At 43.2% G+C, this 72,089-nt stretch overlaps 1 protein-coding gene across 1 annotated transcript; it reads left to right on the top strand.

Annotated features, from left to right (window-relative positions):
• Positions 1-28,767: 28,767 nt before the first annotated feature.
• Positions 28,768-51,808, top strand: LOC141088612 (uncharacterized). Its single transcript, XM_073574755.1, has 5 exons — positions 28,768-28,830; positions 38,708-39,091; positions 46,911-47,006; positions 48,907-49,016; positions 50,815-51,808. Exons 1-5 carry the CDS (start codon positions 28,785-28,787, stop codon positions 50,944-50,946), a joined length of 768 nt encoding a protein of 255 aa, XP_073430856.1. The 5' UTR covers positions 28,768-28,784; the 3' UTR covers positions 50,947-51,808.
• The last annotated feature ends 20,281 nt before the right edge of the window (positions 51,809-72,089 follow it).

The raw sequence follows: 72,089 nt of genomic DNA on the forward strand, positions 1-72,089 counted from the left end.
AAAAAACGCCACGTGTGAACTCAGCCTTAAAATGACAGAACAACAGGGGTCCCGTAACATCATTCACAGACATAAAACACTTGGTGTTTTTTTTTAAAAAGAAAAAAAAAAAAAAGAGCCACGTGAAAGTATAGCCCACTCTCCATTGATCTTCATAGGTAAAGTAGACACTGCTGGTTCTTTGAATCATTGTAAGGGTTTATTTGATTATTGGGACCCCCCATTCTCATGTCGAGAGTGGCTTTCAGAGGTGAGATTTTACCTGCTAGGCATTTATGATACGTAATTTCATTACGATAGGAATTTATCTGTAGTTGTAATCCTTCTGCTTTCCCCAATGGTCAGCAGGTGGTGCTATAAGTTAAGTCACATAATAAAGAAAAAAAAAAAACATCTGATGTTCTACTATAAAATATCAAACATACCATTCTTATTTTAAATCAAATTTAAATATTTCATTAAATTTTATAGTTACAAAATGTGATTTTTTTAGTAAAACTTAAAATTAACTATATTCAGTCCATTTTCAGTTATAGCTGTTTTAAGAACAATTAAAAAGTGCATGACGATCAATATGTTACAGCTCCGACATCCACGTGGCTTACCCTAATTCCTGAGTGACAACTCTGTCTAGGTATCACCTATTACACAACTAATCATATGTATTATCATAGAATCATAGAATGCTTGAGTTGGAAGGGACCTCCAGGGCCATCTGGTCCAACCCCCTGCTCAATGCCGGATTCCCTAAACCATCCCAGACAGATGTCTGTCCAGCCTCTGTGTGAAGACTTCCATTGAAGGAGAGCTCACCACCTCTCGTGGCAGCCTGTTCCACTCATTGATCACCCTCACTGTCAAGAAGATTTTTCCAGTATCTAATCTGTGTCTTCTCCCTTTCAACTTCATTCCATTGCTTCTGGTGTTTCCATGTGCAAATGAGAATAATGATAATCAATGTACACTGTGACATCCCTTCAGATATTTGTAGACAGCTATTAAGTCACCTCTTAGCCTTCTTTTTTGCAAGCTAAACATTCCCAGATCCTTTAACCGTTCCTCGTAGGACATACATTGCAGTCGGCTCACCATTCTGGTAGCTCTTCTCTGATCTTGCCTCCAGACTTCAGGAAAACTGTGTGATAATTCTTACCAGAACTTACACCAATGATTGTCTGATAGCTTGTTCTATATATTGCAACAGTATATAGCTACTGACTGGTCTACACATGAATACCAATAACACCCCTTGATCGTGGTGCGGTGGAAACATTAGGGTGCCTTAAATGGTGCACCCCCATTGCATCAAGCAGCATACATGCTGCTGTCAATCTGCCACTGTCAGAGATTGATAGGGACACTTAAGGGGTTAATTGACAGCAACAATTGGAGTTCAGCTCCTGAGCTCACTCAGAAAGACACACACAGTTTTAATGGAACTGTATGTTCAACAATCTTTATATAAATCAATATTACATGTGCATATAAGAAACTTTGTAATATATCTTTTCAGAGAATTTTGCTTTTTTTCTCCACTCATGAGCCACTTCTTCTCCCTCCTGCCATCAGAAATTGTCATGCACTTTAGTAAAACATCTCAACTCCATCTAGCTCAATACAAGGTCTCCTCTATAGTAAGAAGAGAGGGAAAGAGGTGTCATGACTGTGATGCACGGACTTGTCATGTGTCTCCTAATCTGAACTTGACAGCCTGATATGCAGGGGTGGACACTGACAGCTTGGGGCCCCTGTGCAGGAAATGTGTCTGGACCCCCCTCCTTTTATGGCGGAAAAGCTGCACACAGTTATATATATATATACTAATATATATAGCCAGCCACTCAAAGCTACACACATATATATATATATACATACACTAATATATATAGCCACACACACATATACATGTATATATATTATATATTACATTATATATATTACATAGTCTCCGTTATTATGTATATTGCCGTCACTTATTACACAGTGCCCTTTCTTGTTATGCACAGCTCTGTCCCTTACATATTGGATTATATAGAGCCATGTTCTTTAATACATACTGTCCTCTCTTGTTAGATGTATAATGCAATGATGGCTGATGGACCATGGGAAAGCTTCTTTTCTAATGGAGGGGCTGATGGGCTGGTTGTCTGGTCACTGGCTTCTCCATCAGCAGTCATTTTATATCTAACACGAGAGGGGACTATGTAATAAAAGAGGGTGCTGTGAATAACAAAAATAACAAGAATACACTATGTAAGAGACAACACTGTACATAGCAGAGAAAGCTATGTAATAAGGGACGGCACCATATATAACTAGAGAGGCTGATATGTAATAAGGGATAGTGTTATGCATAATAAAAGAAGAAACTATGTAACTAAGGATGGCGCTATACACTATATACTGTGGGACTCTGCTATACATAATAAGTGAGTACACTATATACTAAGAGAATGTGCAATACATAATAAGTGTAATGCCGGTGTGTTTGTACTTTGCTTTCCCGGCGTTACTCTGCATGTCTCTGTATTAACCCTTTGCTCCTTTCCCCCTAACTAGCAGGCATACTGGTATCTGTTACCTTTATGGATGCTGCTCAGTTCCCGACTCTGCTGCGTAGCCGTACATGCGTGTGTGGCTACGCTGCTCTGCATGACCACCCACTGCTGCGGTCCCTGGCTGCCACTGTGGAAAGCTATCAGTGGATTAAAAGGTCCTCTGCACTGTGTATGGCTTACCATGTGTGTTCAGGCTTGCAGCTCTCGCCAGGTGTCCTTTGCAATGCTGATTAGCGTTTGGCTTTGCTTAGGGTGCGCGCAAACAAACCTCCCCTGCTTTTATGAGGAATGGGTGTGTGCTACAATTGCTGCTCCAGCCTATTGCTGTGAGGGAGCTGCTATATAAAAGTTCCCTGCCCTGTGGGGCGTTGCCAGAGCTTCACAGTGAGTTCCTGAACCTAGCTATGTGAGTTTGTGTGTTCAGCGTCTGATCAGTTCTGGGGAGCTGATGCTCTTTGTCCCTGTCTGAATTGTGTCTTGTTTCTCCTGCTGCTCTGGGGGCATAATACCCAGACCGCCTTGCCTGGAGGTTGCATATCCAGGGCCATCCATGTTGTGTCTTGCTGCCTTCCAGGAGGCAGAATATCCTGGTCCCTGGCCTTGTCTGCCCTCCCAGGAGGCAGAATATCCTGGCCCTTGTTCCTGTCTGCCCTCCCAGGAGGTAGAATATCCTGGTCCCTGTGTTAATGTTTGGAGTCTTGCCTTGTATCTGTTTCCTGCTGTGTCTTGTTTCCTGGATCCTGGATCTGTTCCTGAACCTGACCCTGTCTGAACTGTGTCCTTTGTGTTACGTTCCTGAGGTCCTTCCGTGTCTTGAACCCTGTGCCCAGTGACTGTGACTCTTTGCTACCTGACTTGCTGTGATTTAACCTGGGTTCATCTTGGAAGCAGGAGTCTGGGGTATCCGCTGAGTTTCTGCTACTCTGTGCTCAGCTGGTTATTCGGTGCAATTCCTTGCCGGTTCCAGTCCAACCCGGCGGGGTTTGCACCAGACCGCTTGGGTTCCTTTCTAGGTCGCTGCCAGATGTCCGGAGCCTGATGACTGTGATGACTGTGGCCTCTCGCCCGGAGCCTGATGACCACAGCCTGATGTCCAGTGTCTGACGACCTCTTCCAGATGTGCTGTGCCTGATGTTCTCCGCGAGATGTCTGCATCCTATGCTTCCCTGCCCGATGTCTGGAGCCTGCCGATCGCTGCCAGTGGTCCGGAGCCTGATGACTGCGGCCTGATGTCTGGAGCTGATGTCTGCAGTCTGATGTCCAGAGCCTGTCGATCGTGGTCAGATATCCAGAGTCCGATGCCAGTGTGCTGATACTCTATCTGAGATCCGAGTCCTGGTGTTCCTGATGTCCAGTCCTGGTGTTCCTGATGTCCAGTCCTGGTGAGCCAGTGCTATGCCTGAGAGAGAGGCCGTCCTGATATGCCTGTGCCAGATGAACCTGGACTGCATCAACTCGTGATGACCCCTGCCATTGTGGCGCCCCTGAGGGTTCAATCGCCGCAGAGGTACTGCACAGCTATCCAGGAAAGGTGGAGACACCTGACCACACTCCAACACTCACATCCCACACGCACACCAGTAGTGTAGCAGAGCAACCTTTGTGGCTCCCTGCTTGGAACACGAAGAGTGCTGGGAGGTGGGTGGAGCTTAGACTGCACATGAGAGCGGGAGAATATTAGGAAAAGGGTCAGTTGGTGAGAGAAGATCCCCAGAGAGGGATGGAGTGAAAGGAAGTGCTGCAGCAGACTTCAGTGACCTGGAGCTGCTGGCACAGGAAGGAGCCATAGAAAGCCTGATTCTTCAGAGGGAAGAAAGATTAGTGCGGAACGTAAGGAGAAGAGAACTAAGGACTAGGGTCAGAGCAGAGCCCTTCCTCAAGTTTGAAGCGCATGGCCGGAGTCCGGTCTCCGAGGTTGTATGGATACTGATGTTCCTGCAGCAGAAACCGGAGGAATAGAAGTCGCCACCACTTTATTCCCATCTAAGACTTGGGGGCACAACAGCAACGTGGGTGAGCCGGGACATGATAGCAAGAAGTCCCTGAAGCAGGCTACAGCTGTCTGCCATACAAGTAGAGTTCTAAGTAACATCAAGAAGGAGGAACTTGAGTTTAATACGCAACTACAAGTACTTCAGATTAGGCGCTAGTGTGGAGACGTTCAGAGAAGGCACATGTTGGAGGAGTGCTGGAAAGGTGTACTCTATCTTGCCTGGGAGTTGGCTGAGCCCCTGACCTGGAGGACATAGCACTGAAACGGGCATCTGTGCGCACCAGACTGTGAGTAAAGCCTTTGGAACTACATGCCCTTGTGTCCTCCACTTATTCCTGCGCCTTGCACCCGGCTCTGCTACATCTACTTCTTTACACTATCTCCCCATTTACTCTGCCCTGGGACTACAGCTCCACCTGTGGGGAACTTCAGCATTATTGCTGCACCACACCATCTGTCCCAGAGAAGCAACCCTGCAGCGCTGGTAAAACTGACCAGAAACCACAGGTGGCGTCACGCATCATCCACTTATAAAGTTTAATCAGCCACGCTTAACCCCTTTTACATGGACACCCATGGCCATGGACCGAGTCACTGCCACTGTGACATCTCCCATTGAGATCAACGGGCCCGGTACCGAGTACCCAACTGCCCTGGCGGGCGATCCACCATCATCTGAAGTCGGTGTCTGATGTTCTCCTGCTGAGCCTGTGCTACGCTGGAGGCCTGAGAGAGGCCGCCCTAGTATGCCCGTGCCAGACAACCCTGGACTGCATCAACCCGTGATGTCCTCCTGCCTTCGTCTGTGATTCTGAGACGTGTACCCTTCCCTGATGTGCAGAATAAGGAGCCTGGCTTTATGTTCTGTTTATGTACTTTGTTTTGTCTTCAAGTAAATTTTATGTCTATACCTGCAGTTGTGCTGTGTCATGTCGTTCTGCCTCCTCGTCCACATGCTCAGCTGCCACAGACCCCGGTCGCTACTTTTCCCTAGTCTGGGTAGGCTCGGGTTCCCCCTGTGGTCCAGTGGGTCCACATTCCGTCCCCACCTGGGACGCTCGCCCCACGTCGGTGTGGTCGGTCGACATGGAGGTGCTGGCTTGACCGTGTCCATGGTCGCTAGTCGTGACAATAAGTGAGTACACTATATTCTAAGGGACTGTGCTATACATAAGTGAGTACAGTATATACTAGGGTACTGTGCTATACATAATAAGTGAGCACTCTATATAAAAAGGAACTGTGCTAAACATAAGGCTACATCCCTGTGTCTGTGTGCAGTGTTGGTGTGCTGCCCGCTTTTACAGATGCATTGACCATGTCCTATTCTGATCCTCAAAATTGGATCAGAACAGGACATTCTCTGACCATCACAGATCTTATTCTCAGAGCTGTGATTTTCATGTATGTGTGAATGGACCTATAAAACTCTATAAGTCCGTGTGCCATCCAATTAAAAAACTTGGAAGCACACGGACATTTCACACAAATGTGAGAATGTAGAATCAGGAATTTTACAAAAAACATTATCACTCCATATCACACAGTGCAGATACAGAAAAATATCTACATCCAGGCACTTCCTGCTGACGTCTCATCTGATTAGAGCCGTTTTCTCCTGTTTCTTCTCCATCTGGTCAGACCTTCATGTCGACATCTCCCAGCCACGACTCATTTTGTCACAATGATCTTCACAGCCCTTGAAATAACAAGGTCACACACATTGTATACAAACATGTGTCTCCCCCCGGAATACAGATATGTACCCCACCAATAATATACTATTAGCCATGCAACATTAAAAATATAAAATGATAAGCAGCACTGTGCCCCCCATTAACTATAATCTCCAGCTGACTACTGTTATATATTTTTTACTACAGAGTATTTTTGCACGTTTGTCATTCTGTGCTTTCTTTTTGTGTTTCAGTCAGTGGGTGGTGTGAACATTGTCCAACCGACCTGTTCACATATGTGCATGTCACATGTGTTTTTAATCCATTATTTCCTTGCTTATGCATGGTTTGGGAGATTCCCCACCCCTCTCTTGTGTGGCATGCACATAAAAAGCTATCTTACACCACGTGCCCACATCAAGAAGCGCCTGTCTGAATCCTGCTCATTCTGTTCACATGTTCAGGTTTTAAACACATTAGATAGGGACTGCTCCGTTAAGGGTTACCGTGACGAGGTGGAGCAGCTTGGTATACATTTTTTGCAAAAAACCCTGTATTTGTTATCATCTTTCTGCTAGCACTAGCTGACTACTGTTATATATTTTTTACTACAGAGTATTTTTGCAAATTTGTCATTCTGTGCTTTCTTTTTGTGTTTCAATATAAATTATTCAGTCTGTGACTCTCCCCAATTGTACACGGAATATATGCAAGGTTTTACAGTACAGGAAAAGTGAATGGGTTCCCTGAAGTCTCATGCACAGGTTGCTTATTTTTTCCTTGCAGACTTGCATCAGAATAAAATCTGTATAATGTCAATTCTTTTAGCATATTTTACCCGTTCTAATGGGGAAAAATACGTAACAAAAGCATAGCAAGAATGTGGAAAAAATGAATTTTATGCAACTTTCTAGCTGCCAACTCATTAGGACATGCAGCAGAATTTTCTCCTGCAAATCCTGAACGTGTGTGTAAGGAGTTGCCAGGGCCTAGCCCTGTAGCTATTGTTACCACTGTTTGCTTTTATGATTGACATGTTTATATGTACTGATCTGTGCATTATAAGTAAGCTGTGTATATGTGTTTACTGCCATAAGGTGTTATATAGGTGTATTAGGTAGAGACAGTGTAGTTAGAGAGAATGGACACAAGATGGGGGAACTGAGCACATTCATATTGGATCCACTAGGGGGACACTAGAGGGTTAACTAGGGGACTTTAGAGGAGTGGTTAACCGGGAACTGAGGAGAGAGAGATTTCCTGGTTTGAGTCAGTTCATTTGGGGGTAGCCCTGGTACTAGTCAGAAGGCATAGTTACTGACAAGCATAGCTGACACACACAAGGTGTGAAGCAGAGTCCCTTAGCCATCCTTAGTAGAGGAGAGTGTGGTGCCTACAGCAGCAGCCAGTGGGAGAGCCACTGGGGAGACATCAGCCTGAGACTGGGAGCTGATGAGATAGAGAAGCCAGTGGATGAGTCACTGTGGAAGTCAGCCTGGAACTGGGAGCTGTTGAGACAGGGAGGTCAGTGGCAGAGTCCCTGTGGAGATGACAGCCAGAGAGTTGGAGCTGATCAAGTAGTCGAGTGGGCCACCAGCGAGTGCACGGACAGGACAACCAAAAGGGGGTGGATGACCTAGTAGACGGGTACCTTTGTGGGCTGAAGTCGGTCGCAGAATAGAGGTCAAAGTGCCGTTTTCTCCGGGCTCCTCATTCCCTTGTCATTTTGTGGTTCACTACGGTGAAGCTGAATAAGCTAAGTGCTGCTGTAGAAGATGTATTGCTGGTACCGTGTCGAGAGTCCTAAAGGCATATCGAATGTGCTGTGTCCTGAGGAAAATAAAGTTGAACTGTCTAAATTTATTCTGGCCTCTGACACCTGTCCTTTGAATACCAGGAGGAGTGAGCAACGTACTAAGAATGAAGCAGCCTCCAGCACAGTGAGTACTTTTTTACATGTGAACATAGCCTTAGTCCCTGTCATGTGTCCCCATCATTCATTATAAGTCCTTGATAGCATTATCCTCCTCCCCCTCGCCTCCCATCAATGTCCTCTTCCCCACCTCCATCATTACCCTCTCCACCACTTCCATCATTGTTCTCCCCTCCACCCCATTATTGCCCTTTCCACCACCTCCATCATTGCCTTCTCCCCCACCACCCCCATCATTACCCTTTCCACCACCTGTATCATTGCTTTCTCCCCCACCACCCCATCATTGCCCTCTCCATCACCTCCATCATTGCCTTCTCCCACACCACCAACATCATTGCCCTTTCCACCACCTCCACAATTTCCTTCTCCACCACCACCCCCATGATTACCCTCTCCACCACCCCCCATGAATGCCCTCTCCACCACCTACACACACACACCACCGCTCACCTCTCCGCATATTCCCCCGCGACCGCAGCATCTTCGTCACTGGCAGCTTTCTTTCTGACACAGCTGCGCATTGAATGCTGACATCATCCATCATGCAGCTGTGTCAGAAAGAAAGCGTGAGCAGGAAGCACAAGACAGATCCCTGAAGTTCCGCTCTACTGCCATTTTCTCCTGTAGGCAGAGGAGCTGCAGGGATCGCTTCCTGCCCTACGCACATGAGGGCAATCTGGCCAGGGGCCCCTCAGAACGTCGGGGCCGGATAAAAAGGCCAGGTTGACCTTACCTAAGCAATTACAGCTTTCACTCCATTCAGAGAGACGTATAGATCATATTTAGTTTAAAACCAAATCATTGTTTTTTGTAAAACCAACACCACCATTGAATAGTGGATGGCTATTCTTGAGCGCTAGGAGCCACACTACTACTATGTATTTTAAATGTGGCCTACAACTCAGTATGGTTGTTGACTTTTCTGAAAATTTGCTGTATATGTTGCTGATTTGATGTATAATCAAAACTTTTTTCAATTTATTTACATTTTATAATTATTATTATTTATTTATATAGCACCATTGATTCCATGGTGCTGTACATGAGGAGTTACATAAAAATATAAATATCACTTACAGTAGACAAACTAACAATGACATACTGGTTCAGAGGGAAGAGGACCCTGCCCTTGCAGGTTTACATTCTCCAGGGTTATGAGGAAGGAGACAGTAGGTCGGGGATTGCAGTAGTTCCGATGGTCTTGAGGTGGCAGCGTGGTCATTGCAGGTTGTAAGCTTTTTTGAAGAGATGGGTTTTCAGGTTCCATCTGAAGGATACAAATGTGATGGATAATTGGACGTGTTGGTGCACAGAATTCCAGGGGATGGGTGATACTTGGGAGAAGTCTTAGAGGTGATTGGGTAAAGAGAGAATAAGTGAGGGAATATATTGGGAGATTAGTTCGGTTTATACGGGAGAGAAATGTTATGGATGGCTTTGTAGGTCAGTGTTAGTAGTTTAAACTGGATACACTGGGAAACTGCAAGCCAGTGAATGGATTTGCAAAGAGGGGAAGCAGGAGTGTGGTGAGGAGATTGATTAGTCGAGCAGCAGAGTTAAGGATGGACTGGAGAGGTGCGAGAGTGTTAGAAGGTAGGCCACTGAGGAGGATGTTGCAGTAGTCAAGGCGGGAGATGATTAGGGCATGCACAAGCATTTTGGAAGAGTGAGGGTTGATGAAAGGATGGATTCGGGAAATATTTTTGAGCTGGAGGCAACAGGAGGTGGTGAGAGCTTGGATGTGTGGTTTTAAGGACAGGGCAGAGTCAAGGGTTACTCCGAGGCAGCGGATTCCCATGACAGGGGAAAGTGTGATGTCATTTATTGTGATAGATAGGTCAGGCAGGGAAGATATGCGAGATGTTGGAAAGATAATTAGTTTAGATTTGTCCACATTGAGCTTGAGGAAGCGAGAAGAAGCAGGATATGACTGATAGACACTCTGGGATACTGGATAGCAGAGAGGTGACGTCTGGGCCATAGAGGTAGATCTGAGTGTCGACAGCATATAGATAGTACTGGAAGTCATAGGACTTTCTGAGTTGTTCCAGGCCGAGTATAGATGGAGAAGAGAAGGGGTCCTAGGATAGAGTCTCGAGGGACACGAACAAAAAGAGGGCGACGTGAGGAGATAGTGTGGGAGTAGGAAATGCTAAATGTGCGTTTGGTAAGGTATGAGGAAATCCAGGATAGGGCAAGGTCTTTGACACCAAAGGAAGAGAGGATCTGTAGTAGGAGGCAGTGGTCAACTGTGTCGAAGGCAGAGAACAAGTCTAGAAGGAGGAGTATAGAGAATTGTCTGTTAGCTTTAGCTTTAAGTACCGTATATACTCGTGGATAAGCCAAGTTTTTCAGCATATGTTTTTGTGCTGAAAACGCCCCCCTCAGCTTATACATGAGTCAATTGTCCCAGAAAGATGGCAGGGGAGGGGGAGCGGCAGAGCAGCGGGTCACAGAGGCAGGAGCCGGTGGGGAAGGGGGAACGGTGGAGCAGCGGGAAACATAGGCAGAAGCCGACGGCTGTGGCTAAAACCTGTGCCACTGCTGTAATGAGCGAGGACACATGATCGCTCTGCAGGAAGAGCTGCTGGTGTTGGCGGCCAGTGCGAGATGCAGTGCCAGCGAGGGCGCGCAGGCAGGTAAATAGGATGGTTTTTTTCAACAGGAATCATGCATACAAGGATAGGAGACAAAGAGCCATACATATAAGGATAGGGGATAAGGAGCCATGCATACCAGGACAGCGACGGGGGAGCCATGCATACAATGGCAGGGACGGGGGAGCCATGCACACAATGACAGGGATGGGGTAGCCATGTATACAATTGTAAGAAGGAAGACTGGGCGGCGGGTACCTGTACCGAGCTGGTTGCGGAACTGTTGAGGCTGCGTCCCTTGTTGCCCAGGGGAAGAAATAGGGGACCGGACAGGCCCCTTGAGCCAAGTAGAGGGGACATGGCTAAGCCGGGCAGTGATGAGAAGCGTACGGAAAGCAGCTTTTGGCGCGAACAAGCGGCGCTCAGAAAGCAGAGCAGTATGCTCCGTCCCTTGAGCACCGTCGCCACACAGGGCTGCGTCCATCCCCTCCCACCACCATCAGCGGGAGCCTGAGAGAGCGAGGTGCCATGTGCCCGGTAACTGCCAGAGAGCAAGGTGCCGTGCGCTTCGTGACTGAGTACAGCACACATGCCACATAGAGAAAGCTGAGTACTGGACAGACAATTGCGGTCTACCTTGCCACTTTGTCCTTGCCAGTTCACGTTGGACCCTGACAGTGATGTGGCCTTGTTTGTTTCGGCTACATCAATTCATGGACTAGGGGCTCAGCAGAAGGTACCAGAGACCGTTTGCTGCTGCCAGAAGACGGACCATCGTTTAAAGGACCCCATCTGAGGACATCATCCGGCCGCTGCAGGTTCTACAACCCCCTGTGGTAGGACTGTTATTGATTTTCATTTATTATCCCTTTTACCCCTTCATTAACCATTAACCTCTCTTGAAGAGTGAATACATTGTTCTATTACATTGTTATATCTTGTTAACCCTTGCTCTGCCTCCTGTCTGTCACTGCATCCCGCAACCTGCTTGCACTTGGTGTAGTCAGCAGGATGCAGTCCACGGGCGCAGAGGTGGCAGACCAAACGGTCATGGGTGCCCCAAGGGCCAGCTTGCCATTGGGGACGATGCTTAGTTACCTTCCAAAGTTCACGAGGAGCAACAGGATGTTGTGGGACTGGACTGAAAGAGTTAGGAGCATGCTGCGGATGTACCCCATGGCCCCTGCGCTGCAGGCAGAGATAGTGTTAATGTCCCTAGATGGTGAGGCCAGGTATTCTGTAATGTTCCACGCCCTTTCATGAGCGGGACACGTTGACCAAGGTATTCCAGATCCTAGAGGAAATGAAGTAATTTTGAGAGACCAGCTTGTGGCAAGCTTTAGAGATGCGCTACTGAAGCAGGCCTTGCGTGAAAGCTTGCGGGCCAATTCGCGCATGTCTTCCCTGGAAATTGGGAGGAAGCATGCGAGCTGGAGCAGGGGACCGCAGCCTTGGCAGGGATGATCTGGAGCATCGAAGTACTTACCCTGAATGCGGCAGAGCCGGAGTGGTCCTGTGAATTACGGCAGGAAATGTGAAAAATGAGGGCAGAAATAGGGAGCCTAAAGGAGGCCCTTGCTGCCACCTTGGAGTCTAATCCCATACCCCGGGGTAATTTACAGCAAGGGATAAGAGAGATTAGAGGAGATATACGGAGTGTAAGAGAAACTCCAGCAGCAGCCCCGGAAACTAATCCTATGTCCCGGGATGAAGAGCGATTACAGAGGGAGTATGCCTCTCCTGGAGGATGGCAATCTAGACCGAAGAGCCCAGCAGATAGGTGCAGAAGTGAGTGTTGGACTTTTGGAGAAATGGGACACATGTCAAGGAGTTGCCCTACATGAGACAGCCGGTGGCGAAGTGTTGATCACCCCTCCAAAGGTCATGCTCACTGGAGAGAACGCTGCACCTGGAGGAGACGGTCCATGGACAGGGAAACCCTGCAACTGTAAATCAAAGTCAAGGTATGCATGTATAAGGAGGGTTCAGGAGCTGAGCTCAAAACAGGGCCTGTAACAACAACAATTGGTGGTTGCCTTAATCACTGCTGCTTAACTATTTTAATTCAGCTGTCAGTCACTGACAGAGGCATTTTAATAGCACAGTCACATATGTGCCTTCTCATTGGCTCCCATCAGTCACTCTCATTGAAATATTGGGGTGTCAATGGGTTATTATGTCAACTGAGGTGCTGCTGAAGGCTCCCATTGCCACCATATTGGTACTCCTCTGAAGCTTCAAAGAAGACTGGTATTTACTCTATATATACAAAAAGGAAAATAGGCCGATGCAAAAGTTTGGGCATCCTTGGAGATTTGTGTGCTCAGATATCTTTGAAAAAGGTGTCAGGCCTTATTTAGCCTGTTCTGGTTATGACTTGATCACGATCATGACCAATGACCTTCTGACAGTAAAACGGAACTGTGACCACTCTCTGCTCATTCTTCCTGACCTATCTGCAGCTTTCAACACTGTTGACCACCATCTTCTACTCTCTAGGCTCCAGTCACTAGGCATTAAGGACACTGCTCTCTCAAGGTTCTCTTCCTATCTTTCTGACCGCTCCTTCAGTGTTTTGTTCTCTGGCTTCATGTCATGTCCTCTTCCTCTCGCTGTCGGGGTACCTCAGGGCTCAGTCCTTGGCCCCCTTCTCCTCTCTCTACACGGCCCCAATTGGACAGACCATAAGCAGATTTGGCTTTCAGTACCATCTTTATGCTGATGACACACAACTATATACGTCATTCCCCGACCTTACCCCCGCTGTACTAAAGAACGTCAGTGACTGTCTGTCCGCAGTCTCCAACATCATGTCTGCTCTCTATCTGAAACTCAACCTCTCCAAAACTGAACTTCTTCTGCTCCCGCCGTCTACTAACCTGCCTAAGGCTGAGTTCACACGTCGCGGTTTTTTTACGTTTTCGCGGCGGTTTTAGACGCGCGATTTTGCTGCGAAAAATAAGCATCCCAGGCAATCCTATGGGATTCTGCAATGCTGTGCTAATGCTGCGTATTTTTCTGCGGCGGAATCGCTTCGCGGTAAAAAACGCAGCATGCTCATTAATTTAGCGGAATCGCGGCGATCCCGCACACATAGGATTGTATTGTTCCTCTTACTTCCCACATGTGGCTGTGCCCACCATGCGAAAAGTAAGCAGAACATTTGCAGATGGTACCCACGGTCCCGAGGAGAGGAGACTGTCCTCCGGGCTGTCGGTACCATATCCCTGTAAAAAATAGAATTAAAATAAAAAATATTGTTATTCTCACCTTCCAGCGTCCCGCGCAGCCTTCCCGCCTCTCTCCACGCTCCCGGTCCCAGTAATTCTTTGCGAGAATGACCGCGATGACGTCGAGATCTCACGGGAGTGCGACGTCTCGCGGTCATTCGTGATGACGTCGCGGGAGCGCGACGTCTCGCGGTCATTAGCGCAAAGGATTACTGGGACCGGGAGCGTGGAGAGAGGCGGGAAGGCTGCGCGGGACGCTGGAAGGTGAGAATAACAATATTTTTTTTTATTATTTTTTACATTTTATCTTTTACTACTGATGCTGCATAGGCAGCCTCAGTAGAAAAAAGTTGGTCACACTCGTCAAACACTGTTTGACGAGTGTGACCAACCTGTCAATCAGTTCTCCAAGCGATGCTCCAGATCGCTTGGAAAATGCTAGCATTCTGCAAGCTAATTATGCTTGCAAATCGCTAGTTTTTCTGCAGGAAAAAAGCGGGAGTTTAAAATGCGATTTTCCCGCGGAATGGAATTCCGGAATTCTCGCGGTAACTTCCCCGAGAGTTCCGCTACATGTGCACATAGCCTCTGACATCTCCCTCTCTGTGGGTGACACCACAATAACACCCCGGCAGCAGGCACGCTGTCTGGGTGTTATGTTTGACACCAATCTCTCCTTCACATCCCATATACAATCTCTTGCCGCTTACACCTAAAGAGCATCTCTAGAATCCGCCCGTTTCTCACCATGGAAACAACAAAAGCCCTCACTGTAGCATTGATCCACTCCCGCCTGGATTACTGCAATGCTCTATTAATTGGCCTCCCCGTTACTCGACTATCCCCTCTCCAGTCCATACTTAATGCAGCGGCCAGGATTGTCCATCTAGCTAATCGGTACTCGGATACGTCCGCTCTTCGCCAGTCCTTACATTGGCTGCCCATTCATTATAGGATCCAATTCAAAGTACTTGTTCCCACCCACAAAGCTCTCCACAGTGCAGCACCCCCCTACATCTCCTCCCTCATTTCCGTCTATCGGCCTAACCGCTGCGCTCTGCAAACGACTTTTGACTAACCTCTGCACTAATCCGTACCTCCCACTCCTGACTCCAAGACTTCTCCCGCGCTGCGCCAATCCTCTGGAATGCTCTACCCCAAGAAATTAGGACTATCCACAATTTGCATAGTTTTAGGCACTCCTTCAAATCACATTTGTTCAGAGCGGCCTATCATGTTCAGTAATCACAGTCATTCTATGTGTAAGTGTGCATGTGTAGCCCATTCACTATCTCCATCCATCCCTCACTCCCTCAAGATGGCTGGACCATCATTGTAAATACATCATTGTAAATACACATCTGTACTTTGTATCTCCCCCATATCATTGCAGATTGTAAGCTCTCACGAGCAAGGTCGTCTTATTTTGCTTTAATTATTGTATTGTTAACGTTGTTACTTATGACTTATGTTTGGAACTGTCAAGATAAGGTCTAAAAGACCAAGCAAAATTTCAGTGAGAGCTGCTCGTAGGATTGCTATAGAGCTTGACTGCAGTAAACCTTCAGATTTAGCAGACTTTGGAGTTGTTGTACATTGCATCCTCACCATAAAATTCAGCATCAGAAGTATGCAAAAGAACATCTAAACAAGCCTGATGCATTTTGAAAACAAATCCTGTAGACCCATGGGGTTAAAATAGAACTCTTTGACCACAATGATCAAAGGAATGTGTGGAGAAAAAAGGGCGCAGAGTTGCTGGAAAAGAACATCTTGCCAAACATTAAGCTTGAGGGTGGATCAATCATGCTTTGGGGTTGTGTTTGCAGCCAATGGCATGGGGAACATTTCACTGGTAGAGGGAAGAATGGATTTAATAAAATTTCAACAAATTCTTGATGCAAACATAACACTATCTGTAAAAAAAAGCTTAAGTTGAAAAGAGGATGGCTTCTACAAATGTATAATGATCCTAAACATACGTCAAAATCCAAAATAGACAACCTCAAATTGCGCAAGCTGAAAGTTTTACAATGGCCCTCACAGTTCACTGATCTGAACATCATTGAAAATCTGTGGCTAGACCTCAAAAGAGCAGTGCATATACATACACAAGTGCTTCTCACTAAATTAGAATATCATCAAAAAGGTTAATTTATTTCAGTTCTTCAATACAAAAAGTGAATCTCATATATTATATAGAGTCATTACAAACAGAGTGATCTATTTCAAGTGTTTATTTCTGTTAATGTTGATGATTATGATTTACAACCAATGAAAACTCAAAAGTAATGTCAGTAAATTAGAATAATTAATAAAAAACACCTGAAAAGGCTTCCTAAGCATTTAAAAAGGTCCTTTAGTATGTTTCAGTAGGCTCCACAATCATGGGGAAGACCGCTGATTTGACAGATGTCCAGAAGGCAGTCCTTGACACACTCTACAAGGAGGGTAAGCCACAAAAGGCCATTACTAAAGAAGCTGGCTGCTCACAGAGTGCTGTATCCAAGCATATTAATGGAAAATTGAGTGAAAGGAAAAAGTGTGGTAGGAAAAGGTGCACAAACAACCGGGATAATCACAGTCTTGAAAGGATTGATAAGAAAAGGCCATTCAAAAATTTGGGGGAGATTCACAAGGAGTGGACTGCAGCTGGAGTCATTGCTTCAAGAGTCACCACACACAGACATATCCAGGACATGAGCTACAAGTGTCGTATTCCTTGTGTCAAGCCACTCATGACTGATAGACAATGCCAGAAGCGTCTTACCTGGGCCAAGGTGAAAAAGACCTTGATGGTTGCTCAGTGGTCTAAGGTGTTGTTTTCAGATGAAAGTAAATTTTGCATTTCATTTGGAAATCAAGGTCCCAGAGTCTGGAGGAAGAGTGGAGAGGCCACAATCCAAGCTGCTGGAGGTCTAGTGTGAAGTTTCCACAATCAGTGATGGTTTGGGGAGCCATGTCATCTGCTAGTGTAGGTCCACTGTGTTTCATCAAGATCAAAGTCAGCAAAGCCATCTACCAGGAACTTTTAGAGCACTTCATGCTTCTCTCTGCCAACAAGCTTTTTGAAAATGGAAATTTAATTCTCCAGCAGGACTTGGCCCCTGTCCACACTGCCAAAAATACCAATACCTGGTTTACAAACAACAGTATCACTGTGCTTGATTGGCCAGCATACTCACCTGACCTTAACCATGGGGTATTGTCAAGAAGATGAGAGACACCAGACCCAAAAATGCAGAAGAGCTGAAGGCTGCTATCAATGCCACCTGGGCTTCCATAACATCTCAGGAGTGCCACAGGCTGATCGCCTCCATGTCACGCCGCATTGATGCACTAATTGATGCAAAAGGAGCCCCGACCAAATATTGAGTGCATTTACTGATCATACATTTCAGTAGGCCAACAGTTCAGATTTTAAAATCATTGTTCAAGTTGGTGTTATAAAGTATTCTAATTTACTGAGATAATGACTTTTGGGTTTTCATTGGCTATAAGCCATAATCATCAACATTAACAGAAATAAACACGTTAAATAGATCGCTCTGCGTGTAATGACTCTATATTATATATGAGTTTCACTTTTTGTATTGAAGAACTGAAATAAATGAACTTTTTGATGATATTCTAATTTTCTGAGAAGCACCTGTATGTATATACAGTATAGTATAAGCCCACTCACATCAGTGATTGGCAGCTTCCGGTATACACTGTGCATAGGCAGAAAGCTGCAGATCAGTGTTGGGGATGTGGATGGACTACCTGACAGTAGGTTCACTTGTTTATTAGATATAATCTCCTGCTGATTAAACAGTAATTTATCAAAACTTCAACACGCAGCCGAGTAAGTGACAGATTGCTGGCATCAGGATCACTGCCCTTACATTATGCTGCCCTTAGATTAGAGGGCAACAACCTGTTGAGATATTCCCTTTAAATTGGTGGAGTACTTGGTTACTGCTAGAAAGGTGACATGGCAGGGACAGGATGAGACTGGATTGTAAGGAATCGTTAACATTGTTAATTAATCCTCTGGTTAATGGAAAACCAGTGACGGGATTGTCAGAGAGAAGCAGCAGAGGACTATTGAGGGGAGAGATGCAGAGTTGAAGGTCGTTCGTGAGGGCACAAGAGTGTAAGACAAGACCCCACAGATCAGGTTGTTGTAGTTGTCTACTTGGGAGATGATGAGGGTTTGCACTGGGATTTTGCCAGTTCAAATTAAAGGAAAGACCATATTTGAGAATTGTTTTGAGCTGGTAGGGGGTGATTGTTTTATTTTCTATTTTACCATCCATAGTATTTATAAGTTGACGTGTTACATGTGAGTTGCAGATGTTTCTCACCTTTACCCACAATGTCCACAAATAGCTTTTCGTGTGATGGTGAACTTTTTTCTTTAACCTAGATAAATTGTTCTGCATGTCAATTAATTTAGTAAACTTCCTCTGGCTTCCTCCTTGGCCAGTCACAGAACATAATGAAATGCTGAACCAAGTTCTGGGGTAAGTCAACTTAATTTCAGATCGTCACGAGACTAAGTACAATTTTGACCTATGTTCCCTTCTGCTTTTATTCATACCATTAATTATAATTCACTGATGGAAACCAACAACAGAGACCCCTTTATAAAGACCCTACATGTGCCATCGACATGGCTAGCCACTTCTCTCATGGCTCTTAGGAAAATCCCTCACTGGTTTGTCAGTCGACTGGTAATTATGGATTGGAATAAATATCTCCTTATATTTCAATGTGTACTTTCAGTTGCCTCTCTAGAGCATAGATTGAAGTGGGGCAGCTTGGCATATGCCTCAAATGCTGAAGTACAAGTAGGAAGAGCACCTGATGCAGAAAACACACAGGTCCTGCATTCTTCCTTTGTTTTGTCTTCAATTCAGTTTGCATTGTGTAATATGTATGTTTATATGTGTGTGTGTGTTTGTGAGAGATTACATCAAGGCCTTGACAAGGGGTAGACAGGGTAGGTACCTGACTAAGGGGCTATCTCCTGCCTCCCCGAGGGGAGTGCACCTTGAGGGGAAAAGTGACAGTGTTGAATTCCTGCGGCCGCTCGGCACCTTCCACCAGCCACAGGCATTCAGCAAAGTGACAGCCGTGGCACAGGCACACAGGAGAGCAGTGTCAGTCACTTACAGCGCTCACCCCTCTCTTTGCCTGCTCCCCAGATGTTGCTCCCTCCCGGAACTCAATTGTATTAGATCATACAAGTGATGTCGGTGCCACCCGGGACAGAAGCAGAAGAGCTGTAATCAGCTCCCTGCTCCTCTGAGAACTACAGCAGAACGCAGGCCACTTCCGGCCTACACTTCTGTATTTATCACCCACTCCTGGTTTTGGCTTAGAAATATTCATGTAAAATACTGAGCAAATGCGGAACATGTGAACGTTGCCTTTATATGTTTAAAAAACATGCCTAATATGAAAAAATAATCTCTATGGAAAAGGGATCCCAATTTAAACATTTTTCATGGGCTTGCATAGGCATTAGTAAATCTATAAAAAGTGTGAACAATATACACACATTTCTTTTTTTCACAAAAAATGTAAAATAGAAATGACATAACTATTAAGCATCATGCATAGTGAAGAAGAGGCAAAAAATATTTGAATATTTAATCAAGAACATTTTTTGAGCCATTAAAATGGCATATGTGAGCAAAACCTAAAATATGCCTGGTCAGAAGGGGGAAAATGTCCTGAACTAGATGTATTTGAACTTGTGAACTACATTTCCAGCTGTATCACTAGTAATTTTCAATACGTTTGTACATTTTTATATCCTTTTCCTTATTTGTGCAAAGCATCAATCTCTTCTCCTAACTTTTTGGTTTACTCTCTTGACAACCCTAGAATATTAATTAAATGGAAGCCATTGCCCATGAGAACCGGACTAAGATTCCTGAGAAACACTGACAGAAACTGATGTGGCGCCCCCAGGAGTATGGTCGCCACAGTGGCATTGCCTTCCTCCAGGGAGGGTGATGTCATGCTTGGAAGCAAGGAAGGGTCTCTCTAGCAGTAAATCATTTACATGCAACACGTTCCCACTCCAGGCCAGCAGAGGGAGCTCTGAACCAGGATTGGAGGAGGAGTGAGCTCTGAGGGCCAGGAGGGGAAATAGTCAGTTAGTGTGAGGAGGGCAACGATTGTAGATGCGTGGAGAGAAGCTGGAGGTTCAGCTGAGGATAGAGAGCTCCCTCCCAGTGAGAGCGCCTGATCTGGAGCCTGGTCTCCACGGTTGTATGGATACTGAAGGTCCTGCAACAGAAACCAGAGGAGTAGGAAGCTGTAAATGCTCTATTCCCACCTAAGACTCGGAGGCACAACAGCGACGGGTGAGCCAAGAGAGATAGAGGGCTACAGCTGTCTGCCATACGAGGTAGTTCTAAGAGAACATAAGAAGGAGGAACCTCAGTGTAACATAGTACTGGATGTACATCAAGCCAGCGCTAGGAAGGAGACTACACAACCCATCTGATAGAGAGATCCCTGAGTTGCTTCCAGGCTAGCCTGCTCCTGTACCATCTGAGAGACCGGCCCGGTACCGAGTACCCCACAGCCCTGGGAGGGTGACCCAATTTGGCGTCACGAACAGGATTACGGAGCCCGGTACTCCCCGGGTCCTGTGTACCAGAGACTCTGTTGTGTGCTATAGACTGTGAGCGAAATTGGCACCATTGCCGCCGTTATCCCACTGATTGGCGAGCGCGCGCGAATAAAAGGGGCAGGCCTTCATGGGAGGAGCCTGCCGGAGAGCGCGAAGCAGAGAAGTCCCGCGCGGGAAGAGGAAAAAGCGCGCAAGAAGTGGGAGAAGCTGAGGCCTAGAGCCCGGAGCATCGGGCCTGCGAAGCGGCCACCGGTAAGCTCACGCAACCCCCGACCCTGGCTAACATTAGCTAGGGGGGAAGAGAATGTCTGTGCCACGCAGCAAAGCAGCGGCGGACGCCGCTGCCAACCGCTCAACGCCACAAGATGATGGATCCAATGTGGCTGTGGCTCCGGTAGCACCCACCACAGTGGTCCCCATTATGCCGCTGTCTATGCCCTACATACCGTAGCGGCTTGGCTACCTCAGTACTCGGGTGAGTCACTTACCCTGAGTGAATTTAAAGAGACTGTGCAGTTTGTGTGAGGTGTATCTATCTGAAATCTAGAAGGTGAACATCCTTATTGGACAGCTAACAGGTGCAACACAGAGAGACGTAAAAGCCTGGCAGGACACTGATAAAGAGACTGTTAAGAAGATTTTGGCCAAGCTAAAAAGCACCTTTGACACTCGCACTGCAGCTGAAATCAAGATGAGGTTCTTTGGATGTAAACAGAAAGTGCAGGACAGTATAAGGGACTATGCTCTTAACCTGCAGGAGGCGCTGCGAGCCGTCAAGCAAATTGATCCTGACAGTGTGAAAGAGGAAGACAAACTGTTAAAGGAGCAGTTAATTGAAGGACTCCTATCCAGTACCCACAGGGCACAGCTGCGCATCATAACCCTACAAGACCCTGACCTGGACTTTGCTGATTTCAAGGACAGGGCTATTCGGGTACTGCAGGAACCAACTGTCAACCGTCCAGCGCCCCCTAGGCGTCCAGCGATCAACTACCACCAGGAAGCAACATCTTTCCCTTCCATCCCTGTGGAGGCTGATGCACAGACTCTGGATAAAGATCCAACTGAAGAGCTGCGTCTCCAGGTCCAGAAGTTGACCAAGGGTATGGCTGCACTTACTAAAACTGTGCAGTCCCTGCAGGTGTCCTCCAAAGAGAAGATCCAGCTTGCTTCAAGTCCAGAGGATGTCCCGTGGCTCCGGAAGAGGAGAGCCCCGCCACTCCGAGGGAGGAACAACGATCGCTATGACCAGGACGGACGTCCCATCTGTCGTCACTGCCACAAGGCAGGTCTTCTTGCAAGATGCTGTCCTTTAAACAAGTAACCCCTGGGGCAGAGGGCCAACCCCCAGGAGTAGGACCACAAGGCCCAAGGAACTGGCGAGCTAAGTATGTTGGAGGGAGACCGATCCTTCCAGTGGTGATTGACGGCATCCCCATGAACGCTGTGCTGGACACTGGCTCCCAGGTCACCACTATTCCCAATATCCTCTACAAGCGGTAATTGGGCTGACTCTGAACTCACCCGTGGCCCCAGTGATGAACTAACAGTAGTGGCCAGTAATGGTCTGTCTTTACCACAAGTGGGATGTAAAGAAATTACTGTTAAAGTGGGGAGGGTAGAGCTAAAATCTCAAGGTCTGATAGTTGTGGATATTGATCGACGAGAATGTAATCACATGATGACTCTTGGTACAAATGTAATTGAAAATTGTCTTTCCGAGGTTATTGTCTTGTTGCAACAGGTGGCTGAGACTGCTGGTTCCAGTGAACAACGAGTCCGGCAGAAGGCGATCAAGGCCCTGATGCAAAGACAACAGGTAGAACTCTCTGGTGGAGAAATTGGTAGTGTCAGAGTGAGTGATGCTTTCCCCATTGCAATACCCCCCAAATGTGAAATGTTGATTTGGTGTCAGGCAGCCATAGGCCTCAGAGGGAAGGATTACCAGGCATTGGTAGAACCAGTATATTCTGATAGCAGGCCCACTGTCCTGACAGCCAGAGGGGTGGTTGATGTACGTAAAGGGAGAGTGCCTGTATGCCTTTTGAATTGTGGGGAGGAGGAGGCCACAATATCTCGGTATGCAGTTGCTAAGCTACTCACTGTCAGTAATAATGCAATGCAGGCAGCAGAGCCCTTGGTCTCATCCGACCAGGTGGAGGACAATGGCTCTGTAAAGCAGCTGGAGGAGTGGTGCCAGCAACTGCAGGTGGGAACTGACTCTACGCCCTCCTACCAGAAAAATGGGGTTTACAGGGTGACCCAGGAGTATGAGCGGGTATTCAGTAAACACCCTCTAGATTTTGGGAAGGCAAAAGGGGTTCAACATCATATCCCCACTGGAGATCATCCACCCATAAAAGAAAGGTATCGGCCTATACCCCCAACTCAATACCAATGTGCTAAAGGTATGTTGAGAGAGATGAAAGAAACTGGGGTTATCAGAGACAGTTGTAGCCCCTGGGCAGCTCCAATAGTTTTTGTAAAGAAAAAGGATGGTACCATGAGAATGTGTGTTGATTACAGAAAAATTAACAGCATTACACATTAAGATGCCTACCCATTACCTAGGATTAAGGAATCATTAGCTGCACTTAAAACTGCTGACTACTTTTCCACCTTGGATCTCACTAGTGGGTATTGTCAGGTTCCCGTGGCAGAGGCAGACAAGGAGAAAACAGCATTTACCACCCCGATGGGTCTCTGTGAGTTCAATTATATGCCATTCGGGCTCTGCACCGCCCCAGGAACATTTCAACGGCTGATGGAGTGCTGCCTGGGACACAGGAACTTTGAGACAGTCCTGTTGTACCTTGATGATGTCATTGTTTTCTCCAAGACTTATGAAGACCATCTGGAGCACCTGGCTGAGGTGTTAGAAGCCTTGTCCAATTTTGGCCTGAAGGTGAAGCCTTCCAAATGCCACCTCCTGAAGCCCAAGGTACAGTACCTGGGTCATGTGGTGAGTGCAGAAGGTGTGGCACCAGATCCTGACAAAGTCACAGTCATCCGGGACTGGCTGAAGCCCAGCAACCTCCATGAAGTACGCCAATTCCTCGGGTTGGTAGGCTACTACCGAAGGTTCATCAAAGGCTTCACTGAAATAGCCACTCCTATGCAAAATCTTCTGGTGGGGCAGTCCAAGAAAGCCAAACAGAAGAATTCCACACTTGAATGGACTGAAGAGTTGGAGAGGTCCTTCACCCGACTGAAGATGGCTCTCACAGGAGATGAAGTTCTGGCCTACCCAGATTATGACAAGCCCTTTGTGTTATATACTGATGCCAGCAATGTGGGACTGGGAGCAGTACTGTCACAGGTACAGAATGGCAAAGAAAGAGTGATCTCCTTTGCCAGCAGGAAGCTTCGTCCCACTGAAAGGAACTCTCACAACTACAGTTCCTTCAAGCTGGAGTTCCTCGCCATAGTCTGGGCTGTGACTGAATGATTCAAGCATTACCTAGCTTCAGCCAAGTTTACCATCTTCACGGACAAACAACCTGTTGACTCACTTGGAAACTGCAAAGCTAGGTGCACTGGAGCAGTGATGGATGGCTTGGCTGTCTAACTATGAATTTACCATTAAATACTGAGCAGGGAACAAGAATGCTGATGCGCTGTCCAGAATGCCTAATCTGCCAGATGCAGGAGAAGACCCCGAGGCTCTTGAAGAAATAGAATTACCTCCCTTCCACCGGCCACTTGCGGCCCAACGTGCTCAAGGAGTGAGAAACAGACGGTCTGGTTTGAAAGAGGTCACCCTAAACCCATTGCCCCATCATGACTGGGCAGAAACTCAGGATAATGACCCCGCAGTCCGCCTGGTGAAGGAGCTACTGTCACAAGCTGACTCACACCAGTCAGATGCTCCTGAAGAAACCCAGCAGTTGTGGAAGGAAAGAGGTCGGCTGTTCATTTATAAAGTGAAGCTGTGACGGAGGAGTATCAATGCCCGCACTCATGAGCTGGTCTGGCAGGTGGTAGTCCCAAAGAGAGAGGTACCAATGGTCTTGGAAGCATACCACAATGGAGCTGGCCACTTCGGATGGAAGAAGTTGGAAGCCTTGCTCCGGGAGAGATTCTACTGGGCTGGTATGAGGAAAGCCATCGAAAAGTGGTGCCGGGAGTGTGGACAATGCAACCTGCGCAGAAAGGATCGAAACAGCCAGAGAGCTCCTCTGCAGCCAATAGTAACCAAACAGCCCCTCGAGTTGGTAGCCCTGGACCATGTGAAGCTGGTTCCAAGCCGGTCAGGCTACATCTATGCTCTTACCATCGTGGACCACTACTCAAGATTCCTGGTAGTTGTGCCTGTCAAAGATCAAACAGCCAGGACAGCAGCCAGAGCATTTCAACAGCACTTCTGTAGACCACATGGATATCCTGAGCAAGTGCTTACAGAACAAGGTCCCGCCTTTGAGGCCGAAGTGTTCCAGGAATTCTGTAACTTGTATGGTAGTAAGAAGATCAGGACAACACCTTATCACCCACAGACCAATGGCATGTGTGAAAAGATGAACCAGGTAGTGATTGACCTACTGAAGACCTTGCCTTTAGAGGAGAGGAATCTGTGGCCAGAAAAGTTGCCAGATCTGGTAGACCTCTACAACCACATTCCTGTGAATTCCACCAACTACACTCCAGCCTACCTAATGAGAGCGAGGCCTGGTAAACTGCCTATTGAATTGGACATGGGAGTCCTTACACCTGAGGTGACGTCACCAGATGCTGACTGGGACACGGAGAGGCAGCAACAGTACAGAAGAGTACAAGAGTGTGTGGAGAAGAGTCTAGCTCAGGCAAGACAAAAACAAGAGAGGCACTACAATCAGCATGCACCTGCAGTTCCCTTGTCGCCAGGAGAACAAGTCCTCAAGAGGAAAAGAAGACTGCATAAATTGGATGACCAATGGGAAGCTGAACCCTATACTATTTTACCCTCAAACTTTGACAATACCAAGGTGTGCCTTATTAGTAAAGATGGAGGAGAAACCTCAGCAGCCGTATTAAGGGATCATTTGAAATTATGCCCTGACCAGCTAAATGAAAGAATGGAAGAACAAGATAACATCCAACCCATAGAAGAAGAAAAGGTCAGCACTATACTTGGAGAATTCCCTGCAAATTGGACCAAAGTAAATGATGCTATAGTGGTGCCAGTGTTGACATTTCCCCAACTGGTAGTACAAGAAGAAGTGACTCAAGAGAACTCTGAGAATCAGGAAGTCCAGGTAGCAGATGCCATACCAGCAGTGGAGCCGGAGAGTCCTCGCCCTGCCAGTGGTGAATCTGTTATACCCATGGTGAGTCTAAGAGTTCACAGACAATCTAGTATCCCTGTGCCATGCAGAACCACCAGTAGTGTATTCAGTACATTACACACTACACCAGTAGTTAGCATCACGCAAGCAGTAAGGTCTCCAATCACACCAGTGTTACGCAGGTCTACCCATACTACACAAGGTATACCGCCCATCAGATATTGTGTATAAATAAGTTAAAGTAATGTTAACCTGTACATGTATATATGTAACTGTTTTCAAGTTTGTGCCTACAGATAATCTGTAAGAAGCCTTTTCGAAGTTCTTGTTTCATGTTTTGATGGACATTGGACCACAGGACTTGTGTGGTCAACACCAACCTTGTAAATAATTCACCATTTGCCTAGGAATAGACCATGGACATTGATGCTTGGACTTATCATCATAGGACTATTTTTGGAGCTTTTGGTTTTTGTAAAGTTTTCCTTTTTCAAATCTTGTAAACTTCATATTGTTTATTTGTCATTTGTTATATGTGTTTTATGTTTTCATCAGCCCAGGAGTGCTGACTTGCACTAGGGGGGAATGTGGCGCTCCCAGGAGTATGGTCGCCACAGTGGCATTGCCTTCCTCCAGGGAGGGTGATGTCATGCTTGGAAGCAAGAAAGGGTCTCTCTAGCAGTTAATCATTTACATGCAACACATTCCCACTCCAGGCCAGCAGAGGGAGCTCTGAACCAGGATTGGGGGAGGAGTGCGCTCTGAGGGCCAGGAGGGGAAATAGTCAGTTAGTGTGAGGAGGGCAACGATTGTAGATGTGTGGAGAGAAGCTGGAGGTTGAGCTGAGGATAGAGAGCTCCCTCCCAATGAGAGCGCCTGATCTGGAGCCTGGTCTCCACAGTTGTATGGATACTGAAGGTCCTGCAACAGAAACCAGAGTAGAAGGAAGCTGTAAATGCTCTATTCCCACCTAAGACTCGGAGGCACAACAGCGACCGGTGAGCCAAGAGAGATAGAGGGCTACAGCTGTCTGCAATACGAGGTAGTTCTAAGAGAAGATAAGAAGGAGGAACCTCAGTGTAACATAGTACTGGATGTACCTCAAGCCAGTGCTAGGAAGGAGACTACACAACCCATCAGATAGAGAGATCCCTGAGTTGCTTCCAGGCTAGCCTGCTCCTGTGCCATCTGTAACCAGGACCCTGGACTGTGTTTGCCAAGTAAAGGTAAAGAAACTGCACCCTGTTGTGTCCTTGCCTCCTTCCCGCAACATCCTCTGCACCGCTACATCTCTCTGCCAAACACTGCACCTTCTTCCTTACCCTTTATCTACACTGCCCTGGGACTACAGCCCTGCCTGTGGAGGGATACAACATCATAGCTGCACTACACCATCAGTCCCAGAGGATTTGTCTGCAGCGTCGGCTTAACACTTCCCTTGCCGAACACCACAGGTGGCGTCACGAATCCTTTATAAACTTTATTCAACCCCTTCACATGGGCACTCAGGGCCACGGACCCAGTCACCGCTGCTGTGACATTCCCATCTGAGAGACCGGCCCGGTACCGAGTACCTCACAGCCCTGGGAGGGCGACCCACTGATGTCTGGCTATAAATCAAGTTTGCAACATGTCATAATAGCCAAAGGAGCTCGACTAAGTACTGAAGACATTTGTCATCAAGGGGATGAATAATTCTGAGACTGCATTAGTCAGTAAAAGTGGTATTTTGTGATGATTTTGGGGAAACCACTTGTTATTGTTAGAATATGTTCAGTTTGTGACTATCCGCCATTTTCTTGTAGTGATTTGGCTGCTGGTCTTTTTCCTCTGGTGCTGGGTTTGTCTTCGGTGAGGTGATTGTATCACCCTTTATTAACCTGCACCTGTCTCTCATTCCTTGCTGGACAACTGTGTTAATCAGCGTGAGTTCTGGCTTGGAGCTTTGCTTTGCCTTTTGTGTGTTTAATTAGTTCAGTGCTGGGATCTCTGGTTCTGCTAGTCTTAGGCTATGTGCACACGGATTTTTTTGGCTCTGCGGATTTCGTAGTAAAATCCGCAGATAAATCTGCAGGACTAAAGTCCTGCAGTTTATCTGCGGTTTTGCCTGCGGTTTTACACCTCATAATGGATGAGGTGTGAAACCGCAGCGTTTCTGCACAAAAGAATTGACATGCTGCAGATTGTAAACTGCAGCAAAACCGCGCGGAAAAATCCGCAGCATGTGCACAGCGTTTCCAGTTTACCATTGAAAACAATGGTACTGTACTACGCACCTAAATCTGCTGCAGAAACGTGTGTACATACCCTTAGTTTCTGCTTTCAGTTTGTTTCTGCAGCCTTCTCTTTGTTTTCTTCTAGGAGGTGACCTGTTTTTGTACCCAGTCCTTAGATCTTTCAGGTACCCCCTTCCCCCATTCTATAGGTCTTCGCTTGAGACTAACCTAGGATCGTCGGTGGGTCTATTCGCAGGAATGGGTCGCCCGCTCCATCGTAGGGCATCAGCCTAGTCGTAGTGCAGGGTCAGTTTTCCCCCTTCTACCCTAGTCCTGTGCTGCAGAACCATAACAGTTATATTAGTTGTTTTGAGCTATTTACCTTGTTCTTGTTTGATTGCTTTCTTGCAAACAGCAGAAAGATTGTAGATTTTGGTCATAAACCTAATTTGCACTGGGGATTGGAAAAAAATTATTGCAACTGTGTATTCCCATATCCAGTAAGGAAAAAAACAACTATTGTAAGAGAAGATTTAGTGTAAGGGTAGTAATAAATTCCGACACCGATGAGTTGTGACGAACGAGAAGAGGAAGTCTTAGTGCCGAGAGAAGTGTAATGTATATTCTCACGTGTATTTCCTGAATTCACAGTATGTGACACTGACCATGATCATCTTATTATAATGTCAAGAATGCCATTTATTTTAGTTGCATTTCTTCATTTGTCTGGTAAGTTATTACTTTTTTTTTCTCTGCGATAAATAGATAGATAAATAGATAGATGGATAGATAGATGTGTGAAATTGTTAACAATGATTCCTACTAGAACTAGTTGCTTTACAAATTTTTTTTTAAATGCATTCCCAGTATTAAATTTTAATCTTCAGCAGTGCTCTCAGGAGGATGTCAGTAGTGATGCTTCTCATAATAGTACTCTCTATATACCTGTAAAGAGCATGAATGTATTCAGGAAAACATGCGCATCACTACAATATGTAATTGCTAGTAAGAGCCTAAGAAATATTGCCATGTGTACAGCCATACACTTGAGATAGCTCATAAGTAGAGTGGAGTGAATATGTTCGGATTCGGTCGCCGAATCTGAATTTGCTGTATTCGTGACAAAAATTGGAAGCCTATTCCTGCTGAATTTATGTTTGATAATAGGTTAGGAACATAATCATTCATTTCTACTCCCATTGACTCCAGTGACGTTCGGCTGTGTTCGGTGAATATTGCAAAAACTATATTCGCCGCTGATCATAATCAGAACGGAATTTTGAAAAATTCGCTGAACTCTACTCATAAGTATGTGTACTCGGACACAGTAACAAAGGATTGGATGAAATACAACAGCGACTGTCAGTGGGCAGTCAAAAGGCATTAGAGAAAAGTTAGCCAAACCTGCCGATATTGTTGAAATTGACTCACAGTCTAATATGTATGGGGGCCTCCCAACCGGAGAAGTATCCAGTCTCTCTTAAGCTTCAGTAGACAATCCTTCTGTTCTCCATGGAGATATGATGTCAGCAGATGAATCTGTCTGCAACTCTCATAAAGGGCACACAAGTGATGGGCCAAGATCAATATTCCTGTTTATGGGGAATTTAGGAGAGATAGCTGCCAGTTGAGAGATCACTTGGCTGACAGGTATCTAATTTGTATGGAGCATTAAGGCTATTCTACTAATCAGCATCTTTAGGTGACTTTTATCTTAACTGATGGACAAGCTACGTTTTCAACCTTTTAGTGGGATGACACCACAGGTTTCAATGGAAATCAAGTGGCAGCAAAAAACATTAAGATATCACTTCCTAATCTTACACCAGTAGTATTTGTAAAATACATTTTTCAATTTCCAAATCAGAGTAAGTAAAATATTTAAAAATGCAGTGATTGATAACTGTGAGCCTCGGTTACAGAGTTAAATAGAATGGTAGGATATCTGATTTGCAAGTCAATATGTTTTGTTGCACTTACTATAGACATTTTGGTGCATTTTGTTTTTCCTTTCCTTTTTTAGTGTGTCTAGTGATATCCTGCTTTCTTGTTCCATTTTTATGTTTACTGATTTGCGCACACAATGTCACACACATACACACTCACATACATGTATAGATCTATATATTGTGACAGGTTCACTGGCAATGTATGTGAGGGGAGATATGTGCCACAAAGGTTGCTATCGTCCGTGATGTGAAACCCAGAGGTTTCTCTCCAGCACGCTATGCGCTATGGGGTTAATCGGAATTGACAGGGTTGGGTTTTTTGTGAGTGGCTGTAAGAGATGGGAAGGACAGCCTCTCACCATATCTCTGTAGCAATATGTTATATGTTGATGTGGCCTCTAGGGGTCTCACTACTTTGATGTGTGTACTATAGAGTGTAAGAACTTGTTGGTTAGTTGTCTCATGTAATAAACAAGCCTGGAGATATCCAAGGAGTGTGATCCTTGATTGGAAATACATAACAGAACAATCTCCTCCCCAAGGGTGTGTTTTTGGAGACAAGGAAGTCTCCAGTCGCTAGCTCCAGTAGGAACTCAAGTTTACTGTATCCAAAGCAGGCGAATGCTGTAGGCATGTGGATTGTGCTATAAGTTATCTTTTGCTCGGCCCTTATGCCAGAAAGGTGATGTTTATTTTGTTAAATCCTGCACTGGTTTATTCCATGTTTTAATAAACCAGCAGAAGATAAACAAAAGAAGCATTCCTATGTCTACCTCTGAGAGCAGACAAGCGAGCCAGTCTATCACAATATATATATATACTATATGTATATAAATATAAACAGTATGTACATACATATACAGTATATATGTACAGTATATTAAAAAAAAAACTTCCTTCTCATCCACTGGGGGTGGTCTTTGTTGTCCTTTCTCATTCTCGGGTTCTCTTCCAGAGGCCTAGGAGTTTGAGGGTTGTTACCAGTATTGCGCTTTTCTGGACAGAGTGCTCAGATGTTGCTCCTGGGATCTGTTGTAGCCATTTTTCCAACTTAGGGGTCACTGCTCCAAGTGCTTCTATCACCACTGGAATCACTGTTGCCTTCACCTTCCAGTAAGAATTAGCAAGTGACAACCAGCCAAAAGCAATACTTGAATAGCAGCAGGCTAGTAATAGGTTTGCAAAGGCCGAAAATAAAACTAATCTACTTAATTAGAACATATTAAAAAGGAGCAACATCTTCCTAGTAAAAGTACACGTGAGACAAAAGACACACAGGACTCACATATAAGCCGCCCACGTTAGTTAGGCGGTAGGTAGGACATCAACATTCCTCACCTTAGAACAATAAAGGATGACAGTCCCTCCAAATATGCTCAGAGAAATCATAAATCACTCTCTCCCGCATAGAACCATCTCAATAATTAGGCAGTTGGTCCCACCCATGACACTCCTCTCAGATATAAACATGGAATATCATATATGGTCTCATGGTATACAAACAAATCCAAAAGGAACAGTGTGGTATTTAAAAAAGAGTGATGTAATACTTCATCCCTAATACCACATATGGGAGGCCCAAATATACTCCTCATTACCATAGACACATTTAGCAGCATAAAATTGATAGCAAAAACATACAGCTAGGTGGCATAATTTATGCAAAAATGGGGTTTACTCTTAGTATATGCAGTTAATTTCTCACAAAAACATACATTAAAATGACTGCTCAAACCCTCTCTTTTTCAAGTTTGCATACATGGCATATATCAAGGAAGGATCTCACCCATATCTCTATCAACAATGGGTTCCTCCATACAGATACCGCTCCCTTCTCCCGACGCGTTTCACTGTTTGCCAGATCATCGGGGGAGTTCTTGGGTATGGAAATATGCCCTCATTATCCAGAAATGCCATCAAGGAGGCTGCCCACCCGTCTGTCTTTATAACACAGGCCACCTTTAGTGTTTCCTGCACATACAGGTGATCTGGGTAATTACCACTGACTGCTTCCTGTCCTTGACCCACGGTGGACTGCACAAGGAGCGCAAGCGCACAATCACCAGTCGGCGACGAGGTACACCCTCATAGCATATACCGCAGGCGCGCTCCCTCACTCAGCGGCGTCCAGGAGAGGGCAACTACCGCGCGTGCGCGTGTATCACATAAGCGGCATCAAAGCCGTCCGGCAATCCAGGACACACTGCGCAGGCGCCATCCCTCTTAGACGGCGAGGAGGGAGTTCAGGAAAAGGATTCTTCTGATTCTTGTCTACTGTTACAATGTCTGGTTGGTTACCCAACACCTGCTTATCCGTCTGGATCCTGATGTCCTACAGGATTTTAGCCCTTTCATTTTCCACCACTTTTTCTGGGGTCTCCCACCTGTACTTAGTGGGTCTTAGCCCATATTCTGTGCAGATGTTTCTGTATACAATGAATGGCTTCTGACGATTTTTGCATAGTCTGCACCTCGCGTCTTATCTTGTGTGCTAGATTCCAGCATCTATTGATCTGGTAATATATATATATATATATATATATATATATATATATATATATATATATATAAATCAAAAAAAGGGCAGCACTACCAAAATTAAATAGTTGGTGCAAAACCTATTCAGCAGTTTCCAAACAGCCAAATTAACAAAAGTAAAAAAAAAAAAATAGGCAGCACTCAAATTAAATGTGAAAAAAAGTGGATACTTTACTGCTCCTCCAGTGGCAACGTTTCAACGGTGACCCGTCTTTATCAAGCCTATATATATATATATAAAAAAGGGAAACAGTACAGTACTTAACTTCCGGTGCCTGGCCCCTGGCAGAAAGTCCTGTTTTCAGCCACAATTTCAATATTCACTCCAAATAAAGGCAGCACTCCATGGCAATTGTTTTCAAGTGGTAGTGAGTTTTATTCAGCCCACATGTCAAGGCAACGTTTTGGCTCAACTGAGCCTTTCGTTGCCTTGATATGTGGGCTGAATAAAACTCACTACCACTTGAAAACAATTGCCATGGAGTGCTGCCTTTATTTGGAGTGAATATATATATATATATATATATATATACATACATACATACATATATATACACACACATATATGAATATACTGTGTATATATATATATATATATATATATATACACATGGTATATACTACTCTGCAAAAGTTTTATGCAGGTGTCAAAAAAATATGGAGAATATGAATAAGGTTTAATAAATGACAGAAAAAACTGACGGCACATCCTAGTCTGAATAGGTGCATACCAAAAAACAACTTGCATATCAAAATAAGGAAATGGTTGCACTCAATTGCATTAAGGCATATCAAATCTGAAATATATGAAATGTGAATAGCATAATGACGTTGGTGAATGTGCTCACATCTTTTGGCCAAATTCCAAAGGCCATTATGCTATTCACATTTCATATATTTCAGATTTAATATGCCTTAATGCAATTGAGTGAAACTATTTCCTTATTTTAACGTTTAATAAAGCAAGAACTGGCAGCAACCAGTGGGTCCTAGCTACACCCATCTACTCATTGGTGGACACAGACAGCAAAGGGCCCCTGTGCAAGAACAGTGTATTGGCCCCTGGTAGTCCAGCAATTCTGTCTATGAGAGAACCTCCTTGCTTATTTGGAGATGGAAGTAGGCCCCCTTGCCTTTTTGGCCTTTGTGCAGTTGCACATGCTGCACTAATGATATGCCCGCTCCTGCATCTACTGTTTGGAAAACTCTGGACAGCAGTGGTCGTGATGGAAGAAGTACAGCCAAAAGCCACACCATTTACATGAATACAAGGCCAAGCGACTCAACTATGCACAAAAACACTAGGTGTCCTTAACCGATGAGTCAAAATGTGAAACATTTGGTTGTAACAGAAAGAAGTTTGCTTGCCGAAAAGCCAGAGAGCGGCACAATAATGAGTGATAACAGGCAGAAGTGAAGCATGGTGGGGGTTTCATGTAAGATTGTGGCTGCATTTCAGCAAATGGAGTTGGTGGTTTCAGCAAAATTAATTGAGTACCCAATGCTGAAAAATACAAGCAGATACTGATCCATGATGCAATAACATCAGAAAGGCGTCTGATTGGCTCTAAATTTATTCTGCAGCAGAAAAATGACCCCAAACATAGAGCTAATGTAATTAAGAGTAGTCGGCAGAGAAAAGAAGAAGAATGAGTCCTGGAAGTGATGGAACGGCTCCACAGAATCCTGAACTCAACATCAGTCTATGTGGGATTACATGAAGAGACAGAAGGATTTGCACAAGTGACTTTCACATAAGATCTGGGGTTAGTTCTCCAAGATGCTTGCAACATGGTCCCTGCTGATTTCCTTCAAAAGCTGTGTAAAAATATACCTACAAGAATGCATGCTGTTTTGAAGGCGAAATATATTGACACAAATACTGTCACAATTTAGATTTCTCTTTTTTTTTATTCGTATTGTTAATTTATAAATTAATTGTAAACTTTTAACACTTCTATTTTGAAATCATTCTTACTGTTCAGCATTTTTTCCACACCTGCCTAAAACATTTGCACAGCACTGTATTTATACTGTACATACACAATTGTAGAGTTATTTTTTGGTACCAGATTTTCCTTTTCTTAATTTATTGCATATTTATTCATGTAAGATGATATGGAATTATTAATGGAGGATTTCTTTACAATGAAGGTGTAAGAATTTGATGGTGTACAGTTTTTCTCACAATTAGCCCTTATGGCTAATAAAACGAAATAAAAAATAATAATATTGCTTGACATACACTAATGTTAATATACAGCATAAAGTTATAATAAATTTGTTTTCTGACAGAAACAATATTTATAAGAATAGAAAGAAAGACAGGAGTTGGTGATCTCTCATGCCAGTATATGGTGGCAGAAATAGTGATGTGATTGCAATGAGGTTTATTGCTAAATGTGATCTACTGGCCCCATAGCTAAAATGCCAAAAGGATAATTGGCATATTCATTTCTTTCATTGTTAGATGTACATTTACTTTCTTTCCTACCTGCCTACTTGTGATCTTTTTCTCTGTTTCGTATGTGTGTCTGTGAGAGTACATGATCCGCCTGCCCAAATGAGAAGATTCTTTGGTAAGTGTGTGGCACTCCAGGAGTGCGTTTGCCACAATGGCCTTGCCTCCCTCCAGGGAGTGATGTCATGCCTGGAAGCAAAGAAGGAATCCCCTTACCAGATAGTTCCAGCATACAACACAGTTCCTGCTCCAGGCCAGCAGAGGGAGCTCTAAACCCGACTTCAGGGGAGCTGCTCTCTCTGGTCAGGAGGAGGAAGTTAGTGGAGAGAGTTAGAGCCTGAACAAGGTTGAGAGAGGACATGTGGAGAGGAGCTGGGGATATGAGCTTCATCTGAGCTCACCCCAGGCTTGAGCGACAGTGACTGGGCACTGGAGCCCAAGGCTGTGTGGGTACTAATGCCCCGGCAGCAGAATCCAGAGGGCAGAAGACCGCAGATCCTCTGTCCCCTACTGAAACTCGACAAGACAGAAACACAAGTGAGCTGGAGATGCCAGACTGGAGCAACATCTGAAGCAGGCTCCAGCTGCCTGTCATGCGAGTGGAGTTCTACCTAAGCATCAGACAGAAAGAGGGACTTGAATAGAGTTTACAGCAGCAAGTACCTCAGAGAATAGCTCTAGAAATGAGGCCTCACAACCCACCTGACTAAGGAAATTCCCAAATTGCTTCCAGGCTGACTGACTCCAGAATCATCTGTAACCTGAGCCCCGGACTGTACCTGTATCCCCACTGCCCTGGTGGGCGATCCAAGTGCAGACTTAAACACAATAATTTCCAAAGGTCAGCCAGAAAGCAACCTAATTTCATAGGTGATGCTGAGGAGCATAGAGGCCAGAGAGATGAGTATAGGGATTTTTTAACGATTTGAAGACCCTTTATGAGTCAAGAAAAATGGCGTCTGGCAGCCAGTGACCACCACTTTACTGGATCCATAAGGAAGCAAATTACAAGAAAAATACTCATTTTGGAGAGTAGATTTCAATTCCACTCTAATTTATTAACCTATGCTTTCTATTGAATCCTTACTCTAGATTGTTTGTGCGTTCAGGCAGGGGATGTGTGCTCCATTCAGATGAGCTGGTAGGGGATCTATTGAGCGATCAGTAGAGGTCTCAGAACCCCCACAGATATGCAGGGAAATATTTTACATAAATATGAAAAAATATGGTGACACAAACAATTTTTTTTTTTATAAATCCAAATTATTTTTTACTATTAACTATTTCACTAAGTTGTTATTGCTGTAACCATACTGACCATGAGAATCATGTTGAACAATGAACACTCTAAAAATAAACTCCCCAAAAAATAAAGATGTATTTGCGTTTATTTTTTCATCATTTCACTGCACTTGGAATTCTTTTTCATTTGTCAGCACATTATATGGTATTAAAAATAGTTTCAAAACAAGCTATGTTGACAGAAGAATAAAAAAAGTTTTAAAGAAAAAACTAAACTACACAACAAAAAATTGGAAAAGGTTAAATACGAAGAGAGCCCTAAAATATATATTGGGGGTTTAGAATTTCAAAAGGTGAAATTTTTCGTTGGGCACTGTGGCCTGAAAATTTCCAATATTTTCATCTATAAGTCCCAGATTACCAATATTTGGTATTATTATTATTAGTAATAATAAGTTATTATTAGAGATGAGCAACTTTGCCTTTTTTAGGGTCGAGTCGGGTTTCATGAAACCCGACTTTCTCAAAAGTTGAGTCGAACAAAATTAGCCGACTATCGGGAAAAGTCGGAGGTCCGACTGAAACAAGAATCTCTCTCTCTCTCTCTGGACACTGCACATGTCATCTCGCTGCCCACAGTGTGCGTCCTTGCTCATTGGCTGAAAAAAGTCACGTGCAAGCATTCTGGGAAATCCGACTTTGGCGCTCGTTTTGCCGACCGCATGGCCGACTTAAAACTGTGGTCGGGTTTCGGTTGGCGAAACCAGACTTTGGCATAAGTCGGCGACTTATGAATCTGGCCAACCTGTTTCGCTCAACTCTAGTTATTAATTATTATAATTGTATAATTATAATATTATATATATTATTAATAATGATTATTATTATTATCAGCCAAGGGGTAAAATTGGAAGATGTCAAGAATTTGCGCAAGCAATTCTATTTTGCAGGTCGCAGCCTTTCACCCTTAAAAAAGGAACCTGGCCTTTGCTGCAGGTGCCCTTGGGTTGCATCCATTGAGTAGCTGCTTATTGGTGGAGGAAAAAGAAGAAAAAAAGGATATAACTGGGTCACAAACAGGGGGAGACATTGACAAAATTGTGCTGATTGCTCCCATCGCTGCCTGCTGACTGGCCCGAGTTAATGACACTAGCTGGACTGCGCCCTTACTGCCCTGCATGCGAGGAGCGTGCACCCGCTCTACAACCTGCCCTATCATATCTGCAGTAAGAGAAGATTCACCACTTTCTCTCCTGTCGGCACTACTGCCAAGAACGGAGCTGTGGCATCTAACAGTGGTGAGCGGTGTTGAGGCGGGGACTGGTAAGATTCTAACAGCAGAATTGTGCATGCAGAGCTGTAATTCAGGATCAGCACCAGAGAAGTAATTTAATTTATTTCAAGTTAATGAAATTTTGTTTACAAATATTTCTCTATAAGCTGCAAATCAGCGCTTAAAGGCAGACATATGCTTTAAAGGGGTTACCCACCACCTACTATAATGCCCCCACCGATTTAAACTTTGTAAAGAAGTATTTTTGTAAATACCTCTTGTTGATATGTGTGCATGTGAGCGGCGCTATCGCTGTCCGCTCACTCGGCAACACGTGACCCTGGCTGCAGCCGCCGATAATAACAAGTCAAGCTCCAGAATTCCTTGGATCACCGGGCGATGCAAATTGCCTCTTCCAAGAGGATGAGGACTAGAACTCTATAGCACCACCTGTTGGAAGCAAAAATCCTACAATTCATTATTGACCCTTTAATTAGTCTTGCAATATGACTTAGGATAAAAGGCAAATCAGAATCTCTGTTTGCAGACACGGTGTTTCGGGGTATTGCCCCTCGTCAGTGCTGCTTCCAACAAGAGGTGCTATAGAGTTCATGTACTCTTCCTTTATGAAGAGGTAATTTGCATATTAAATTATCCTGTCTTATAAATGCCTGATTTGTAACAGGGCCTCACATCTACCACACTTCATTTATAGTACCTGTCTCCTGATATGAGGCAGAGACCTTTTGGGTCTCCTGAGGTTCAAAGTCCAGTTGCAGTTGACTGAGAATGAATATCTGGACTTGACACAAACCGATAAATCTCTGAATAGATGGAACACCCGACATTGCTGGAACTATTACTTCGTAGATCCAGTGGTTGGAGGTGTACAGTGGGTGATAGTTTTGCTTCTAACCCTTTAATATTGGTTAGTTTCAAGATCTGGGGGATAGGATCTACTGCTCATGGGCACTCTATAGTAATATAATTAAAAAACTATGACCATGTACAGTTTTTTCTGGTAATAAGTTGGTCACAGGAGCGGCTTCATTTTCAGAAGGAAGTGACCTCCTGAGAGAACTCCATTGACTGAACAAGTGGTCACTTCAAATATCACTTCTTTATTACTTTCTCCTTATACAGATATGGTGATAGGGAAAACAATCACTCAACAGCCAGGAACCCTAAATCTGTCTAAATCGGAGACTGCCATGATATGCTGCAACTGGACTAGTAATTATGCTTATCAGGTCCGAGCTGAATGGAGAAAGCAAATCTCAAGCAATGGAGAAGACAACGGGACCGTTTTATGTTCTGTACTGAAGTCCGAGAACAACAGCAGTTCATCTGTGAGAAATAATAGAACTACATGTAACGTGACCAATAATACTACACTGCTGACCATAGAGGGAGTCACAGAGGACGATGGAGGGCGGTATGTCTGTAAAGTTACATGGGAGATACCGGCACTGGACAAAGCAGAAGGAAATGGGACACAATTATATGTCCATGATGGTAATAGTGGTGGTAAGTAGACATAATTGTACTATAAATGATATATCTCAACTATGATTGCTATTATTATGTTTTTGCAATAACAAGTTGTAGTTTTTTGGGGCCATAAACCAAGGGCAAGGGACCATGTCAGAAAATGGTCAGGGTGCCTTATGCTACATTATTTATGCTATATTCTCCATCTTGGACAGTTATCTTGTATAAGTGGATATGTTTCACGTGGCCCAGATGAAGCACATGATCATGTGAAACAACAGTAGACCATTGTTTGTCCACGTTCTTATGCTCCTGCCTAAAAAATGAATAATAAATAAGTGAAATCTTTGGAATGGTGATTGCCCTGATTTCTACTTATCCTTCGCTACAAATTGGAATATGAACTTATTTCTCAATAAACCCCACGCGTGCTACTAGCAGCTTGTCCCAGAGGTGTATCTTCATTGTTTGATAAGGAAAATCAGCAGTGCCAGTGCGTTCTTTATTTGGACATAAAATAACTTTACCTGTATGATAAACACCATAAAAAAACCTCGAAATGCTAGAAATGCATTTTTCAGTCAAACACACCTATGACATATAATGGTACAGTAAAAAGCTAGTAAAACCTTGTGTGTACCCCAAATTGATATCAATAAAACGATAAGCTCAGGATGCAAAAAAAGCCATAATACAGCTCCAATCACATGAAAAAAAAAGTTAAGGGTCTCAGAGGGGGAAAAAAAGCAAGAAAACCATTTTTTTTTTCTCTTTTACAAACATTAATATTTTTTCCCACCACTTGAATAATAAAAAAATTCTATACAAGTTTTCCATCATTGTAATCATACTAACCTGGAGGGTGATGTTTCCAGGTCATTTTTATCATACAATGAGTGCCCTGAAAATATTTTTTTTTTCTCCATTACAGCCCACTTGGAATTTTTTATCATTTTTGGGTACAGGATATGGTAAAATTAATGAAGTCATTTAAGGACTTGACCTACAAAAAACAAGCCCTCATATGGCTATGTGGATGGAAAACTAAAAAAATGTTATGGCCTGTGGCCGGATTTCAAAGACCACTAATTCTTACTCTATTAAAAACACATGTGACATGCACAAATGTGAACAAGTCGGTAGGACAGTGTTCACACCACCCACTGACTGAAACACAACAAGAAAGCACTGTGCCTGTCTGAATCCTGTCCATTTAGACACTGTTCATATGTTCAGGCTTTACATTAGATAGGGACTGCTCCATTAAGGGTTACCGTGACGAGGTGGAGCAGCTTGGTATACATTTTTTGCAAAAAACGTCTCGACTAATACCCTGTATTTGTTATCCAGCACTTGCTGATTATTGCCATATTTTTTACTGCAGAGTATTTTTGCAAATTTGTTATTCTGTGCTTTCTTGTTGTGTTTAATTCTTACTCTATGCAGCAATGCTCTGGCATCTGTGTATAGCACAAGCGATCAGACGATTGCACGTTCAAGTCCCCTGAGGGGACTAAGCGAAACAAACAAAAGAAAAGTTTAAACCACCCCACTTTTCCCCCATTAAAAATAAAGATAATTAAAAAAAATAATACATATATGTGGTGTCACCGCATTGAGAAAAGTCTAATCTATCAAAATATAAAAAATAATTGATCCAATCGGCAAATGCCGTGAACGGAAATAATGCAAGAACGCCTGTCTGCCTAGTCTCCTCTGCAGCTGAAATCATGCAGCCAGTGTCTGATACATGATGTCCTTTGATCGAGCAGCATGTATGCCCGTCATATAGAAACAAAATATTAGGTCATTTACGTATTTAGAGTGGAGCGTTGTTTCCATTCACGTCTGTGTGGTTTACTTAGATAATGATGGTGAACAATAACTATTATTATATGGTTTTAGTAAGGAAAGATGGACGTCTTCCCCTTCATCTCCTGTCCTGATAATGAGACAAATTACAAATTGCTGTCATGTTTTGCCTCCTGCTCTGCACAATGTGTAATCCTTGCTGATCCCTATATGCTATCCTTTTTTATATATTAAAAGGAAGGGAATAGAATGTGAATAAAAATATCCTTTATTATTTTTCAGTGTTTGTGCACACTGTACATTTAAAATAAGTCTCTTTTGTCTCTTGTACAATGCCCTGGCAGTTTATGCCCATAGCATAATATTAGTCTTGCTAAACCCTGACATAATTTGAGGACATATACAGAGGGATAACTCAATTGCCTACTGCCTGACAGCCTTCTGCAACCAATACCGTGCAGTTAAGGCTGGTTTCACATTAGCGTTTTTGCGCATCGTGTGCATCTGTGCGCATGCGTCATGCGTACCTATGTTTAACATGGCGTACGCATGGTCTTGCGTTTGCATGCGTTCGTCTGCGTTTTCGTGCGCATGCGGTTTTCAAAGTGTGCATCTAGATGCTCCAAACGCAACCTGTTGCATTTTTGGGTCCGTCCAAAGGCGTCAAAAAAACGCATGCGTTCGCTTGCGCACGGAATGCGTCAAAAACAGGTATCATAGTCTATGGGAACGCATACGTTTTACAAGTAAACATGTGTAGACACTGGTTTTAACACCTAGAGAACGAATGCGCATAAAAAACGCAAATGCATGCAAAAACGCATGATGCGTTTTTGCATGCGTTACTACTTGCGCACAATGCGCTGCACACAAAGAAGCAAATGTGAAACTAGCCTAAGTTGCGCATTCTGAGGACTTTATATATAATTGTATACTATGAAGTCTATACAACTACCATGTGGAACTCTGAATATAGCTAAATAGCTGACCTTTGGATGAAGCATGTCAATGCGAAACGTGCGTCGAATAATGTGGGCCCCTAGTCTCTTACCCTGTTCCTAATTGGCACTTTCCAGCAGATGGGTATTGAATATACCTGCTCACTACCTCACTATCCCAAGTGGTTTCTTCTCTGTGCACTTATTAGTGAATTGTTTGCGTATGTTTCTTGGGTGGCATACTTGTATTAGCCATGGCTATTTATTTTGTGCCATATTTCCAGACTAAAATATTCACATATATGCATGTGCCTCTTTTAATACTTATATTATATATTTTTTATATTCCCAGGTTATTAATGTATCTAACAAAGGAGAAAGGTTCTAATTTCTGTGTTGCTATATACATATATATATATACAGTGCTGTGCAAATTAATTGTGACAAAGCATTTTATTAAGTAAAATCGGAAGTTGGTGACCAGTCAGTGATTCAAACCAGTTTTAACTGCTTTGAACAGGCACTCACACCTGTTCAAAGCAGTTAAAACTGGTTTGAATCACTGACTGGTCACCAACTTCCGATTTTACTTAATAAAATGCTTTGTCACAATTAATTTGCACAGCACTAATATATATATATATATATATATATATATATATACACACACACCAGGTGCCTCTGTTTTTGTTTACCTTACCTGTGACGTCTCAAAACATTTTGTGCGTATATTTTTATTTTCCTGTTTCATAACTAAAATTGCATACTCGCAGTCACATGACCTCAACACCGGAGAATCCTAACATCGTGCTTTGCTCACACTGAAAGAATGCAGAAATCTGCAGTCGCAAAGGGTGACTGCAGACTTTTACCAGAAGACCGATAACCCTTTTAATGCTGTTGTTTTCTATTCTATGTAATATAACCTATACTCTTCCCCTTCTGTTATTGCATTTAATTTATATCAGTAGCCAATTATCATATCCAAGAGGGGACATTGGCCACTATACCTAGTGGCAACCAAATTATTTTATCTTCCACATTATGTCAGTGTGGAACCATTGCTGTGCTCATGATTATAATTACTATAATGCAAGACTATGATTCAACTAATATTATGTCCTGTGCACAGGGCCGCCACCAGGGCATTACTGCCCTGACTGGAGTATGGAGCCCGATCAGCAGAGAGGGCCCATATTGGGCCCTGTCACTTTTGCCCATCGGGCCCCACTGCCCCAGCGGCAGGATTCTGCCGGTGCAGTAACTGAACCTGCGTCCAAGACGCAGGTTCAGTTACTCTATTGCTGTGCGGGTCTGCACAGCAATAGTTAAAGCTGCCAGCCTATTGGAGGCTGGCAGCTGACATCAGCGCTCACATCGCAGGCGTATGAGGTCATTGTAATTTGTCAGCGAGTGCGAGTTTGAAGCTCCTGGAGGGATCTTCGTCACAGGAGCGTGGCCAGGTAAGGAGAAAGCTGTTTTTTTTTAAAATTTATTTATTGAAAGTGGTGATATGTTTCACATGCAGGATGGAGACACATGGACCATGTCTCTTCATTCTGCCTGGGGGAGAATGGAGACACGGGGGGCAGGATAGGAGACATACAGGGGAAGAATGGAGACAAGCGGCAGATTGGAGACACTGGGGCAGGATTGGAGACACGGGGGCAGGATGGAGACAGGGGGCAGAATGGAGACAGGAGGCAGAATGGAGACAGGAGGCAGAATGGAGACAGGAGGCAGAATGGAGACAGGACGCAGAATGGAGACAAGGGGCAGAATGGAGACAAGGGGCAGTATGGAGACGGGGCAGAATGGAGACAGGGGGCAGGATGTGAGACACAGGGGCAGGATGTGAGACACAGGGACAGAATGGAGACACGGGCAGGATGGGAGACATGGGGCAGGATGGAGATAAGGGGCAGAATGGAGACAGGGGCAGAATGGAGACAGGGGCAGGATGGGAGACACGGGGGCAGGATGCGAGACATGGGGGCAGGCTGGGAGACATGGTGTAGGATGGAGACATGGTGCAGGATGGAGACAGCTGGTGCAGGATCAAGGGGCAGGATGGAGACAGATGGGGCAGGATGGAGACAGATGGTGCAGGATCATGAGGCAGGATGGAGACAGATGGTGCAGCATCATGGGGCAGGATGGATACGATGGAGACAGATGGCAGGGTCATGGGACAGATGGGGCAGGATCATGGAGCAGGATCATAGGACAGATGGGGCACGATGGTGAGATCATATGGGGCAGGATGGGACATCACATGAGGGCAGAATGGATAGCCATAAGGGCAGAATGGGAGAACATATGGGGCCAGGATGGGAGAACAAATGGCTGGAGCAAGGAATGAGACACACGGGAGCCAGGATGAGAGATATTATTACCATAGGGGCTAATTAAGGGATATTATTACTGCAGTCATGTATTTACTTTATTTTTTGAGAATACTGTTTTAAGTGGGAGGGTGGTTCTGTTACTGTGCAGAGCGACATTGTCGTCTTTTTTTCTTCATCTGGTGTACAGTTGTGGCCAAAAGTATTGACACCCCTGCAATTCTGTCAGATAATACTCAGTTTCTTTCTGAAAATAATTGCAAACACAAATTCTTTGGTATTATTATCTTCATTTAATTTGTCTTAAATGAAAAAACACAAAAAGAATTGTCCTAAAGCCAAATTGGATATAACTCCACACCAAACATAAAAAAGAGGGTGGACAAAAGTATTGGCACTGTTCAAAAAATCATGTGATGCTTCTCTAATTTGTGTAATTAACAGCACCTGTAACTTACCTGTGGCACCTAACAAGTGTTGGCAATAACTAAATCACACTTGCAGCCAGTTGACATGGATTAAAGTTGACTCAACCTCTGTTCTGTGTCCTTGTGTGTACCACATTGAGCATGGAGAAAAGAAAGAAGACCAAAGAAATGTCTGAGGACTTGAGAAACCAAATTGTGAGGAAGCATGAGCAATCTCAAAGCTACAAGTCCATCTCCAAAGACCTGAATGTTCCTGTGTCTACCGTGCGCAGTGTCATCAAGAAGTTTAAATCCCATGGCACTGTGGCTAACCTCCCTAGATGTGGACGGAAAAGAAAAATTGACAAGAGATTTCAACGCAAGATTGTGCGGATGTTGGATTAAGAACCTCGACTAACATCCAAACAAGTTCAAGTTGCCCTGCAGTCCGAGGGTACAACAGTGTCAACCCGTACTATCCATCGGCGTCTGAATGAAAAGGGACGGTATGGTAGGAGACCCAGGAAGACCCCACTTCTTACCCTGAGACATAAAAAAGCCAGTCTGGAGTTTGCCAAAACTTACATGAAAAAGCCTAAAACATTTTGGAAGAATGTTCTCTGGTCAGATGAGACAAAAGTAGAGCTTTTTGGGCAAAGGCATCAACATAGAGTTTACAGGAGAAAAAAAGAGGCATTCAAAGAAAAGAACACAGTCCCTACAGACAAACATGGCGGAGATTCCCTGATGTCTTGGGGTTGCTTTGTTGCCTTTGGCACTGGACTGCTTGACCGTGTGCATGGCATTATGAAGTCTGAAGACTACCAACAAATTTTGCAGCACAATGTAGGGCCCAGTGTGAGAAAGCTGAGTCTCCCTCAGAGGTCATGGGTCTTCCAGCAGGACAATGGCCCAAAAAAGCACTAGAAAATGGTTTGAGAGAAAGCACTGGAGACTTCTAAGGTGGCCAGCAACGCATCCAGAACCGAATCCCATAGAACACCTGTGGAGAGATCTAAAACTGGCAGTTTGGAGAAGGCACCCTTCTAATATCAGGGACCTGGAGCAGTTTGCCAAAGAAGAATGGTCTAAAATTCCAGCAGAGCATTGTAAGAAACTCATTGATGGTTACCGGAAGCGGTTGGTCGCAGTTATTTTGGCTAAAGGTTGTGCAACCAAGTATTCGGCTGAGGGTGCCAATACTTTTGTCTGGCCCATTTTTGGAGTTTTGTGTGAAATGATCAATGTTTTGCTTTTTGCATCATTCTCTTTTGTGTTTTTTCATTTAAGACAAAATAAATGAAGATAATAATACCAAAGAATTTGTGTTTGCAATCATTTTCAGGAAGAAACTGAGTATTATCTGACAGAATTGCAGGGGTGTCAATACTTTTGGCCACAACTGTAGTTTAGAATTTGAGAAAAAATTAAGTAATATGTTCTGCCAGCTGTGCTCTAGCTAACTGTATTATTTCCTGCAGAGATGAGCCCTGGATGGAAGAAGTGATGGCGGTCAGTGCTGAATGAAAGATGAAAAGCGCAGATGAAGGACTTCACCTAGAGACGTCACTGGTGAGTCAGTGCATTATCTGTACACTGATACTATATACAGGTCTCCTGTGTATAATGGCACTTATGGTGATATTGGTATTGTGTTTTTTTATTAATGACCAGCATTGTAGTATTCAGTCACTATGTGATGGTAATATGTTGTCCGGCCATGGTGTGGCAGTATTTGTTCCTTGTATGTGGTATTATAGGTCACCATGTGGTGGTAATATGTGGTCTGGTCATGGTGCGGTGGTATTTGTCCCTTGTATGTGATTTTATTGGTCATTTTAAAAATTGAAAAATAAATAAAAATATACCTAAATTGTATTGGATATTTTAACAAATGTTTAATAGGTTAGAGTAGAGCTCGGCCAAAAGAGAATACCTTGTTATGGTGGCGGCTTAAAAAATCTTTTGGCCAAAACAAAAGCTGCTGACTATATGTGTGATCTGGTGATGGGAACTGTCAATGTGTGGGACTGTGGACAGTTCGAGGGGTGGAGCCTGGGTGGAGTCTCAAGGGGGCCTCGAAAATTTTGCCAGTATAGGGACCTGAAATTTCTATCCATAAACTGCCGAGACATAATGCAAAAAAAAGACTTATCTTAAATGTATGCACAAACACTATGTTTTTAACATTGAATAGTATTAAAGGATAATTACATTCCCTTCCTTTTCCCTTTAATCTATTATTACTTTCAGTGGTGTACACTACTGTGAATTCGATTAAAATTAGTGTGATTTCATTCTTTAAGTGAATTTTCATCCTATTTTAACAATGTATTTTTTTTTTAAATTTTAGGTTTGCAAATTCACATTCCTGCCATTGGTGTCACTGCCATATTTCCTTTTTTGGCACTTGCAGCGTACTGTGCTTACAAAAGAAGGAAACAAAAATGTATGTATATGTTAAGGTGTAATTCTAAAAGACATCATTAAAAACACATGTGCAATATATTCATTTCTGTTACATAGCAGAAGAAGCTAGCCATTTCCTATTCTATCCCAGAAGAAGCTAGCCATTTCCTATTCTATCCCAGAAGAAGCTAGCCATTTCCTATTCTATCCCAGAAGAAGCTAGCCATTTTCTATTCTATCCCAGAAGAAGCTAGCCAATTCCTATTCTATCCCAGAAGAAGCTAGCCATTTCCTATTCTATCCCAGAAGAAGCTAGCCATTTCCTATTCTATCCCAGAAGAAGCTAGCCATTTCCTATTCTATCCCAGAAGAAGCTAGCCATTTCCTATTCTATCCCAGAAGAAGCTAGCCATTTCCTATTCTATCCCAGAAGAAGCTAGCCATTTCCTATTCTATCCCAGAAGAAGCTAGCCATTTCCTATTCTATCCCAGAAGAAGCTAGCCATTTCCTATTCTATCCCAGAAGAAGCTAGCCATTTCCTATTCTATCCCAGAAGAAGATAGCCATTTCCTATTCTATCCCAGAAGAAGATAGCTATTGCCTTTTCTATCCCAGAAGAAGCTGTTTCCTATTCTATCCCAGAAGAAGCTAGCTATTTCCTAGCATTTTTTTCAATACATAGGAGAAGCAGCTAGCTAATTCCTCCTTCAGTCTTGTTCATTTTATTTTTTCAGCATTCCTTGATTTTGAACATATTGAAAAAATTCTTTATGTGAGTTAGGAGATGGACCTGAGTGACCATCTGACAGAAGGAACAAACCTCATAGAAGCCAAAGGGGGCGATTCATCAGCTCTTTGAAAAATCACATTTTTTTTCCACACCCTTTCTGCAACTTTTGACATTATTACACCAGCTCCAAAAAAGTGGCTGGAGCTTGGACAGGATGGGGGCGTTATGAGGTGTGGCGACCCCTGCTCACTAAATTCAAGAAGAGCATCACCTACTGGAGTAAGATTTGTGGTGAGGTGCACATAGCGGCACACGCCAGTACGCACCTCGCCTGATTCATTTAGAGGCGTGCACCTCTCAATAAATCAGGAGGGTCAGCTCTAAACTGCTCCCTAATCAAGACAGGCAACAGAATCACCCCCAAAATGTTCAATTTTCCATGCTGGTTTTTTACTTCTACTTACTGACAAATGTCATTAGAACCTGCGCCTTAATCCTGACAGAATCCTAAATGTGTGACCTTACTGTACTGTAACGAGAAAGAGCAGTTCAATTTGTGCTTCCCTGTTCTGGCATTCAGTTCAGTTCTCCATGGCAGTACGTATTCATTTCTGCTCCTGCTATCCTCACCCTTGCGTTTTTTGGCTGCATTTTTTCTCTGTTTTTGGTGCATTTTTTTACTCCGTTTTTGTCAGGGTACATTTGTCTCTTGTGCATGCTGATAAAGTTTAGTGCATAAAAAATCTGATTCCGCTTCATCAGGTTTTTGCACCAAAAATGCAGCAAAAACTGATATCTCTGTTTTTCAGGCATTTTTTTCACCACACATTGCTTTCAATGGGTGAAATACGCTGAAAAAATGCTGAAAGAAGTGGCACCCTCTATACTGCGAAACCCAAGATTTTTCACAAAATACTCAAGACAAAAAAAGAACAAGCTGTATGAATGAGATTTCTGAAATCTCATAGACTTTGCTGGTACTGTAAAACGCAACTGAAAAATAGCATAACAAAGCAAAGAAAAAAAGCATAAAGAAGATGAAAAAAACGCAACTTGTGAACAAAGCCTAAGAGATCACCCCAAGCTCTGCTTTTATTAAAATCAATAGAAATGCACTGCACTGCTTCCATTACCACAGAGTGCCACGTCTTTTCTTTTAATTTTGACTTAACATTGTCACTCAATATTTCATATTATTTATTTTTCAAGCTGAGAAAATCCCACAGAGAAGAAGGCAAGAACACGGGGAGCTTAACCAAATACATCAAAATGAGGCTGAAAGTGAAGAAGAAGACAGTTCAGGACACTCTGTCCAATGGGTAATTATTATAGTTTCCAATGTTTTTTGGTCACTTTAGGTTTCGAGCCCTTAAAGGGAACCTATCAGAACGATTTTAGTACTAAAACTAATAGTATGGCTGTATAGGTCCTAGTACAACAAGAAAAATGATACATGTCTTGTAGTAGTCTGATGCTCCATAGCCGAGAAAATTGAGTTTTGAAGCTACATGCAAATTAGCTTGGACACTGAATACACTGACACGCCCTCAAAGCACTTTTAGGCTAATTTGCATGTGATTTCAAAGCTCGATTTCTCAGCACTGCCACATCGGATTATTACAAGATAGGTATCATATTTATTGTTACACCATGAATTATACCAATATTCCTCTACCTTCAATAGCAAAAGGGTCCTGGGAGGTTCACTATTAGTAATCAAAGTGATCAAAATTTTTAGGGACTTTCCTGTGATATATATGGTTAGTTTTATACCATTATTATAGTTTTTTTAATAGTTTTGTTTTAGGTAAAATGTTTAAAAAAAAGTTACATAAATATGAAAGATTAATTTTTATTAAAGTGGGCTCCCAATTTAGTGTAATTCATTTTAATTTGTTGTTATATGTTGGGGTAATTTTGGAAGGATATTGGTATTGTTGTGCTTGATGACTTCGAGGGGTCATAGAAGAAATTTGGAAACATCTTTATATAGTACATAATGTCAATAGAAGTTACCGTTGTCAGTGGGGAAAAAACCCCTCTATACTTAGGGTGCTTTCACATTGCCCTTTTCTTCTCATTTATATGCCAACTGGAGCTGGAAACTCATACGTAGTAGACTGCGTCAGGGTGTCTGCCTCCTGTAGGCGTATACGTACGAAAATGATGCACATTCGCCCTGCCTGCACCATTATAGTCTATGGCCCCATCCGTCCAAATCCCATTTTGCAGGGGGGTTGGGATGCAAGCTTTGACAAGACCCACGAACATGGAGAATAGTGCAATGTGAATTTAACCTTCACTAGATAACTGGTAAATGTTTAATCGTGGGTGTACAATGGCTGCGAGTTGAGCGAACGTGTGCATGTAGGACCACCACTCCATTTACTGTCAATAGGAGCTCTAGGCATCCCATAGACCCTTAGAAGTGAATGTAATGGTGGTCACACATGCACACTACTGCCCTATTCATACTCTGAGTAGCTGGGGGGTCTCAAGAACCAGACCTTCACCAACCATGCATTATACACTAGAAAATACATGAAAAAGAAATAGGCGCATCGATTTGTAGGACACCGGCTCATCGGACAGGTCAGCAATCTACTATCACTGGACAGGAGACCTGCGAAAATCCTTACTTCTTGGCTCTTCTTTTGACCAACTGGTTCAACCGAGGGAATTATTAATTATAAGGTCTGTCCTCAATCTATTCAGAACATGTACATGTCCACTTTTATGTGCATGTAATCTTTGGTGTTATTATGGAACACACAGGTTATAAAAAATTAACCCTAGTGAGAAATGATTGCTCCAAGATTACCCCAAATGGGGTTGTCTTCTGCTGGATCATTCTTCTGTCATAGCAACGTCCCACCAGAGGATTCTCCGGTACTGTGGTGGGACAATCCAACCTTGACCTGCAGTTCATACCGCTATAGTCTGTGGAAAAAGAAAACATGACCAAAAGGCAAAACTGATCAAAAATCTGAAAATTAATTTTGTAGGTCAGTTTGATTTTAAAATGCAAGTCCATAGGAAATTCATCACCTGACTATTATAATATTTAGGTAATACTGTTATTATTAAGTCTACTGAATGTTTTATTTTATATTTTAGGCCGAGTCATCGCTGTATGAGTCTTTTGATTATTTTGCAATAAGGAATCCAGATGATAAAGCTGCCGCTTCATCCACAGCCAATTTAGCCAAGCCCAAGTCATCAGAGGAGTCTTCTCTCAGTGCTGTGTGATACTTTACTGATTGGACAGTGGACACTCATTGGGGTGAAGAGATCATTGGTACCATCAGTGGAGTAACATCAGTAAAGAAGTGGGTCAAGCAGTAGCATGGGGCAGTAAAGGCTCTAGACTGGCGGCCACTTTACAAGAACAGTATATGGGTTTAATGGTGTTGTGTAGCTCAGCGCAAAGCACTAGCCAAGCACCTTACATGTAATCCAAAGCTGTCAATGACAATGGCTCCTTACCTACTCTACCCCGATGCACCTGCACAGGTGGCAAGTATGATAAAGCCACCCCTGGAGTGTATGACCAATTAAATGACCTTCACATGGTTATTACCAAAATTAATTCACATGGACAATTATCCTTATGGACAACTTTTGAAGGCATGCATTAAAACCAAATGACTTTAATGTATTAAGAATGTGAATATAAAAAAAATTCTTGAAATTACGAAAAATTTGGAAGTCCATATGGTTATAGAAAATTTCACCAAGAGACAATGATTTAGGACACACAATGAAGAAGCAATGATCCTTCAAGATTAATAGTGATGATTGCAAGGCCTTTTCACTCAACAGTACATTAAGCTAACCCAATCCCAGAAGCAATCCCACTCATATTATCCGTTACTATGGTACATCAAAATGTCACATAAAAGTACAGTATACTGTGTATATATAGTATAACAGTCTAACAAATCAGTCTTCGTCTATTGGACTTCATCAACAGTGTCCTACCTCATAGGACTTCTTGTTCTTCTGCCTAATGTCATTTACCAATTTAAGACTATTTAAAGAGGATAAAATGTTAAAAAAGAACATCAACTTCTAAAAGCAATAATTGCATTAAAGAAGAATGAGAAGAAAAAGGCGGAGAGTATTTGAGGGATGAGATGTTGGTGTTTTGTGTCTATAAATTTTCTATCCATTTTTATATATATTTTTTATACAGTTGTATTAATTAATTTAATGTAAATAAATAGATGAAAAAAATAGATTACAGCACCTATGAATATTTTTTTTGTATGTGATTAGAAATAAAAGCAATTTTGGAATGTTCTTCACCTGCCTTTTCCCCCAAACTTGTTACTACAGCTCATCGCCATTGAATTGAGCTCATTCATGTACAGTATGCACAGTAGGTGTTTTGAAATCAGGTGACTGGCACAGAAACTACAGTGGGGAAAAAAAGAATTTAGTCAGTCACCAATTGTGCAAGTTCTCCCTCTTAAAAAGATGAGAGAGGTTTGTAATTGAGAGTCAAAATAGAATCATAGAATCATAAAATCGTAGAGTTGGAAGGGCCCTCCTAGGCCATCTGGTCCAACCCCATGCTCAAAGCAGAATTCACTAAATCATCCCAGACAGAAGTCTGTCCAGCCTCTGTTTGAAGACTTTCATGGAAGGAGAACTCACCACCTCTCGTGGCAGCCTGTTCTACTCATTGACCACCCTAACTGATAAAAAGTTTTTTCTAATATCTAATCTGTGTCTCCTCCCATTCAGTTTCATCCCATTGCTTCTAGTCTTTTTTTGTGCAAATGAGAATAAAGATTATCCTTGTCTGATTTGGCAATATTTATTTTTCAGTTTGGAGTGTGACTGTTTGAGGTTGTGGACAGGTGTCTTTTATACTGATAACAAGTTCAAACAGGTGCCATTACTACAGGTAATGAGTGGAGGACAGAGGAGCTTCTTAAAGAATCATAGAATCATAGAATCATAGAATCATAGAATCGTAGAGTTGGAAGGGACCTCCTGGGCCATCTGGTCCAACCCCCTGCTCAAAGCAGGATTCGCTAAATCATCCCAGTTAGATGTCTGTCCAGCCTCTGTTTGAAGACTTCCATTGAAGGAGAACTCACCACTTCTCGTGGCAGCCTGTTCCACTCATTGATCACTCTAACTGTCAAAAAGTTTTTTCTAATATCTAATCTGTGTCTCCTCCCATTCAGCTTCATCCCATTGCTTCTAGTCTTTCCTTGTGCAAATGAGAATAAAGTTGATCCTTCTACAATGTGACAGCCCTTTAGATATTTGTAGACAGCTATTAAGTCTCCTCTCAGTCTTCTCTTTTGCAAACTAAACATTCCCAAATCCTGCAACCTTTCCTCATAAGACAGGGTTTGCAGACCGGTCACCATTCTGGTCGCTCTTTTCTGAACTTGCTCCAGTTTGTTGATGTCTTTTTTCAAATGTGGTGCCCAAAATTGGACACAATATTCCAGATGAGGTCTGACCAAAGAGGAGTAGAGGGAAATAATTACTTCACGTGATCTAGACTGTATGCTTCTGTTAATACATCCTAGAATTGCATTTGCCTTTTTTGCTGCTGCATCACACTGTTGACTCATATTCAGTCTGTGATCTATTAGTATACCCAAGTCTTTTTCACATGTGCTGTCACTTAGCCCTATTCCTCCCATTCTATATATGCTTTTTTCATTTTTATTGCCCAGATGTAGTACTTTGCATTTCTCCCTGTTAAAAACCATTCTGTTAGTTGCTGCCCACTTCTCCAGTTTATTTAAATCTTTTTGAATCCTCTCTCTCTCTTCTCTAGTATTAGCTATCCCTCCTAGCTTTGTGTCATCAGCAAATTTAATCAGTTTACCCTCAATTCCTTCATCTAAATCGTTGATAAAGATGTTGAACAATACAGGGCCCAGGACAGAGCCCTGTGGTACCCCACTTGAGACATTCTTCCAACTGGATGTGCAGCCATTTACGACCACTCTTTGGGTCCGATCACTAAGCCAGTTATGAATCCACCTAACAGTTGCCTTGTCCATTCCATACTTAGTCATTTTTTCAATAAGGATTGTATGAGAGACTTTGTCAAATGCTTTGCTGAAGTCAAGATATACTATATCTACAGCATTTCCTTGATCCACCCAATCAGTAATACCATCATAGAAGGAAATTAAATTAGTCTGACATGACTTATTAGTTACAAACCCATGCTGACTCTGTTTAATCACTTCATTCTTATCCAGGTATTGACATACATGTTGTTTAATAATTTGTTCAAAGATCTTTCCTGGTATAGAAGTCAGACTCACCGGCCTATAGTTGCCTGGGTCCACCTTCTTCCCCTTTTTGAAGATAGGAACAACATTTGCTCTTCTCCAGTCTTCTGGCACTTCTCCTGTTCTCCAAGAATTTTCAAAGATTATGGAGAGGGGTTCAAAAATTTCTTCTGCTATCTCCTTCAGTACTCTGGGGTGTAATTCATCTGGACCTGGAGACTTGAATACATTTAGGTTAGCTAAGTGTTTCCTCACTATCTTTCTGTTTATAGATATCCTGGATTCTTCTATTCCCTTAATAGGACAGTGAATAACAGTTGATGTTACATTTCCTTTCTGAGAGAAAACAGATGCAAAATAGGAATTTAAAAGTTCAGCCTTCTCAACATCCTGTCTTACCATTTCATCATTTTCATCCTGTAAAAATCCTATAGCATCTTTGACTTTTCTTTTACTTTTGACATATCCCCAAAATCCTTTATTATTGCTTTTGACATCTCTTGCAAGCCTCAATTCATTTTCAGCTTTAGATAATCTGATTTGTGCCCTGCAGGTTCTGCAGACAGCATTATATTCTTCTTTAGATATGCCTCCTTCTTTCCATTTTATAAACATTTTTTGCTTCCTTTTTAGCATGTGCTTAAGTTCTGTGTTCATCCATCCTGGTTTCCTTAAATGCTTCCTATTCTTCCCTCTTTTCGGAATTGTTAACAACTGTGCTTTGAGAATTTCATTTTTCAAGATTTCCCATCCTTCCTGGACATTTTTGTCTTTAAGGATATCCAGCCATTGGATCCCTCCAATTCTCTTTCTGAATCCCTTAAAATCTGCCTTTCTGAAATCTAACCTTGACGTCTGAGTCTTCACAGGTCTTCCGCCTCTAGTTATCCAAAATTCTAAAATAGCATGGTCGCTACCTCCTAGGGTCCCAGCCACTTTTACCTCCTCAACCATTTCCTCCCTGTTTATAAGGATTAGATCCAAGGTAGCAGTTCCCCTTGTTTTCTCCTTTACCTTTTGGAAGATAAAGTTGTCAGCAAGAGAGGATAAGAATTTCCTTGACCTGTTAGTTTTGCCTGAGAGAGATTCCCAACAAATGTCTGGATAGTTGAAATCTCCCATGACAACTATGTCATATTTTTTGGAGAACTTGGCCATTTGATGCATAAAGAGTTCATCCATATCTTCAGCTTGCACAGGCGGCCTGTAGTAAATGCCTACAATGGTGTCCTTTCCATTGTTCTGTCCTTGTATTCTTACCCAAACAGTTTCCACAGAACTCCCAGTCTCTGAAGCTTCAATCTCTGTGCAGATATACGCATTTCTAACATACAATGCGACACCCCCTCCTCGTTTATCAAGTCTGTTTCTTGCAAATAAGTTGTATCCTTCTAGTCTTGTATTCCAATCATGTGTATTGTCCCACCAAGTTTCAGTGATTCCAATGACATCATATTTCTTTTCCTGTGTTAGTAGTTCCAATTCTCCTTGTTTGTTGCCCATGCTTTGTGCATTAGTATAGAAACATTTTAGTTTGTGATTGGTTTCTCTTTCTCCAATATTTTTTTTAATTAGATTCTTTCGTCTTTGTTCTTCCTTTCCACTTCTAATAGCAGAGTTCTCAGTAGCATTTGTCAGGTGTATGGCTTTTTCTGGTCTTTTGCTTCCCTTCCCATGTTGTTCTAGTTTAAAGCTCTCCTTACAAGTGTAGCAAGGCGACTTCCAAATACCTGCTTTCCAGTCTTCGTAAGGTGCACCCCATCTCTAGCAAGTAGTCCATCGTATAAGTAGTTCACTCCGTGATCCAGAAATCCAAATCGTTGCTGACGGCACCATCGACGTAGCCAGTTGTTCACCTGCAGAATCTTATTCCACCTCCTTGTTCCATGGCCATCCACTGGGAGGATGGAAGAGAAGACCACCTGCGCTCCCAGTTCTTTCACTTTCTTGCCTAAGTCTTCAAAGTCTCTGCAGATGGTTTCCAGGTCGTTTCTTGCGGTGTCATTTGTCCCCACATGTAGTAGCAGGAATGGGTAGTCATCTGTAGGTCTGAAGAGTCCTGATATCCTGTCAGACACATCTTTAATTTTTGCACCTGGAAGACAGCACATTTCTCTTGAAGTTATATCCGGTCTGCAGATAGCGGCCTCTGTTCCTCTCAACAGGGAATCCCCCATGACCACCACTCTCCGTTTCTTCTTCACAACATTTTTCTTTCTCCATCCAGGAGGACTCTGAAGGCGTACAAGGTTGCTGTTTGTTGGCAAAGTCTTATCCTGATGTATTTCTTCATCGTTTTCCTGCGTGAGAGCCTGGTACTGGTATCTGAGCAGTATGGGTGCTGACTGCCTCCTGATCCTCCTGCTTCTCTGGGTCACATGTCTCCAATCCTCTGTTTCTTCAGGTGCACTTCGAATTTCTTCTCTTTCTGTAACATGAAGAGATAATTCTGCTCTGTCCAAGAACTCTTCACCTTCCTTAATGATCTTCAACGTAGCTAACCTCTCTTCGAGATTTTGCAACTTTTCCTCCAACAGGGTCACAAGCTTGCATTTGTGGCATGTGAAGTTTGGCTTTTCCACTGGTAAATCTGTGAACATGTAGCAAGAAATGCAGCTCACCAAATGGCTCCTGGCCTCTTCCATCTTGAGATTTCTTAAAAAGATGAAAGATGAGCCAAAATTCGCGTGCCGACAGGCGCGCGGTGTCTCCGATTTCCTCTTTTCAGCTGCAACGGCCAAAACCCAGTGATCGTTGAGCTCGCGGAGACTCTTCACTTATCCCAGAAGGCACTGGGAATATGCAAATGATCTCCTCAAGACTCTTCCCCTGGTTTCTCCGATTTCCTCTTTTCAGCTGCAACGGCCAAAACCCAGTGATCGTTGAGCTCGCGGAGACTCTTCACTTATCCCAGAAGGCACTGGGAATATGCAAATGATCTCCTCAAGACTCTTCTGTTACAACCAGAAATCTTGCATGACCAAATACTTACCGTATTTTCCACCATAACTTGCAAAATAAATCTTGCCTAATCAGACAAGGTGATTTTCTGGATTTGTTTTCTCATTTTGACTCTCATAGTTGTGGTCTACCTACGATGTCAATTACAGGCCTCTCTCATCTTTTTAAGTGGGAGAACTTGCACAATTGGTGGCTGACAAAATACTTTTTTCCCCCACTGTAGTTTTAGTAGGTGTGTTGTTGTATTTTCTGGACAGGAAATTATATCAAATAAATTTTGCCACACTTTATTTTCCACTTTTTGTATGGCAGGAAACAAATTAACAATAATGTCTACCATTTAAGATCATGTAATTTTTGATCCTACATTTTATGCTCTTCATTTCTTAATACATCTCTATAATGATCAGAGGCAGGGTCGTAATGGCCCACCAGAGAATCGGAGGATTATCCGGTGGGCCCAGGCACTGACACCTGCTGGCATACCTGCCAGCAGCCTAGGGCCCCCACTGCTCCAGGGGCTTTCAGCCAGTGGTTATGGGGCCCCTGAGTGAAGGAGGGCTGCCCTGTGCTAAAGGAGCAGCAGTTGGAGACAGGATCCTGTCCCCGCTGCTAAAGAGAAATGAATATTCACGCTTCCCCACACCCCCATGGGCGTGGAGAGGAGTGAATACCATTTCACTTTAATAGCGGGCATCGTTAGCTGCAGGCTGCAACTAACACTGCCCGCATGTAAAGCCCCACCACCACCGCTCCACTCTCTCACACTCACGCAAAAAGCACCGCACCACATACACGCAAGCACGCAGACAGACACATAGCCCCCCATCTCTCTGCAAGTTCCCTGCAGCACATCCCGGCGTCCTGCTTCCTGCCAGGTGCTTCCTGTCTGAGGCAGCGCAGCTGGATGACGTCATCATTCAGCGCGGGGCTGTTTCAGACAGAAAGCTGCCAGCAAGGAAGAGGCTGTCAGGAACTTGCGGAGAGGTGAGTTGTGCTGTGTGTCTATCTGTCTGCCTGCATGTGTGTGTATGCGGTGCTTTGTGTGTGTGTGAGAGAGTAGTGCGGTGCTGTGTGAGTGTTTATGTGGTGTGATGCTTTGTGTGTGAGTGAGAGAGAGTGGTGCTGTGTGTGTATTGCAGATGTGTGTATTGGAGATTGGCAATGATGGGGTGGTGGGGAAGGATGATGAGGGTGGTGTGGAAGGAGGCAATGATGTGGTGGGGGAAGCAATGATGAAGGTGTTGAAATGGGCAATAATGAGGTGGTGGGGAAAAATCAATGACGGTTTTGGTGTAAAGGACAATAATGGTAGTGGTGGAAAGGACAATGGTGATGGTGGGGAGAAAGTGGTGGAATGGGAGTTGGGGAGAAAGCAATGATGGAGGTGGTGGAAAGGGCAATGATAGGAGTGGTGAGGGAGAATGATAGGGGTGGTGGGGGGAGAAGGCAATGATGGAGGTGGTGATGAGGGCAATGATGGGGGTAGAGGAGAACAATGATAGAGGTGGAGAGGAGCTACATTATACCCTATGAGGGGGGCTGCATTATACTTTATGAGGGGGCTACATTATATTCTGTGGGGGACTGCATTATTCTTTTCAGGGGACTACATTATATTCTGGGGGGGCTACAGTATACTCTTGGGAGCTGCATTATATTCTGTGGTGGGGCTGCATTATTCTCTCAGGGGGCTACATCATACTATATGAGGGGGGCAGCATTATGCCCTATGAGGGGGCTACAGTATACTCTTGGGGGATGCATTATATTCTGTGGTGGGTCTGCATTATACTATATGAGGGGGCTGCAGTATACCCTATGAGGGTGCTACATTATATTCTATGGTGGGGACTGCAATATACCTTATGAGGGGGTTGCATTATATTTTGTGGGGTGCTGCATTGTATTCTATGAGAGGGGGCTGCATTATATTCTATGAGAGGCGGCTGCATTATATTCTATGAGGGAAGCTACATTATATTCTATGAGGGGGCTACATTATATTCTATGAGGGGGGATACATTATATTCTATGAGGGGGCTGCATTATACTATATGAGGGGGCTACTTTATATTCTATGAGGGGACTATATTATATTCTATGAGGGGGCTACCCCAACCTCTGCTACATAATTAAGAAGTGTACTACCTCATATTATTCCCTGATATTAGCATGTTTTACCACACAATTGGTGGTCTAATATTTATTTTTATACAGCTACATAGTGGGCTCCAAGAATGATTTTCTCTGGTGGGCCCAGTCTGACGCTGATCAGAAGTCCATTTTCCTGATAAAAATACTGTAAATCCTTTACAGAGCTACACCCCTACAAAATATTCTTGCAGTCAGTATTTCATAGGGCAAACCAAAGCGGAAAAGTGGAAAACACCTGGAGAGGAGCAAACCAAGAAAGCGGAGCAAAGACAATCGGAACTATCAGCATTTGGACAGGGAAGAATCAGCTGACAGAGGAACCAAGCACGGACCATCAGGTCAGCAGATTGAATCTCCAAGTCATGATAATCAGAGTTTGTTTTTTGGCGAGGCAATTTGTAATTTTGAAATACACCATACTTTATATTTTAGTATACAATGTACTGGAAAACGGTAAAAAATAAATTTCAAGTGAGGTGAAATTGCAAAAATGTTATGATATTTACTGTGCATTAAAAATGACCCGGAAATGATTCTTCAGGTCAGTTTAATTACCGCGATACCAAATTTGCATGGTAGTTTTTTTATTTAAATAATGAAAAAAAAAATAAAAAATACGTAAAAAATGTGCTTGTGTCTCTGTTTTCCGAGCCTGATAATGTTTTCATTTTACAGCTGATGGAGATGTGCGAGGGCTTTTTTGTCATGGTGAACTGTTCTTTTTACAGATACTATTTTGGTAAAAATACAATGTTTTCTTTGCTTTTTAGTGCAGTTTTTTGAGGAGTTGCAGGGACCAAAAAAATATAATTCTGATTTTTTATTCTTTCAAACTTTTAACAGCCAAGATTATTCATTTTATATTTTGTTAGATTGGACTTTTATGTAAACATATTTATTTTTTTATTTGTATTTTTAAAGAGGGGAAAAGGGTAGTGATTTGCATTTTATTTTTTTTTTTTAAATGTTTTACTTTTTTTTTACCTTTTTAATGTATTTTGTAGCTCCCTTAGAGGACTTGAATTTGCAGTTGTCAGATCACTTTTGCTATATACTGCAATATTGTCTATTTAGCACAAGTCACGGTCACCGTCATGACTGCCACAGTGGTTTTTGACAGCCAATACTGTCATGGCAACCCATTGTGGCATAATTAGATTACAACAACACCGGGCCACAGGTTGTTAATGCCACTGTCAGAGTATGACAGCTACATTTAACAGGTTAATGGCTCCAAAACACAGGCATGGCACCTGAGCCTGTTCCATTCTTCCGCTCCCGACAAGGACCGTACATGTATAATCTAACACCCTGAGATTTCACTATCACTAAAACAGAAGCGTCCATGGCCGAACCAGGGCCATAACAACGAATCAGAGCGCAGCTTTAATTTTTTAAACTGTTCTTATAAATTGAAAGCTTTGCTGTGATTGGTTGTAATAATAATAATATAATAATAATAAATTATATTTCTATAGCGCCGACATATTCCGCAGCACTTTACATTTCAGAGGGGATTTGTACAGACAATAGACATTACAGCTAGTGTTGAGCATTCCGATACCGCAAGTATCGGGTATCGGCCGATACTTGCTGTATCGGAATTCCGATACCGACTTCCGATATTTTTTCAATATCGGAATTCGGCATCGGAATCGGAAGTTCAAAGTTGATTGTCAGACTGACGTCATCATGATGCGCGGTGTGTGCGCATCATGATGCGCCGTCATTTCGGGCCTTCCGGGGATCTCTGCCGGCCTGCCGGGGGGCTGTGTGGACTGCCCGGGGTCTGTACCGGCCTGCCGGGGGGCTGTGCCGGCCTGCCGGGGGGCTGTGTGGACTGCCCGGGGTCTGTACCGGCCTGCCGGGGGGCTGTGCCGGCCTGCCGGTGGTCTGTGCACCCTGTGGGGGTCTGTACCGGCCTGCCAGGGGGCTGTGCCGGCCTGCCGGGGGGCTGTGCTGATGTCCGGGGGTCTGTGCAAGCATCGTCCGATGGGACTACAAGTCCCATCGGGCGATGCCTGCTACCATGACAGTGATTGACACATTAGCCAATGATGGGACAGTAGTAGTCCCATCATCCGGCTAATGTGTTAAATGTTAAAAAAAAAAAAAAAAAACTACATACATACTACATGCATGCTACATACATACTACATGCTACATACATACTACATATATACTACATACATACTACATACATGCTACATACATACTACATGCATGCTACATACATACTACATGCTACATACATACTACATGCATGCTACATACATACTACATGCTACATACATACTACATATATACTACATACATACTACATATATACTACATACATACTACATACATGCTACATACATGCTACATACATACTACATACATACTACATGCATGCTACATACATACTACATGCATGCTACATACATACTACATGCATGCTACATGCATGCTACATACATACTACATGCTACATACATACCACATACATACTACATACATACTACATACTACATATATACTACATGCATGCTACATACATACTACATGCTACATACATACCACATACATACTACATACATGCTACATACTACATACATACTACATACATACTACATACATGCTACATACTACATACATACTACATACATACTACATGCATGCTACATACATACTACATGCATGCTACATACATACTACATGCCACATACATACCACATACATACTACATACATACTACATGCTACATACATACTACATATATACTACATGCATGCTACATACATACTACATGCTACATACATACCACATACATACTACATACATGCTACATACTACATACATACTACATACTACATACTACATACATACTACATACATACTACATGCATGCTACATGCATGCTACATACATACTACATGCCACATACATACCACATACATACTACATACATACTACATGCTACATACATACTACATATATACTACATGCATGCTACATACATACTACATGCTACATACATACCACATACATACTACATACATGCTACATATATACTACATGCATGCTACATACATACTACATATATACTACATGCATGCTACATACATACTACATGCTACATGCATGCTACATACATACTACATACATACTACATGCTACATACATACCACATATATACTACATACATACAATACATTCATACAATACATACATAGACATACAGTACATATAACATAGAGTAACATACTTACCAATACTTGTCACATTGTTCCCCGAAGCCATTGTCTTTTCCGGAATAAATATTAACATAACAAACCACAAAAATACTCACCCACGATCCGAAGCAGTCCACGAGTGTGTTCCACGACGATCTTGGGTAGAGAACTGCAGCATCAGCTGTTGCTGTCGTTCTCTACGGGCTGCAGGAATCCAATGACGGAAGGTAGGTATCCTTCCGCACTGTATTCCTCCGCCACTTAAAAAAAAAAAAAGTCCCTAGTCTCACACAGCAATGGCATAAAGTGAGACTAGGGACTTTTTTTTTTTTAAGTGGCGGAGGAATACAGTGCGGAAGGATACCTACCTTCCGTCATTGGATTCCTGCAGCCCGTAGAGAACGGCAGCAACAGCTGATGCTGCAGTTCTCTACCCAAGATCGTCGTGGGACACACTCGTGGACTGCTTCGGATCGTGGGTGAGTATTTTTGTGGTTTGTTATGTTAATATTTATTCCGGAAAAGACAATGGCTTCGGGGAACAATGTGACAAGTATTGGTAAGTATGTTACTCTATGTTATATGTACTGTATGTCTATGTATGTATTGTATGAATGTATTGTATGTATGTAGTATATATGTGGTATGTATGTAGCATGTAGTATGTATGTAGTATGTATGTAGCATGCATGTAGCATGCAGTATGTATGTAGCATGCATGTAGTATATATGTAGTATGTATGTGGTATGTATGTAGCATGTAGTATGTATGTAGCATGCATGTAGTATGTATGTAGCATGCATGTAGTATGTATGTAGCATGCATGTAGTATATATGTAGTATGTATGTAGCATGTAGTATGTAGCATGCATGTAGTATATATGTAGTATGTATGTAGCATGTAGTATGTATGTAGCATGCATGTAGTATATATGTAGCATGTAGTATGTATGTAGCATGCATGTAGTATGTATGTAGCATGCATGTAGTATGTATATGGTATGTATGTAGCATGTAGTATGTATGTAGCATGCATGTAGTATATATGTAGTATGTATGTAGCATGTAGTATGTATGTAGCATGCATGTAGTATATATGTAGTATGTAGCATGTAGTATGTATGTAGCATGCATGTAGTATATATGTAGTATGTAGCATGTAGTATGTATGTAGCATGCATGTAGTATATATGTGTTATGTATGTAGCATGCAGTATGTATGTAGCATGCATGTAGTATGTATGTTGCATGTAGTATTTATGTAGTATGAATGTAGCATGTATGTAGTATGAATGTAGCATGTATGTAGTATGCATGTTGTATGTATGTAGCATGTAATTTTTTTTTATTTTTTTTTACATTTAACACATTAGCCGGATGATGGGACTACTACTGTCCCATCATTGGCTAATGTGTCAATCACTGTCATGGTAGCAGGCATCGCCCGATGGGACTTGTAGTCCCATCGGACGATGCCTGCACAGACCCCCGGAGCCTGCACAGCCCCCCGGCAGGCCGGCACAGCCCCCCGGCAGGCCGGCACAGCCCCCCGGAGCCTGCACAGCCCCCCGGCAGGCCGGCACAGCCCCCCGGCAGGCCGGCACAGCCCCCGGAGCCTGCACAGACCACCGGCAGGCCGGCACAGACCACCGGAGCCTGCACAGACCCCCTGGCAGGCCGGCACAGCCCCCCGAAAGGCCCGTACAGACCCCAGAGAGGCTGTACAAGGGCAGGAAAGGGTTTTTCTTATTCCGATACCGGAAGTCCCATAGACTTGAATGGGACTTCCGGTATCGGAATCGGCGATACCGATACTTTTTTTAAAGATCGGCCGATACCATCCGATACGATACTTTGAAGTATCGGACGGTATCGCTCAACTCTAATTACAGCATAACAATAATCACATAGATCATAACAGATACCAAGAGGAACGGGGGCCTGCTCACAAGCTTACAATCTATGAGGAAAAAAGGGAGACACGAAAGGTGGGTGGTAACAGTTGCCCTGATTGTATGGACCAGCCATAATGTTAAGTGTGTAACAGTACGGATGCAGAAGGCTAATGGATGCATAAAGCATGTGGGAACATGATGCGGGAAACCTGGTTATGATAAAACTTTTGGCTGTGCCACACAGGGATAGATTAGGTTAATGTGTTGAGGCGATAGGCCAGTCTGAAAAATTGCGTTTTCAGGGCACGCTTAAAATTGTGGGGGTTGGGGACTAATCGTATTGACCTGGGAAGTGCATTCCAAAGAATTGGCGCAGCACATGTAAAGTCTTGGAGACAGGAGTGGGAGGTTCTGATTATTGAGGATGCTAACCTCAGGTCATCAGCAGAACGGAGGACACGGGTAGGGTGGTATACTGAAACAAGGGAGGAGATGTAGGGTGGTGCTGAGCCATGGAGGGCTTTGTGAGTGAGGGTAATAAGTTTGTACTGAGTTCTGGAATGGATGGTAGCCAGAGTAATGACTGGCACAAGGTAGAGGCATCGGTGTAACGATTGGTGAGGAATATGATTCTGGCTGCAGCATTCAAGACAGAAGAAGGGAGAGTTTGGTATGAGGGAGACCGATTAGAAGAGAGTTACAATAGTCGAGACGAGAATGAATAAGAGAAACAGTAAGTTTTTGCAGAGTCAAAAGTAAGAAAAGGTCGAATTTTAGAAATGTTTTTGAGGTGCAGATGACAAGAGCGATCCAGTGAACGGATGTGGGGGGCAAAGGAAAGCTAGGCGTCAAGTATGACCCCAAGACAGCGGGCATGTTGCTGGGGAGTAATAGTGGAACCACACACAGAAATGGCAATGTCGGGTATAGGTACATTAGTAGAAGGAGGAAACACAAGGAGTTCAGTCTTTGACAGGTTTAGTTTCAGATATAGTGAGGACATGATGTTAGACACAGCGTTTAGACAATCGCCGGTGTTTACTAGAAAGGCTGGCGTGATGTCAGGAGAAGAAGCTTATAATTGGGTGTCATCAGCATAGAGATGGTACTGGAAACCAAATCTACTGATTGTTTGACCAATAGGGGCAGTATACAAGGAGAAGAGGAGGGGGCCTAGAACCGATCCTTGAGGAACCCCAACAGTAAGGGGAAGGTGAGAGGAGGAGGAACCGGCAAAAGATACAGTAAAGGAGCGGTCAGAGAGATAGGAGGAGAACCAGGAGAGAACGGTGTCTTTGAGGCCAATGGAACGGAGCATAGTGAGGAGTAGCTGATGATCCACAGTGTTGGATGCTGCAGAGAGATCCAAGAGAATTAGCATGGAGTAATGACCATTTGATTTAGCTGTAATATTTGGGAAAGTGTCCTGCACACCCTTTTCCATAATAAGCTTGTACATGAAAAGTTCAGTGCTGATATCTTTTGGCTCCTCGTCTGTGAATAAATTGGCAAATATTACAAACTGACACAGTTCATCGATAAATGTAATGTCCAAGTCATCTGAATAAGACCTGACGAGTTGCTCTGCTGTGGCATTAAGCTCGTCTGAAGACAGCTCTTTCAGATGTCTAAAAAAGCTAAATTTGCTTGATATATCTTTATATGCTTGAAGACGTTGGTCAAGGGAAGCGATAAACTGATCAATGATAGGCAAAAAAGTTTCTGTTCTGTATTTTTCAGAAGGGCTGAGTTGTACTTCTTCCGTATGGCCATAATCCAATGGATTGAGACACACGTTTCGGCGCCTGTGTCGAGTTATCGTCTGAACATACTCAGATGAACCAGACAGCTCTTCGCCTTGCTTCTCATGAATTTTGAAGGAGTCACGCTTTGATGCAACATAGTTTTTAAGCTGGTCAGTGACGCCACAGCAGTGTTTAGATCGAGTTTTGCGTGCTGTAAATTTTTACTAGTAGCATCTGTTCCTTGCAGGATATTATTCCAGAAGGTGGTGTTAATACCAATTTCAAGCTGATTTATTTGTCTTAACAGTCCTTCTGCTTCACACAGTACACAGCTTTTTTCTTCAAAGTCATCAGCAATCTGTTTAAGTACATCTTTAATCTGCTGATAGTCATGATTAACCCCTTCACCCCCAAGGGTGGTTTGCACGTTCATGACCGGGCCAATTTTTACAATTCTGACCACTGTACCTTTATGAGGTCATAACTCTGGAACGCTTCTATGGATCCCGGTGTTTCTGACATTGTTTTCTCGTGACATATTGTACTTCATGATAGTGGTAAAATTTCATTCAAATAACTTGCGTTTATTTGTGAAAAAAACGGAAATTTGGCAAAAATATTGAAAATTTTGCAATTTTCCAACTTTGAATTTTTATGCCCTTAAATCACAGAGATACGGCACACAAAAAACTTGATAACTAACATTTCCCACATGTTTACTTTACATCAGCACAATTTTGGAACCAAAATTTTTTTTTGTTAGGAAGTTATAAGGGTTAAAAGTTGACCAGCGATTTCTCATTTTTACAACACCATTTTATTTGTAGGACCACATCACATTTGAAGCCACTTTGAAGGGTCTATATGATAGAAAATACCCAAAAGTGACACCATTCTAAAAACTGCACCCCTTAAGGTGCTCAAAACCACATTCAAGAAGTTATTAACCCTTTAGGTGCGTCACAGGAATTTTTTTGAATATTTAAAAAAAAATGAACATCTAACTTTTTTTCACAAAAAAAATACTTCAGATTCAACAAGGGTATCAGGAGAAATTGGACTGCAAAAGTTATTGTGCAATTTGTCCTGAGTACGCTGATACCTGATTTGTGGGGGGGAACGACTGTTTCGGCACATGTCAGAGCTCAGAATGGAAGGAGCGCCGTTTGACTTTTTCAATGCAAAATTGGCTGGAATTCAGATCGGACGCCATGTCACGTTTGGAGAGTCCCTGATGTACCTAAACAGTGGAAACCCCCTACAAGTGACCCCATTTTGGAAACTAGACCCCCCAAGGAACTTATCTAGATATGTGGTGAGAACTTTGAACCCACAAGGGCTTTACAGAAGTTTATAACGTACAGCGGTACAATTAAAAAATCATATTTTTTCCACAAAAATGATCTTTTCACCCCAATTTTTATTTTCCCAAGGGTAACAGGACCCTAAAAGTTATTGTGCAATTTGTCCTGAGTATGCTGATACCCCACATGTGGGGGTAAACCACTATTTGGGCGCATGGCAGAGCTCGGAAGGGAAGCAGCGCCATTTGACGTTTTTGGCTGGAATTGAGATCGGACATTATGTCGCGATTGGAAAACCCCTGATGTACCAAAACAGTGGAAACCCCCCACAAATGACACCATTTTGGAAACTAGACCCCCTAAGGAACTTATCTAGATGTGTGGTGAGAACTTTGAACCCCCAAGGGCTTCACAGAAGTTTATAACATAAAGCCGTACAATTAAAAAATCATATTTTTTCCACAAAAATGATCTTTTCACCCTAAATTCTTATTTTTCCAAGGGTAACAGCACCCTAAAAGTTATTGTGCAATTTGTCCTGAGTACGCTGATACCCCACATGTGGGGTTAAACCACTATTTGGGCGCATGGCAGAGCTCGGAAGGGAAGCAGCGCCATTTGACGTTTTTGGCTGGAATTGAGATCGGACACCATGTCGCGATTGGAAAACCCCTGATGTACCTAAACAGTGGAAACCCCCCACAAATGACACCATTTTGGAAACTAGACCCCCCAAGGAACTTATCTAGATGTGTGGTGAGCACTTTGAACTCCCCAGTGCTTCACAGAAGTTTATAACGCCCGGGCGTGAAAATAAATTTTTTTTTCCACAAACATGATCTTTTAGTCACCATTTTTTTTATTTTCCCAAGGGTAACAGGAGAAATTGGACCCCAAAAGTTGTTGTCCAATTTGTCCTGAGTATGCTGATACCCCATATGTGGGAGAAAACTACTGTATGGGCACACGTCGGGGATCGGAAGGGAAGTAGTGACGTTTTGGAATGCAGACATTGATGGAATGGTCTGCGGGTGTCATGTTGCCTTTTGAGAGCCCCTAATGTACCTAAACAGTGGAAACCCCCCACAAATGACCCCATTTTGAAAACTAGACCCCCTAAGGAACTTATCTAGATGTGAGGTGAGCACTTTGAACCCCCAAGGGCTTCACAGAAGTTTATAATGCCAGGGCATGAAAATAAAAAAATCGTATTTTTTCCACAAACATGATCAATTATTCCCCAATTTTTTTATTTTCCCAAGGGTAACAGGAGAAATTGAACCCCAAAAGTTGTTGTCCAATTTGTCCTGAGTAAGCTGACACCCCATATGTGGGAGAAAACTACTGTATGGACACATGTCAGGGCTCGGAAGGGAAGTAGTGACGTTTTGGAATGCAGACATTGATGGAATGGTCTGCGGGTGTCATGTTGCCTTTTGAGAGCCCCTAATGTACCTAAACAGTGGAAACCCCCCACAAATGACCCCATTTTGAAAACTAGACCCCCTAAGGAACTTATGTAGATGTGAGGTGAGCACTTTGAACCCCCAAGGGCTTCACAGAAGTTTGTAATGCCAGGGCATGAAAATAAAAAAATCGTATTTTTTCCACAAACATGATCAATTAGTCCCCAATTTTTTCATTTTCCCAAGGGTAACAGGAGAAATTGGACCGCAAAAGTTGTTGTCCAATTTGTCCTGAGTACGCTGACACCCCATATGAGGGAGAAAACTACTGTATGGACACACGTCGGGGCTCGGAAGGGAAGCAGTGCCATTTTGGAATGCAGACTTTGATGGAATGGTCTGCGGGTGTCATGTGCGTTTGGAGAGCCCCTGATGTACCTAAACTATTGAAACTACCAACAAGTGACCCCATTTTGGACACTAGACCCCCCCTTGGAACTTATCTAGATGTGTGGTGAGCACTTTGAACCCCCAAGTGCTTCACAGAAGTTTATAACGCTCGGACGTGAAAATAAAAAAATCATTTTTTTCCACAAAAATTATATTTTTGCCCCCAATTTTTTATTTTCCTAAGGGTAACAGGAGAAATTGGACCCCAAAAATTGTTTTGCAATTTGTCCTGAGTAGGCTGATACCCTACATGTGGGGGTAAAACACTGTTTGGGCGCATGGCAGAGCTTGGAAGGGAAGGAGCACCATATAACTTTTTCAACTCAGAATTGGCTGGAATTGAGATCATACGCAATGTTGCATTTGGAGAGCCCCTGATGTGCCCAAACAGTGGAAACCCCCAATTCTAACTCCAACCCGAACCCCAACACACCCCTAACCCTAATCTCAGCCCTAACCCAAGCCCTAACCCTAGCCCTAACCCTAACCCTAACCCTAACCCTAGCCCTAGCCCTAACCCTAACCCTAACCCTAGCCCTAATGGAAAAATGGAAATAAATACATTTTTTTAATTTTATTATTTTTCCCTAACTAAGGGGGTGATAACGGGGGGTTTGATTTACTATTTATTGCGGTTTTTATTTTTGGCAGCTGACGCACGCTAAAAGACGCTTTTTATTGTAAAAATAGTTTTTGCATCACCACATATTGAGAGCTATAATTTTTCCGTATTTTGACCCACCAAGTCATGTGAGGTCTTATTTTTTGCGGGACGAGTTGACATTTTTATCGGTACCATTTTCGGGCACGTGACATTTTTTGATCGCTTTTTATTCCGATTTTTGTGACGCAGAATGAACAAAAACCAGCGTTTCATAAATTTCTTTTGGGGGAGTGCGTTTACACCGTTCCGCGTGCGGTAAAATTGATAAAGTGGTTTTATTCTTCGGGTCAGTATGGTTACAGCGATACCTCATTTAGGTCTTTTTTTATGTTTTGTCGGTTTTATGCAATGAAAACTATTTTATATAAAAAATAATTATTTTTGCATCGCTTTATTCTGCGAGCTATAACTTTTTTATTTTTTCGCTGATGATGCTGTGTTGCGGCTCGTTTTTTGCGGGACAAGATGACGTTTTCAGCGGTACCATGGATATTTAAATGCGTCTTTTTGATCGCGCGTTATTACACTTTTTGTTTGGCGGTATGATAATAAATCATTATTTTTTGCTTCGTTTTTTATTTTTATTTTTTAAGGGGTTCTCTAAAGGGGTTAACTAATGGGACAGTTTTATAGGGCGGGTCGTTACGGACGCGGCGATACCTAATATGTGTACTTTTATTGTTTTGTTTTTTTTTTATTTTCAAAAAATGAATTTATTGGGGAATATTTTTTTTTTTTTTTATAAATTTATTTGGCGATTTTTTAAAAATTATTTTTACACTTTTTTTTAAATTTTTAATTTTATTTTATTACATAGTCCCAGGTGGGATATCACTGTCCTGTGACAGATCGCTGATCTGTCACATCACAGATCACTGTGACAGATCAGCAATCTGTCACAGGCAGTGCACAAGTCTTCCTCATGCCTGCGCTTTGCAGGCACTGAGGAAGCCAGCTTCCTCCAGGCCCATCTTGGATCCGGGGGCCTGGAGGAAAGGAGCCTCCCGCAGCAGCGCTGCACATTGCGCTGCCGTGGGGGGCTCTGGGAAGCGCGGAGGGAGCCCCCTCCCTGCCGATGCTTCCCTTTAACTCCCGGTACACCGCGATCATGTTTGATCGCGGTGTGCAAGGGGTTAACGTGTCACGGACCGCCCCTGACACATAGTGCCGGGTGTCAGCTGTGATAATTAGCTGACACCCGGCCGCGATCAGCGGCGCTCACCACGTGGGCGCCGCTGATCGCGCTAGACGTACTATCCCGTCCATGGGCATAGGGGCCCGGGTCCCATGGACGGGATAGTACGTCTGATGTCAGGAAGGGGTTAAAGGCCTTAATAGCACCAGCCCTGCAGGACCAACGCGTTGTTGTGACACGTTTGAGAGTCATTGCTGTTGCTGAGTCAATATTTTTCAAAGCCTCAGTCAGAAGCTGATGCCGATGTATTGAAACTGTGAAGAAGAAGAGGAGCAGCAACACAATGCTAAGGGTATGTGCAAACAACGTCTTTTAATAATAATAATAATAATAATAATAATAATAATCTTTATTTATATAGCGCCAACATATTCCGCAGCGCTTTACAGTTTATCTTTTAAACTCATCCAACAAGTTTTTCAAGCAGAAGACACTTCGTGAAACGTTGGCATTTTTTTTTTTTTAAGCATATTTTGTGTCGTTTTTCCATATGTTTCCTCAGAGTTTTTTCGGAAGTTTCTTTTTCTGCCTGTGTTTTCTTTTTTATTGTTTTCTCATAGTTTATGTGAAGTCTTTTTTTACTGTCATTTTCCAGTAGTTTTTTATTCACTCCATTGGATAAGGCAATGTGCAGTCAGAGTCTTCTTACAGACTTATCAGAGCAAAAACTGAGTCTAAACCCTCTAAATTCTCCTCCAAATCTCTAAACTCCTGAAAAACTTTTGAGTTTATGCTCAAAAAACTCTGAAAAAAGATTCTGTGTGCATAAAGCCTGATGAAGAAAATATTAGCTGTTTTTTAAACAAAAACAATGGTTTCAAAAGTGGCCTGGGCATCTTCTAAACATCTTTTGAGCTCTCCCATCAAATTGACAGAAGAATAGACGTGTCACTGCTTTAGAGCCGCTGTCCGTCAGTGTCAGGGGCGCAGTTACACAGAGCAGTGACTTAAATTGCGTCTGAGCCACTCCTATGGATGAACTTTGAACGCTGCCGGGAGGAATAAAGTTAATTTCCTCCCGGCAGCGAGGTTCTAAGGCTACTTTCACACAACCGGCGCTTAGTGTCCGGCGGCGTGCGGCGAAAAGCCGGACTGCCGGATCTGGGCTGTAGCAGAGACACCGGATG

Source organism: Dendrobates tinctorius, unplaced genomic scaffold (assembly GCF_039654945.1).
Source record: "Dendrobates tinctorius isolate UK_male_01 unplaced genomic scaffold, ASM3965494v1 ptg000039l, whole genome shotgun sequence".
NCBI classification, from domain to species: Eukaryota; Metazoa; Chordata; class Amphibia; order Anura; family Dendrobatidae; genus Dendrobates; species Dendrobates tinctorius.

Excerpts from the sequence above, each read along its gene's own strand:
- LOC141088612 (XM_073574755.1), top strand. The coding sequence starts at position 28,785 with ATGTCAAGAATGCCATTTATTTTAGTTGCATTTCTTCATTTGTCTG. Across the intron at positions 39,092-46,910 it reads CCATGATGGTAATAGTGGTG|GTTTGCAAATTCACATTCCT; the intron begins GTAAGTAGACAT and ends TTTAAATTTTAG. Across the intron at positions 49,017-50,814 it reads CAGGACACTCTGTCCAATGG|GCCGAGTCATCGCTGTATGA; the intron begins GTAATTATTATA and ends TTTATATTTTAG.